The sequence below is a fragment of the Budorcas taxicolor genome, chromosome 20 (genome assembly GCF_023091745.1).
Source record: "Budorcas taxicolor isolate Tak-1 chromosome 20, Takin1.1, whole genome shotgun sequence".
In the NCBI taxonomy this organism is placed as follows: Eukaryota; Metazoa; Chordata; class Mammalia; order Artiodactyla; family Bovidae; genus Budorcas; species Budorcas taxicolor.
The window spans coordinates 56,604,970-56,677,058 of NC_068929.1; positions in this window are offsets into that span (position 1 = coordinate 56,604,970).

The following is a 72,089-nucleotide window of genomic DNA, read 5'->3' on the forward strand; positions in this document are numbered from 1 at the left end:
TTTCTGTATGTAAAATATACAAGTTAAACAAGGTTGCTAGGTTTGTCTTACATATTGGATGATAAGGTCAAAAAATCATATGCCCTACACAAACTTGAATGACTGCAAGAACTTAAGCAAAATAAAATTGTATAAGAATAAATGTGAAATCTGGATTAGAAAAACAAAACAAACCAGCTATTGTTTGTCTAAGCTTCAGACACTATGTCAGGGAAGTTGGTCACATCAGTAATATACAGGGACAGTGGTTCATAATATACAGGGATAGTTCATTCATGAACTGTGAGTCTGCTTTTCTACCTGGAACAAACAGAATATAACAATGAATATACCATACATTATTTTGAAAGTGATAGTGCATGGATGAAATGTGAAGAAGATTATGGGGGAAGAGGATGAGTCCAGGGGTGACTCTGGGACTGCAGGCTGAACTATTAAATACCAGAGGCAAGAGGTATCTCACTAAGAAGATAGGCATTGAGTAAGAGTTTGGACAAGAGGAAGAAATAATTCATGTGGTTATCCAAAAATAAATATTTCCAAAAGAGGAAGACCTAAAGTGGGGCTTAAGAGAAGGAACATAGATCTGAGTCCCAGGATGGATAAGGAAGCGTGTGTGGTGGACAGGGAGAGTAACGGTGGGGATTATAACAAGACAGAAGATCAGTGAAGTAACTGGAACTCATATCCTGCAGTGCCCAGTGGGCCAGCATAAAGGACATTTGGCTTCAGATGGTTTTCAGCTAAGGATAGAATTCAGGATTAAAAGGGATCCCTGTGCTGCTCTGTGAAGACTAGACCAGACTGGACACAGTGAAAGCAGGAGAATAGTTAGGAAGCTAATGGAAGATATGAGAGAGAGATTATTCAAGGCCCCCTCCCTCCAATACATTAGCCTGAGCAACTTGAAGGATTAAACATGGAGTGAGTGAAAGTCGCTCAGTCGTGTCCAACTCTTTGTGACCCCATGGAATTCTCTAGGCCAGAATACTGGAGTGGGTAGCCTTTCCCTTCTCCAGGGAATCTTCCCAACCCAGGGATCGAACCCAGGTCTCCCACATTGCAGGCGGATTCTTTACCAACTAAGCCACAAGGGAAGCATGGATACATCTATAAAATCATTCACAAGATTAGCGTACAGAAAGAGTGATTTTTAGAGTAAAATCAAGACATTTTATTACTTGTAAGCTTAATGAAAGTCAAAGACAAAAATGTTGTTCATAGATGAAATAGGAAATAGACGCTTATTAAACCCTGAGCTGAAGAATTGATGCTTTTGAACTGTGGTGTTGGAGAACACTCTTGAGAGTCCCTTGGACTGCAAGGAGATCCAACCAGTCCATTCTGAAGGAGATCAACCCTGGGATTTCTTTGGAAGGAATGATGCTAAAGCTGAAACTTCAGTACTTTGGCCACCTCATGCGAAGAGTTGACTCATTGGAAAAGACTTTGATGTTGGGAGGGATTGGGGGCAGGAGAAGAAGGGGACGACAGAGGATGAGATTTCTGAATGGCATCACTGACTCAATGGACACGAGTCTGAGTGAACTCCGAGAGATGGTGATGGACAGGGAGGCCTGGCGTGCTGCGATTCATGGGGTCGCAAATAGTCGAACACGACTGAGCTACTGAACTGAACTGACAATCTAGGTGTTGATTCAGACAGTTAAATACTATCTCCTTTGGTTAAAAGTATATCCAATGAGAAAACAAAAAGCCATGAAGGAAAGTTAAAAGAAAATAACATTCATGTAGCCATATATACATGGCTATGTGTATATAAACCATATACCCATATGGATAAAATAATTCATATAGTCATGTTAACTGTCTTAAAACAGTTGACATGCAAAATAAGTTAAATTTTTCAAATGTTATTAGGGTGGATGTTATTAAAAGCAGATCTGGGATATCTATAAATAGTGCCACCCCAATAGAAATGGCCTGGTTTGCAGTGGGGAACAGTGAAAATTTGAAGTGCCCCATGAAATATTAAATACAACTCTTAAAGATGTTAAATAGAGGATAATTCATCTGACAGAGAGTTTATACTACATTGGTAAAGTTCTATGACTGGTATTCAGTACTTTGTATATTCCACGACTATAACAATTTGGAAAATAATCTGGGAACTCACAGTCAACCTATTTCAAATTAAAATTTAAACTGTGTGTAGTCCACACAAATCAGCCCTGACCCCGTTTTCTCCTTGGCACAACTTAAGCAGCCTCTTTCCATGGCCAGAAGCTGAGACCCTTTCCCTCCCACTTTGAATTTCATTTTACCATTGACAACCGCCATCAGACCCATGAATAAGAATGATTAAAAGTTTCAGTTCTGTTTCAATTCTTACAGAAGGTATCACATTTTTAAAAGACTGCAGTGTTTGCCATTTGACAGTTCCAGGAACAAAGTTTGGGAAACAAGGGCAGGAAGGGAGGACAATATTTTGGGCAATTTGAGTTCCTCAAAATGTCAAGTTTAGTTGCTAAAAAGGAAAGAGGGCAAATGAAATGGATCTTGTGCAAATAGAAGGAAAGCAGCCTGTAGAAAAACAAATTCAAAATTAGTTTTTAATTAGTTTTTACTGGAGTATAGTTGCTTTGGGCTTCCCGAAAGAATCTGCTGGCAGTGCAGGAGATGCAGATTCAATCCCTGGGTGGGGAAGATCCCCTGGAGAAGGGTCGGCAACCCACTCCAGTATTTTTGTCTGGAGACTTCCATGGACTGAGGAGGCTAGTGGGCTACAGTCCATAGTTCAGTTCAGTTCAGTTCAGTTGCTCAGTTGTGTCCGACTCTGCAACCTCATGAATCGGAGCATGCCAGGCCTCCCTGTGCATCACCCACTCCTGGGGTTCACCCAAACCCAAGTCCATCGAGTCGGTGATGCCATCCAGCCATCTTATCCTCTGTTGTCCCCTTCTCCTCCTGCCCCCAATCCCTCCCAGCATCAGGGTATTTTCCAATGAGTCAACTCTTTGCATGATGTGGCCAAAGTACTGGAGTTTCAGCTTTAGTATCATTTCTTCCAAAGAAATCCCAAGGCTGATCTCCTTCAGAATGGACTGGTTGGATCTCCTTGCAGTCCAAGGGACTCTCAAGAGTCTTCTCCAACACCACAGTTCAAAAGCATCAGTTCTTCAGCGCTCAGCTTTCTTCACAGTCCAACTCTCACATCCATACATGACTACTGGAAAAAACATAGCCTTGACTAGATGGACCTTTGTTTGCAAAGCAGTGTCTCTGCTTTTCAATATGCATCTAGGTTGGTCATAACTTTCCTTCCAAGGAGTAAGCGTCTTTTAATTTCATGGCTGCAATCACCATCTGCAGTGATTTTCGAGCCCCCCAAAATAAAGTCTGACACTGTTTCCACTGTTTTGCCATCTATTTCCCATGAAGTGATGGGACCGGATGCCATGATCTTCATTTTCTGAATGTTGAGCTTTAGGCCAACTTTTTCACTCTCCACTTTCACTTTCATCAAGAGGCTTTTTAGTTCCTTTTCACTTTCTGCCATAAGGGTGGTGTTATTTACATATCTAGTTTATTGATATTTCTCTAGGTAATCTTGATTCCAGCTTGTGCTTCTTCCAGCCCAGCGTTTCTCATGATGTACTCTGCATATAAGTTAAATAAGCAGGGTAACAATATACAGCCTTGACGTACTCCTTTTCCTAAAAGATCTTCATGACACAGATAATCACGATGGCATGATCACTCACCTAGAGCCAGACATCCTGGAATGTGAAGTCAAGTGGGCCTTAGAAAGCATCACTACAAACAAAGCTGGTGGAGGTGATGGAATTCCAGTTGAGCTATTTCAAATCCTGAAAGATGATGCTGTGAAAGTGCTGCAATCAATATGCCAGCAAATTTGGAAAACTCAGCAGTGGCCACAGGACTGGAAAAGGTCAGCTTTCATTCCAGTTCCAAAGAAAGGCAATGCCAAAGAATGCTCAAACTACCGCACAATTGCACTCATCTCACATGCTAGTAAAGTAATGCTCCAAATTCTCCAAGCCAGGCTTCAGCAATATGTGAACCGTGAACTTCCAGATGTTCAAGTTGGTTTTAGAAAAGGCAGAGGAACCAGAGATCAAATTGCCAACAGTACATAGGTCGCACAGAATTGGACAAGATTGAAGCAACTAAGCATGCATGCGTAGTTGCTTTAGAGTCGAACAGTCAGACATGAATGAAGCAACTGAGCGTGCCCTCATAGTTGCTTTACAGTGGTGTGTTAGTTTCTGCTGGACAGCGAAGCGAATCAGTTATACATATACTTACATCCCCGCCTTTTTGGATTTCCTGCACATTTAGGTCATGACAGAGCACTGTGCTACACTGTCGGTTCTCATTAGCCTTCTATTTTATACATAGTAGTGAATACACATGAGTTCCAATCTCCCCAAAATTCTAATTCCAAAATTCTAATGAGGGAGGGATAGAGGGAGAGAAAAGAGAGATAACTGAAATATGATGAGAAAGACCAGTGGAATTTTCAAAAGAATATAAAGGAGTCCCTAAAGTGACTAGGAAGTCAAAGGCAGACTTGGGCAAAAAAAAAAAAAAGACAGTTTTTATTTTTTCCTTAAGAGAAAATATGTTTTAGAGCAGCATCAAAGCTCTTCTCTACCACTAATTTTCTAAGAGGATATTTACTGTCCTAATAGGAACAGATGCTTCTTTCCTTATGGAACTCTACTATGTAGGTCATATAAGTGATTTTTATTAGTTCCTTCAAATAGGAAAAAAAAAAAAGAACAATTAAAACTAATAGGGAAAAACCAATTTCAGCAATATTAGCATGAAAACAATTAAGTGACCATCTTCAACTACGGTAGTGCTCATTTTTGGCAGAAAATGGGATTGTGTTTATGCGCATCATTGTTTTTTCCAGCTATTATGAAGTATTGGCTTGCTATTTGTTGTTTCTCGTGGCAAAAAGAGTTTCCTGAACCCTAAGGAATCCTGTATTGCTATGTGCTCAAATAAGCATAAAATTCAAATTGCTTTTATTGTTTCTGATACTCTCCACTGTCGTACTGGCTAGCTATCTACGTTGTTAACTGCTTTTGACAACAACAAATCACACACAAAATGCCAGAAAATTTAGTACTGTGCATGTAGATATATTTAGATAGATGAAAATATGTAAATATGAAAATAAACAAACATCAATATCATAATAATTGCATTTTCTTACAGGGAGCATGAGGCAGAGCTTTATATAATTGATTTGGGACCAGATATTTTACATTTGTCTAAAACTGTAGAAGTGTGTCACGGTATTCGTTTCTTCCCTTCAAGCTATACAACGCCATGTTATTTTGCATGTCTTTTGAATTGATTTAGTCATCTGTTTGTTTCTCTCATTCCTGAGTATAGTAAATTTTGACACAATTTTATAATCTATTATATGATAGAAGTGTTCTTGGTATTTTGAGAACTATATTTTAACAAGTTTAAATTGTCCCTGTGTCATTTGCTACCCTACATTTTTCCAGTACATATGCAGGTAGTTTTGTTTTGGTTTTTCTTTTTCTTAATTTCTATTCCTTCTCCAGCCCAGTCAGTTCATTCCCCATACCTACTCTAAATCGACAAACTCCTAATCTAATTCAGGAGCAGGAAGAGCCACCAACGAAGGTGCTGGCATAGTTTCCTTCTACTTGAATGGGGAAAAAAAATGAACATATTAAGTCAGCTGCTTCTCTAGAATTTCAGATTTATATTGTTGGTCTCCTCTCTGACTCATTTGAAAAGACCCCGATGCTGGGAATGATTGAAGGTAGGAGGAGAAGGGGACGACAGAGGATGAGATGGTTGGATGGCATCACTGACTCAATGGACATGAGTTTGAGTAAACTCCAGAGTTGGTGATGGACAGGGATGCTTGGCGTGCTGCAGTCCATGGGGTCGCAAAGAGTCAAACATGACTGAGCGACTGAACTGAACTGAACTCCTCTCTGTCTTAGCTCAGCATCCATTTGCTTGTAGATGGACATCATGTTTAATCTATCTATGTATAAATACCTCTTGAGAATTACTTTCTAATCTTAGAGGCGCATACTCCTAACTTCCTCATACCTTTTCTCACTGCCATTGACACCATATCTGTAATTTCAGATCCATGTTGCTGACATGATAGAAGGCTTTTCGGTTTGTTTGTTTTCTTTTGTCATTGGTTTTTTGTTATTGTGTTTTGATCTCTTTTAATAAAAAGAATCTGGGCAAAGTCAAGGACACTGAAAATCCAGAATCCTGGCAAATCATTAGTATTTTCAATAAAAGTCTTTGTAATTCTTCTGTTGCAAGTTTAATGTTTGGTTCTTTCTTTCTTCCCCTCTTTTATGTTCCTGCCTTTCCCTCTCCTTCTCATAATCCTTCCTCAAAAACATAAAACTGACAGCTATTTCAGTGGATACATTTTTATTTTTTCCTCTTTTTAGAATCAGAATTTTCATATGAAGAATGACAAGCGTTAGCCTTCCCTTTAATCTTACTATTTCATTTCAATTATTCATATTTTTACATATCCTTGTAATAATGGCTAATAAAATGAAAACCTGATTTTGTTCCAGTATAAAATATAGACCTATCTTGTGTACTCAGTACATCAATTTTTGCCTTTAAGAAATCTGTGCCTCTTTTCTGTCATTTCACTCAGTTCCTTTCCACAGTGATGGGCAAAAGAAATTGGTTTTCTTTAAAATGCTCGTTTTCTTCCTGCCACTTGCCTGACCAAATGTTTCAAAAGCTTCTCACTCTAAGAAGCTATTTGACTGCTATTTGCTTCCTCAGGCTCGGGGTTCAGTCTTCCATTTGAGTTACTCTCCTGCCTCAGTGTCTTCTTATTGTCGGAAATGTCTGTCCTCCTGGCCTTGCACACTGGGACCTGAGCACTGTTAGTGAGCCTCTCACCCACCACACTGTCCTCAATGCCTTTGGTTCTTCACACTCAGCACAGACAAGTACGTCCTCACACCGTTTTCCAGCATTCTTCCACTCAAAGATGTTATCTTTCCACCACGTCTGCTGCCTGTGAATTCATGACACAGATTGGTTATTAGCAAATTAATGCATTTCTTTCCTCACTTGTAAGTGGGATAACATTTCTAGAATGAAGGAGAACATTGACATAGAAAAGTCAGAACATGATTTTTAAATTAAGTTCAGTCAGAAATCATTTAAATTTATTCTGTGAGTTTGAAACTATCCCTTCCCCACTCCAGTTTATATCTAGCCTCCTTCCTGCACTACGGTGATTTTATTCAAGGTGACCATGTCCTCCATACTCTACAATTTTCTTATCCCTCCATCTCTCAGAGGCTGACACCCACGTGTTTGTCTCTTCCTTCAAGAAAAATTGATATGAAGTTGCTGCAGGGCACCCTCCATCACCCCTTGCCCTACAGCTGTTCCTTTGAATACAAAGCTCTTAAACATCGTTGGTCTTTAATAGCTAGGCACTCCTTGGTTTCTTTATTTTTTGACTTTGTGTTCCCTGCTTGAGCATTTTCACACATGCCTTTATTTATCTAGAATTAATGACCCCCAAAGAGTATCTCTAACCCAGATGCCATCTCTGATTTCCAGGGCTGTAAGTCTAGCTGCTTAGATGACCCCACCAACTTAAAACTTAAAAGACAGCTCAAGTTCTCCTCCATCTGAATGTGTAGTTACTGCCCCAGACCCACCAACCTAAACAGAGGCTCTTCCTTGATTTTCTTCGTTTGTGGTATCTGCTGCTGAAGCATGCCATCTAAAAATAACCTTGACCACTCACTCCCTCTTCCTATATATTCAGTTCACCTCTTAACTATTGTTTTAGCTCTGCTGCTGCTGCTGCTAAGTCGCTTCAGTTGTGTCCGACTCTGTGCGACCCCATAGATGGCAGCCCACCAGGCTCCCCTGTCCCTGGGATTCTCCTAGCAAGAACACTGGAGTGGGTTGCCATTTCCTTCTCCAATGCATGAAAGTGAAAAGTGAAAGTGAAGTCGCTCAGTCGTGTCCGACCCTCAGTGACCCCCTCAGGTTCCTATAAAAACACACTATAGATTCAATAGCTTAAACAATAGATATTTGCTTCTTAAAGCTCCAGTGACCAGGATGTCTACAGCCAAAGAGCCACAGACTCCATTCCTGATCAGAGTCCTCCTGGATTACAGACATCTGCCTTCTCACTGTATCCTCACAAGTCAAGAGATCAAGCAAATTCTGGTGTCTGTCTCTTCTTCTTATAGCAACTCTAATCTTATCATGAGGGCCCCATCCTCCTGATCTCATCTAAACCATTTATATCCTGAAGTCTCACTTCCAAATATTATTACAATTAGAGTTAAAGCTTTAAGGGATGAATTTTGGAGGCATGCAAACATTTAGTCCATAACGAATATACTAACCCTTCTCTGTATTCACCATCAGCAGCCTTGTTCAAATCACTATCCTGCTTTATCTGGACTCAATCCCCTCTCTCTTCCTTGCTGTAAGAAAACAGATTTTCTTTTTTTAAAGAACGCAAGTCTAATCATGACACTCAGCTACCAAATTCCTTTCTATATGTCTCACTTTTTTGGGATAAGAATTCAGTTTCATCTGGAGCTGACACCCACTTAGGTCTCCAGCTTCTATTTCCAGCTGACTCACCCCTCCCTGACTGTTTGCTCTTTCAAGAGGCAGCCACAATGATCTTTCAGTTTCTTTATGCTTGCAGGCATTTGAAATTTCTCTGTCTTTTGCCTGAAACTTTGCCTCTGCTTCTAGTCTGTTTGCTTAGTAGCTACCTATGTATCAGTTTAGATAATCATTTCTGTATCTGGATAGATATCTTCTCCCAGGCCTTCTTTCTAGAATTTAGAGTATTTTAGGGCAATAATTGGAGAAGGAAATGGCAACCCACTCCAGTATTCTTGCCTGGAGAATCCCAGGGACAGAGGAGCCTGGAGGCCTGCCATCTATGGGGTTGCACAGAGTCGGACACCCCTGAAGCAACTTAGTAGCAGTAGGGCAATAATAGGTTACATGGTTATTGGGTTATTATCTATCCTCACCCCACCAGCTTGGCTTTAGATACCAAAGACCTGGGTCTTTCTCTATCTGATGCATTTTCTACTTCCAATTTTTAGGGCACTTAGTCTATGTTGCTTAAATATAATAGTTTTAAATAAACAATTATATCATATAGTGCCTTCAGGCATATTTGTACTTTTATTTAACTTTTGTAGTACAGCACATTCTTAGAATACTTATTTTGTTTCCCAGTTTCCTTCCCACCATGCTTACAAAGTTTAATTAATTATTAATACAAGTAAAGGAGTATCGATTGGTTGCTTAGAAATATCTCTGACCATATCCATTTGTGAATCCATAATAAGTGAACATACATACAAGAATGCAACAGTGAGTCAAATTCTAAAGATAGGAAAAGCACATAAATCCCCACCACGTCAGTTCATATTACAGAGCTTAATGGAGCACAGGCTCCCGCCACTGTGTCCATAAGGAAAATGTGTTTCTTTGCACTCTGGGGTAATCTAAACCTGTACAGAGTTGCTTTGTGTAGGTAGCTGAAACACTTTAAAAGAATGATTATGGTGTTACTGACTAATTTGGATTCTAGTTCACTAGGGTATATTTCATGCTATATTGTATTTCCTCAATAAATGTAAATTACACCAATTTGCAAGCAGCACTTTTTATATTTCCCCCTTATTACATTCTATTTTGGCCACAGTTACTGAGCAACGTTGGGATTGATTTATTTCCTGAGAAAAAAATAAACTACCTACTTTGTGAAGGTTAACTGATACATTAACAGGATATAACCAGGAGATTCCTGACTTCAATTTTATATTCATAATCCTCCATGAAAAAAATGTGGTACCTTACATGTGACAAAACAGAGATGGAAACAGTCTACAAGAGTTGTGTGGTAGTTTAAAAAATACAACCACACTTTTTCTAATGTTCCCTTATCAAGATGATGGAGATTGATTTCCCATTCCTTGAGTATAGGCTAGTTTCAGTGACGGAGCTCTAATAACAGAATATGGTAAGATTGATGACATATCATTTGTGAGATCATGACAAAAAGAAAGACTGCAGCTTTCATTCTGGGTCTTTCTTCCTTTCTCCATCTCTCCCTTCTGGACCATTCATTCCTGGGAAATTCAGCTGTCGTGACATAAGCCGCCTTAAAGAGAAGCCCATGTATCAATGTTTTGGGGACCTCAGTCCAACAAACAGAGGGGAATCAAAGCCTGCAAATGACTCTGGGTGTGGCCATGGAAGTGGATTCTCCAACCCCAATCAAGCCTTGAGATAAATGGAGGCCCAGCCAAATGTCATCTTGAGAGAGACCCTGAGCTAAAATCACCCAGTTAAGTCACTCTCAAATTCCTGGTCCTTAGAAATTGGGAGAGATCATAATTGTTGTCTGAGCCTACCAAGTTAGAAGAATGCTAATATATGTAGGAGGAATACAGAGTTTGGTGATATCACTGCCTGGATGCCCAGATGACACAGATGTTACTCTGTCCCTCAACTCTAGTTTCCCTTCCTCAAATCCAGGATTTATTAATTTGTATCTTGCCGAGTAGTTCTGATGTTTAACTCATATCAAGAATCCTGTATTAATCAAGCAGATGAACATACAGAAAATAATAAATAGTATGTTGTTTAGTCGCTAAGTCTTGTACAACTCTGTGACCCCATGAAATGGAGAACACCAGTCTTCCCTGTCCTTCACCATTGCCTGAAGTTTGCTCAAACTCATGTCCATTGAATTGGTGATGTTATCCAACCATCTCATCCTCTGTCACCTCCTTCTCCTCTTGCCCACAAATAGTATATATTATAATTTTATCTTTGTTAGTATTTATTATTATTTCAAATAATTTATTTTTATGTTAAAATATGTAACATCAAGGAAATAAAGAATTTAGTTGAAGTAATTTGAGCATCTCTTCACAACAGCTTTACCCAATGATGATTTGGGAAGATTGAGGGCAAGAGGAGAAGGGTATAATAGAAGTTTAGATGGTTGCATGGCATCACTGACTCAATGGACATGAATTTGAGCAAACTCCTGGAGACAGTGAAGGACAGGGAAGCCTGGCATACTGCAGTCCATGGGGTCATAAAATGTCAGACATGACAGCACCTGAACAACAACAAATATGTCTTCCAAACCTGCATAAAAATTAGACAAGCTGAAAAATAGCTATGAATCCAAACATAGGATGTAAAACATATCCACATCATAGTTAAGTATTAGACATTTTTCAGTTAAAAGTAAGGGAAAAGTATCATCATAAGGTTTATAACTTTAGAATTTCTAATATCTGGAGGTTAGAATTTTTATTTTGGCAGTGCTTAACTTTACACTTGGGATAGCACCCTTTCTCTCCACGCCCTTCCAAATAATGCTGAGAAGAGAATGTGCTTTTTTTTAACTCCTAGTTTCTAAATAGTTTAGAAAATGTAGATTAAAAACAAAAGTTTATATGTCTTATCATTATAAACAGTGTGTTAGTTGCTCAGCCATGTCTGACTCTAGCCCACCAGGCTTCTTTGTTCACAGATTTCCCCTTTGTCCAAAGAATATTGGAGTGGTTTATCATTTCCTACTCCAGATACTAATGGGTCTGCCCGATCCAGGGATTAAACCTAGGTCTCCTGCATTGCTGGCAGATTCTTTACCATCTCAGCCACCAGGGAAACCCTATTATAAACAGAGCAACATATAACACTCTTTCGGTAGTTAACGCTCAAAATAATGACACATTAGAAAATTTTTCAAGATGTAGCCAGGAGCTTCAACCCTCATGTTAGTTTTTTTTTTTTTTTTGATAATTCAAAAAAAGTTTATATTATTTGTGTGTGTGTATGGGGGTGATGGTGGTCAGAGGGCAGGTTGTTTGTTTTGAAGGACTTTGTATTTAAATCATCTGAACAGAATTTTGCAATACATGGGCAGCATTCCGTCAAGCATCTGTAGAAGATTATGCGTGTCTCTAAGAAACAAAGGATGTCCTCATTCCTCCCATTACTGCAGAAAAGACAGTGGGTTCCTTCCAAACTGCACACCGATCAAATGGGCTGTGATCCAGAAAAACGTTACAAGTGTCCTAAGTATTTTTTATTTTTGTTACTTGCTGAATAAGACAATTGAAACACCTGATTCTCAAATTGCTTTTTGTGCTAGATAATTTAATGGTTCCATTTCATATGAAAGACTACTTCATAAAGGGAATAATCTAACAACATATAGAAAAAGAGAAGGATTTATAGGTGTGATCTCAAATTGTCAAAACCTATTAGAACTGAGAATCTGGGCAGGTACTTGAAGTTATATATGTATACATCTATTTTAGGAAAATATTAATAGAGGGAAAAAGTCCTCAGGTTTATTTACACTAAATTTTCAGATAATGTGACACCCCATCACTGGTCTCTGTTGCACCCCAGCTGTACATGAATTAATTGGCTATTTATCCAATTGAGCACTGCTTTTTGACTTGCTTTCCCCATCTGAAAAAAACAATTTTTCAATTTGTTATCTTGGAATATATTCCTATGATCAATTCTACATATTTTGATACCCAAAGACTTACTTTGATTATGATCTAGGTGTTGAATTGCTTTCCTGAATTTATATAAAAAAAAAGTATTGTGGAGGGAGTCTTTTAATTCCTTTGAGTGATGACAGTTGAGGATCTGCTTTCTTGAAAAATGCAGAAACGCAAAAGGACCACAAAACAGAATGCGACATTAAAGGCAAGCCTGAGAGATAACTATAGGATTTATGAAGATCTTGTAACTGCAAATGGTTTCTTGCTGAGAGACGTTTCTCCATACTGATAAAAGACCTCAATTTATATTACTGAAGAGGGAGCTTCTGTATGCTGAGGCTGGAGAAAGGCAAGTAAAATTGTGAAAATGATTGAGATATGAAGAAGAAAGATGAAGCTCAAGGCTCCAGTTTCAAAGTTAGAAATTGGAAACTGTTTCCCAAAGAAGCAGCTGGATAAATAATGGCCAGTTTCTATAATAATACTGATGGTACATTTTAATTACATTTTGATTTAGGAAGAATCTTGCAGGTTGGCTTTGTGTCCTAACCACATTCATCACCCAGGTTTTATGGGGAAATATGTTCCAAATTTTAACAGTGGCTTTACAAATGAACTTGTAGAGCATAACCTGGTTGCAATTTGGAAATGACTTCTAATTATTTATTTTCATTAATAGTTCCTTAAAATTTTTGGACATAGAACAAGGAAAGAGTATATTAGAACTATAACATGTTTAAAATAAGTTTACAGAAGTTCTAAGTACATTTATGATTTGCAGTTTAGTATAATAGCAATTTTTGAATATTTTCTGTTCATCTTTATCAAAAAGAATTGGTCAATACTAGCTATAGGTGAGCTAAAAAACTTGATAATTTCTTTATTTCTATATACTTTTTTAAACCTCTCAAGAAAATTTGTTAGGTAATGGGAAATGTCAGCACAGAACAACTGGATCTTGGGCCATGAAACAACTGTATTAAGATCAACAGAACTCATGAATTATGAAAAATGGTGGCTGGCAGAGAACCTAAAAATATTAATGAGCAACAGATTTATATAATATTTACTGCAATTGGTACTCTTTTTTTTCCCAAACAATGAGAAACTCAAAACATAAGCACTAAGACTATTCATCCTTTGTAATACAACTTATATTTTTGAACAAATACATTCTAAAGCTATTACACATATCTATAAGGATTAGTGAACTATGTATTTTTTTTTCCTTTAGTCATTAATATATTCCTCAACAATGTGTGTTTTCAGAAATTAAACTTCAATTTAGTAGTCCCCTAGAGCTCATGGAAAAAAGCATTCATTAATTAAAGAACAGTTAATGATCCAAAAATGAAAACTGGATGTCAGTAGTTCTCATATCTAGTGATATGAGATGGAAAAATAATTAATGAAAGAGTACAAACTCTATAACAGCAGGGATTTCACAAGACTAATAAACTTGATCCACAGGCATTAACAATATTAGTCTCATAATTAAAAAAAAAATCTTCAAATAAATTCTATCTCTTTATCCTTCCCATTAAATTTAAATGAGTTAAAAAGTGTGAGTCCTCTCAGTTGTGTCCTACTCTTTGCAACCCTGTGGGCTGAAGGTTGCCAGGCTCCTCTGTACATGGAATTCTGCAGGCAAGAATACTGGAGTGGGTGGCCATTCCCTTCTCCAGGGGATCTTCCCAACCCAGGGATCAAATATGCGTCTCCTGCATTGCAGGCAGATTCTTTGCTATCTGAGCCACCAGGGAATATATGTTAAAAGTTTAAAGCTTCTTGCAAAGTACCTCAAGACAAATTTGTAACTTATTAAACTAAATTTATCTATATGCATATCTACATTTATATCTATATATAAGGAAATATATAAAATAATAGTTTGCCATATTAAAGATAATTCTGGCAAGCATAAATATTAATGAGACATTATCTATCTTGACAGCATACCCACTGCAAAATTTTATGGTTAATATTATGTCATTGCAAGATCAATTATTAAAGATAGAATATTTGGAAATATAAATATATTGATGTTTTGACCAAAGCAATTACAAATAAACCCAACAACTTACCAAAAACTGACAATCATCTGCCCACGTCAGTCTATCTCTTTATCTCTCTAAACTATCATATACATGAGCTGTCTGAAGGTGGTAAATAAAGCATAGTGATATATCACTTTATAAATAGACTTCAATGAAAAAGGAAATTTTCAATATTTAATGATTAATGATAAATTAACAGTGGTTTGTCTACCATTGTATGCCTGGAATTTAAAGAGAGAGTGATTGCTGCTCAAAATTGTCCATTAATTCAAAGATAGACTCTTACTGGTCTTTGTGCCAACCTTCCCCTAACAGGCTTTTTAAAATACCAGTACAGCAAGACAGCTCCATTAAAAAAAAAGAAAAAAAAAAGAAGAAATCCATAGCTATGTATGTTGAGAAATCCTATTTGCTCCACCCACTTCTTTAGATTGAAAACAGTATACTTTGCATTTTGGTTAGAAATTATAGCATTTTAAAAATTATAATAACATTATAAAGTTAAGAAATCATGATGATAAATATATTTTACTCATGTTTGCTGTACTGTGATTTCTGACTATTTTCTTTGTTTCTTTACTATAGCCAATTGATATAAAAAATTAGGTAAAACATTTTCAAAATGAATTGCTATAAAATTATATCATTGTATTTTACTTTAATTTGCTTAGTAAATTCATTCAATTCAAGGATTACTTTCTTGCGCTTCATAGATATCATTTCAACAACTACTTATTCAACATTTAAAAGCAATATAATATATTTTATACTCAAAATAAAATAACATCCTATACTTAGCAACTTGATACATTTGCTTTAAAGTCTCTGAATGAAGATAAGGAAGAGTTAATCAGAAATGGTTTACTAATTCAAATTTGCCTTTTGTATTTCTCAATGATGTATCCTAGCAACAATGTAGGCTAGTCTTTTCTTCCTATTCTGCTCTTCTTGATAAGGAAATAAAAAGATCTTGGTTCACAAGGCTTATTTACTATCATTATAAAAAATGCCAGAAATGCCTGATCACTCATTTAACTTATTTAGATGGGAATAAAAGCTAACAGAAGTAATGTGACTGAATGTTCAATGGAAGGTGAAAATCAAATGCTTATACATTTCAAAGCAAGATTGTCCATATTAGAACTCATTAGAACAGTAACAATGAATCTTAGGTTTACACATAAAAACTTTAATTGCAAATGTTCTCCAATGGTATAAACATCTTCCATAATCTTAACCTAAAGTTACATGTATACTATGAGAAGTCAGGAGAAAAAGTTATATTTATTATATATGCTAGTTGCATATTAAGACAAATGTAGACATACCTGAATCTAAAATGGTTTTAAAGAACATTAATATTTTCTAAAATTATATGCTTCTAAAATAAATTTGTATAATCTTAGGAACCTTGCTTTCTAACAGTTGAGGGATATTGAAATATATTCTTTGTAATTCTAAAATTTATTCATGTCTTTCCAGATGATTGACAGCTCTTTCTGACAGAGTGCACTGTTTATGCACATTGAAGACAGTGGCAACCAGTGCTTAGTTGTATGACCTCTTTCCATCTGAGCTGAGATGTCCATTTTTTCCAAGTCAGCAGTGGCATAGGGACAATCATCTAGAGTGGTAAATTTAATTATATTTCATCAGCCCTGAATGCTAACACAAAACCTAATATTAAAATATGCTTGCTTGAGAGCATGTTTCAAGTCCAAAATGAAATAAAAATATTCACATCTAGTTATGAGATTGAACATTTATGCTGAGAGGCAGATCAGTACAGCGTATAAGAACAGTGTTTGATGTCAGTTGGTCAGACTCAGGTTCACAGCCTGGCTCAGGTTTGTCTCAACCCTAGGTTGTTATTTTGGGCATATCTCCTCACCTCAGAAACTTCAGCTTTATTAAACACCAAATGAGAATCATAGTAGTACAGAGAAGAGAAATGGGTGTTTTGTACATGTATTGCAGATTGCATATGACAGCATCTTTCTCAGTAGACTAATAAGATCCATTAGTCAGCAGTTCTGCTGCTGCTGCTGCTAAGTCGCTTCAGTCATGTCCGACTCTGTGTGACCCCATAGATGGAGCCCACCAGGCTCCCCCGTCCCTGGGATTCTCCAGGCAAGAACACTGGAGTGGGTTGCCATTTCCTTCTCCAATGCATGAAAGTGAAAAGTGAAAGTGAAGTCTCTCAGTCGTGTCCGACTTGTAGTGACCCCATGGATGGCAGCCTACCATGCTCCTCCGTCCATGGGATTTTCCAGGCAAGAGTACTGGAGTGGGATGCCATTGCCTTCTCTGAGTCAGCAGTTCTACAATCTTTTAAAAAGCATCTCAGTCACTTAAATAAATAAAACAAGCAAAAGAAAAACAAGTGGTTTCCTACATTTCATTTTGGTTTTGTTTGTTTCCAGTTAGGGCTTCTCAGGTGGCACTAGTGGTAAAGAACCACCTGCCTGCCAATGCAGAAGACATAAAAGAAGTGAATTCAATCCATGAGTCAGGAAGATTCCCTGGAGAAGGGCATGGCAACCCACTCCAGTATTCTTGTCTGAAGAATGTTATGGACCAAAGATCCTGGAGGGTTACAGTCCATGGGGTCACTAAGAGTTGGACATGACTGAAGTGACATGGCACACATACACACACATTTCAGCTATCTTGGAACTCTTTGATGAATGTTATTTTTAGTATTACTGCACTAGAAATATGATGTCAAAGGTGACTGGTGGGTGAAATGGCAAAAACAAGAAAAAAATGCATGTTATTATCTGTCCATAATAGTCACCATTTACATTGGCTTTGAGGGGGAAAAAAAATCTGGTAAAACAGAATGCCTTCTCTGGTCAATATTTTTAATTTCCCTTCATTTAAGCGATTATTGTAACAGAAGACAGACATTATCTCCAGTTACCATCAGTCTGTATGACTCCTAGCAGATATATCCACCCTCCCTCTCTATCTATGCAGGTTGGGGCAGGAAATATATAATGCATTCAGTAATGCCAAAAAAATAAGTATGGTATGAGGAGGCCTACTGCTCTCTTTTGTTTTCCTTTTGGGGATAATTACTACTATTTAAAGCTGAAAATGCATATATTGAGTTGTAGGCCATTTGCTCTTCTCTTTTATAAATCAGCATGGGCTTCAGTTCCATCTGTGAGTTCATTCTTGCTATGTCAAAGATACTTCAGGGGTTCACAGAGGAGATTTTTCTCCCCTGTTAATGTATCAGTTAACCTTCACCCATGGATAGTTTATTTTCTTCTCAGGAAATAGATCAATCCCCATGTTGCTCAGTAACTGTGGCCAAAATAGGATGTAATAAGGGGGAAATATAAAAAGTGCTGCTTACAAATTGGTGTTATTTACATTTATAGATGAAATACAATATACCATGAAATATATCCTAGGGAACACTAACCCAAATTAGTCAACAACACCATAATCATTCTTTTAAAGTATTTCAGCTACCTAGATAAGGACTAGAAATGAATTAGTGCTATGATGAATGAACTATTCATGTTGCAAGGCAATGATATATGTGTTAAAAATTAAAGTATCATGATATTATTTTGAGACAGAGACTAATTATTTAAAATAACTCACATTATTTATCTGTCTTTTGGTTGAGATACTGGAATGCAGACGTCAATTATTTTATGCTTTAAACACTATATGTGAAAAAAATACTTATTCAATGATTGAGTGATAAGGGCCAGTTACTATTTATTTTACAAAATGCTATAATATTAGCTACAGAAAATGTCAAAACAGATTTCTTGAGTCTAATACTTTATTTATAAATTATCTGCATCTACTATTTTAAATTATATCAGGCAAAATATTCTGAGTTTAGGTTTCATAAATATTGTAATGCTTTTTATATGAATTTTTAAAATGTTTATTATATATCAAACACTTATTGCTTCATACATAAATAGTTATTTGTTCAAAATTCAATGAGAAGTCCAGATTTCCTGAAACTTGAAATTAACCACAACAGATTTAACAGTTATCTCAGAAGCTCACTTTGCTTCTGATACAATTAATGTAAGGGAATCAAATATAAGTAGATAATTTGAAGAATAATTAGTTTGGCTCAAGTTAAGATGAAGAAAGATTTCTTGAAATGAATGAACTAAAATGATTAACAAAAAATTGCATAATTATGTATTTTGTTGTAAGTTTATAAATTTCTTCTTTCTTAAATGATAAACAGTTGAAAAAGTAATTATATAAGAAGAAAGTAAAATTTCTACTTTCAGAAATATGATGTGTTGATTTTAATTAGAGAAAATGATCAACAGGGAATCAAAATATAATGTCCAAGGGTTTCTCCATTAATAACAGTAATCATATAACTATCATTTATTTAAGATGAAATAATAGTATGCTCCGCACATCTTATGATTATTTTATAAATTTTATGGAGTAAATTGTTTTCCAGGAGTTAAGTCAATTTCCGAAGTTACAGGTTCATAAATACCAAGTCAGGATTTTTAACCTGCTTTGAGAATCTGTTTTTATTCCTCCACTTACTCAGATGAAATTTTTGGAAGATTTTACTGATATTTAATGAGTGTATTATTCTCAGAGGGGGAAAAGGCATACTTGCACTAAAAAATAATTGCCTGTAAAATCAGTATAGTTGGCCCTTTGAATCCACGAGTTCTGAATCCTTAGATTCAACAACCGCAGCTGGAAAATATTTGGAAAAACAGCTTTCCAGAAAGCTCCAAAAAACAAAACTTGAATTAGCTGTACTCTGGTGACCATTTACACAGTATTTATATTGTAGTAGTTACTATAAGTTATCCAGAGATGATTTAAAGTATTCAGGAGGGTGTGGATAGGTTATACACAAAAACACTGTTTCAAAGAGACCTGAGCATCTGATAAATTTGGTATCTGGAAGGTAACCTGGAACTGATCCCCCAAGGGACCCCTGTACTGAAGTGTATATTTTTAAACTCAGAAGAACAAGTAAAAGGAATTAAATAATAGTGATCATAATCACATAGTAATATACTACTATTGTCAATAATTAGTATGTGTCCATTCAGATTTTGTTCAATTATCTAATTTGACTCACCCCACACATAATATTTATAACATGCTATTTCATGTAGCAATGATTTCTCCTCATTTTCCACATAATTAAATGTTCATACATCACATCATTTTTATTGGCTCATAAAATGGGCTGTACCCATTTTATTTAAGCAACCTTTCATTAGCTATCATTTTCCCTAAATTTTCAGTTAGCAGCTCTAGGATGAATCTGTATAAAACCCTGCATTTATATACTCCTTGACTGGAGAAGGAAATGGCAACCCACTCCAGTATTCTTGCCTGGAGAAACCCATGGACAGAGGAGCTTGGTGGGCTGCAGTCCACGGGTTGCAAAGAGTCGGACACGACTGAGCGACTTCACTTTCACTTTCACTTGATTGGTTTTATAGAATATATTCTGAAATTGGGAATATATTTCCTATATTTTATTATTAATCAATTAAAAATGTGAAAAACTGAAATATTTTCCCTTACAATAGCAATAGTGACTGATGTACATGTAAAATTAAAGTCATCTCATGAAAAATGTGCATGACATATTAAAAAGAAAAGAAGAGCCAAAAAGCTTTTCAGAACGGATTAAATAATGAATAAATACAAATATATAGCATATTTCTGGATGTTACTATGTAGAATAACAAGGATAAAAACAATTCTGGAGTCTGTAAATTTCGTGCTTTTCCTTTTGTGTGTTTTCTGACACTAGAGTTCATATAGAAGAGAAAGCACAGAAAAATAGCATGTTCTTTTTAAATGTATATATATATAGATACCACACTTTACATTAAATTAAATAGATATTATTTATTTAATATATATTAAATATGGCATTATTTAATATATATTAAATTATATATATAATTTTATTTTATAATAGCAACAGTGATTGAGAGAGAGAGACAAGAGCAAAAATCTTAAGTACCCAGCTCAATGAATTTTAATTGGGTATAAACTCACTCCTGTTCCCTTCACACAGATTGAAATAAAAAAAAAAAGAATTGCCTCAAAATACCAAAATAATGTTCTGCTCCTACTAAGCACTGCCCACCCTCTTCAAAATAACTAGTTCCTAACTTTTAGCTCCATGACCTAATTTACCATATTTTAAACTTTGTAGAAATATAATTGATTATTATGTATTCATGTAGTTTTTTTCCTTGTATGCTCTTTTTAAGTGATTTATTCATGATAGTAAATATAATTGTAATTATTTTGTAGTTTTTGCTCTGTAATATTAGCAAAAACTTAATTATATAAACATTTTATTATTTAAGCACAAAAGAACATTTATGTTGTTTCGAGTTTAGAATTTTATGGCTCATATTGTTCTTATCATGTGTATGTATCTTTGGGTGATATGTACTCATATTTGTTAGATGCATAAATATGAGTGAAATTACTGGATCATAATGTGTATAATTTAATCATTTAATACTCATTGGTCATTTGGATTTGCTCTCTTGTGAATACATTCTATTTCTGCCCATTTCTTTTTTCATAGTAGCTTTTTATTTATTTTGTAGCAACTCTTTATATAGGAATAATTTATCACATACTACAGGGCAGATATTCCTCCACACTGGAAGTCTTTCTCTTAATGGTGTTTTTTAAATGATATCTTCTGTTTCTTAATTTTAATGTATTTTGTTTAATATATTTCTTATAAAAACTTGTGTGTGTTGTGTTTAAAATAACTCTGCATACCCTAAAGTCATGAAAATATTCTCCTATTTTTTTTTTCTTATTAGTTCTTAGTGAAACAACTCTGCCTCTGTCTCATCCATTACAACCCGACTCCCTAATCTGTGATAACTACTAAGTCTGTTCTCCATCTCTATTTTTCTCAATTTGGTAATGGTATATGAGTAGAATCATAAACTATATGACTTTGGGGATTGGCTTTTTTCATTCAGCTTAGTTTCCAGGAGATTCATGCAAGTGTTGTGTTTATCAACATCCTGTCCTTATGACTGAACAGTTTTCCATGCTATAGATGTACCACAGGTGGTGTAACAATTCACCCATTTAAAGAAATCTGTGTTGTTTTCCAGTTCTAGTCTATAACAAGCATCCCTGCTAACAACATGTGTTTACAGGTATTTATTTGTGTGAACATAACTTGCATTTCTCTGGGATCAATGCCCAGGAATGTAATTACCAGGTGGTTTGGAACTGCTGGAGGTTTAGAACTCTGTCATTTAAAATCTTGGGCGTCTTCACATTCACGGTTTTAGAGCAGAGAGGAATTCAAATATATGTAATATTTTCCTTAGATAATGTGTGCTAAGTCTCTCAGTCGTGTCCAACTCTTTGCAACCCCATGGACTGTAGCCTGCCGGGCTCCTCTGTCCGTGAGATTCTCCCAGCAAGAATATTGAAATGGATTGCCATTTCCTTCTCCAGGGCGTCTTCCCGACCCAGGAACTGAACCTGTGGCTTCTGCAATGGCAGGCGGGTTCTTTACCACTAGCGCCACCTGCTGCTGCTGCTCAGTCGCTTCAGTGGTGTCAGACTTTTGCGACCCTATAGACTGTAACCCGCCAGGCCCTTCTGTCTATGGGATTCTCTAGGCAGTACTGGAGCGGGTTGCCATACCCTTTTCCAGGGCACCTTCCCCACCCAGGGATCGAACCTGGGTTTCTTATTTTACTGCATTTGTAGATGGATTCTTTACCACTAGCACCACCTGGGAAGCCACCTACTTTCTTATAAAAATCATGACCTTAAGAAGATCAAGTTCAGCATTTATGGCTTCTTTTCCCAAGAAATTTCCTTAGATTCCCTGCAAACAGACTTTTTTTTTTTTTTTTTAACAGGGGAAGGGGTATGAGTTTGCATGATATTCTGTGAAAAATCTATCCACTGCAAATAAAATTCCTTCTCCAGGAGAATCTCCTTTTTATTCTCCCATTGCCACTTCTGTTATATGTTTCCCACAAATTCAACTGGTATGCCTCTACTCTGAAAGTGAACACAGTCTAGACTGAAGCCGAAATATCTACTGCAAAGAATGATTTGTAAATGGACAAACTGACCTAAGTGTCCATTAAAATGAAGATATAAAGTGGGCTAACTAAAGCCTAAATATTGTTAATGAGAACAAAGATCCAGAAGCAAATCTTCAACAAAGACAGAATTATCTGTATACATCAAAGAGAAAAATTCACCTTCAGGAACTTTCAGGGCTAAAAGACTAACCTCATCATTCTTCTTGAGCCCCTAAGAAATTCTTCAGGCAAGTGTGACATAGTGATAAATTGCTTTTTGGTGTTTACTAGTATTGGGCAAGTCTGAGAGAAGATAGAAGTATTCAGAGGTCAAATGTTACTGACTTTCTGGCTCCCGAGTGTTTGTATGAACAGTTGTGAAAATAAATGGGAATTCATTTTGAAAATGTACAACACACACACACACACAAAAATTCCAAAAATTTTTACAGCTGACAGTGCATATATGGTTTCTTAATTTTCTCTAATAATGGAAAATACCTCCATAGAAAGTATAAAAAATAAGTTGCCATATGAGAATTTAAACATTTGTGTTTTAATAGTTAAAAAACTCAAGTTATACATGTTGAATTCCTTACCTCCATTTTTGTGGGTGTGGACAAGCTTCCCAGGTGGCTCAACAGTAAAGAATCTACCTGCCAGCAGGAGGCACAGGTTTGATGCCTGAGTCAGGAAGATCCCCTGGAGAATCCCCTGGAGAATTCTTTCTAGGCAAGAATACCCACTCCAGTATTCCTGTCTAGGAAATCCCATAGACAGAGGAGCCTGGCAGGCTATAGTCCATTGGGTCACAAAGAGTCAGATTCAGATACTACTTAGCGACTTAACAACAAGCCATGTACTTAATCATAGAGACCTAATATTTTGTAATTTTTCTTAATACTATGTTGTTTTTTATATCTATTTTTCATATTAAATAGGTAATTAGAATAATAGATATCAGATATACTTAATTATTAAAGTATCTTAAAATTATTACCTATATTCATATAAAACCATTTTGTTTAATAATTATATAGTAGTTACTAATTTATAATTTTATGTGCATACATTGAGATCTATCATTCTTTCACTTCAAAAAAGAGGTTAGTAATTTTTTTTTTAGTAAAAATTAAATAGATCCAATTTGAACATATTAGTGGATTTTCTTTAGTGATTTCTGAATTTTGTATTAATATGCTTTAGGATGATTATTAATTAGAGAATCCTTGCATCTCTCAAGTAGTCTATTTCAAAATCACTTTTAAAAATACAAGAAATTTAAAATAATAGTTATACAACACTAAATGAAAATCTTCATGATTCTAGTTTCTGCTGTAAAATAAGAGAATATTTTTTCACCTCTGACCCTTATTATAGAGGTTTTCAATCTGAAATAATGCATTGAAAGTACAAAGAGGCTAAATATGTGTTTTAACTACAAGTCATTCCTTACTAAATTTCAACATTATAAACTCCCTGAAACAGACCTCAGCCAAGCATGTGTTGAAGGATTATAACTTCAACAAAGTGAAAGTCGCTCAGTCATCAAACTCTTTGCAACCCCATTGGCTATAAAGTCTATGAAATTCTCCAGGCCAGAATACTGGTGTAGGGAGCCTTTCCCTTCTCCAGGGGATCTTCCCAACCGGCGATTGAACCCAGGCCTCCCACATTGCAGGGGAATTCTTTGCCATACATATTTTCTGTTTTCTAACTAGAATAAGCAAGACTGAAGTTCCTTTTGGTTGGGCTTCCCTGGTGGCTCAGTGGTAAAGAATGCAGAAGACACAGTTGTGATGCCTGGGTTGGGAAGATCCCCTGGAGAAGAAAATGGCAACCCACTCCAGCAACCTACTCCAGCATTTTTGCCTGGGAAATCCCATGGACAGACGAACATGGTGGGTTATAGTCCATGGGTTCCCAAAAGAATCGGACATGACTTTGCAGCTAAAAAAGTTTCTTTACATTCGTCCTCTTGCTCATTTTTCCATGAACTTGTAATGTGAGACTTAAATAATATGTGTGTGTGTGTGTGTGTGTGTGTGCAAGCACATATGTAAGTGTAATGGTGAAATTGCTAGGTGGTGTTTCTGGGGGCTCCAAGGAATGTGGGTCCTTTATGTCTCAGCACAGAAAGAATTCATCAAAAGGCAAAGTGATAGCTAAGAAGTGACTTATTAGAATACGATGCTTGTGAAGATTGCAAGCAGGTGGAGGAGAGGGTGCCACATTCTGAGAACTTAGTGGGCTACAGTTTTATAATCAAAGGAAAAGTGGGGAGGGGGAAAAGACCTCTTTCTTCTTCATTCTTGAGTAGACATCATGCTTCTAGTATCAGCTCCTCCTCCAGGTTAGGCAGGGGATATTTTTTGTCCCTTTATGGTCAAGCTAAGACTGTAAAAATTATTTCAGGTCTCTATACAGTGAACACCTTTCCATAAATTATTATGCAGAGAGCATATCCTAGGGATCATTAACTTCCAGAGCTCACTGGGCAGGATGTGAGTTTCATGCCACCGTGGTTCTGTTGTTTGGGGCATGTCTCATTCTTTTTTTGCAGGATTTTGTTGCTAAGCAAGCCTGCTTGGTTTCAAGGTTAAGTAAATGTGCTTTCTGGAGTAATCATTAACTTCCAGGGGTCTCTTGCGTTTTTTCACTTACAATCCCCTAGTGGGATTAACTATTTAATCACTTACTTTGTTCCTTTACTCTGTCTTCTCTTGTAAACTAAGGATACTTTTATATCATCATGATTAAATTATGTCAGTCTGTGTGGCCCAATATATATAGTTAAACTCTTTAAAGTAGTCCTGTTAGATTCAGTCATTTGTGGTATCTAGGAATAGTGTGGATTCTTACAAGAGCTATTCAGGGAAGAATTTTCTCATTAAGGTACTAACTCCATAAACTGATTACCATGATTTACATGAATATTTACAAAAATTATGTTATCAAATTCAAATTGCTAAAAACAAATAACTCCAAACGTTGACAGCTTAAATAACAATACATATCAATACTTAATACCTCACATAATTTTCGTGTGGCGAAAAATCAAGAGCAACTAAATTATGTGGTTTGACTCAGATTCTCTGATGAGGTCGCCTTCAAAAAATGCTGGCAGGGACTACCATTTTCTGAAATCTGGAGTGTGTAGCTGCTCATCTACATCCTGCTAGTGCTTGGCTGGAGGCCACAGTTTCTTCCTGTCTGAACTTTTGCTTGCGTGTTGGCATGATACAGTAGTTGACCTGCTCTGGAATGGATAATGCAAGAGAACACAAGGTAGAAGCTTTCTTGAAAGTCACATTCCGTAATTTCTCTAGTATCTTTACTGTTTATACAGCTTGACCCTGTTCAGTGTCAGAAGGAAATACATGGGTACATAAATACCCGTGCATTTATGCCTTTGGTCATAGACGTCATAGATCATTTCAGACAATATCTTACCTCAAATGGCCAATTCTGTTAGGAATTTAAGATCATATAATAGACAATTGTTAAGGATAGTAGCATTACAAAGAATGTGCCCTTCACAGATGTTTATTTTCAACCACCTTACATCCTTAGAAAGTACATTTAAATGTTATTATTATTTACTATTGAAATATGCCAGAAAGCAGTGATACTGTATATCACAGCATTATATTTCCTTACTATGGGTAAACTAACGTTAACTGTATGTGTGTGTGCAGAGTAGCTTCAGTTGTGTCCGATTCTTTGTGACCCATGGACTATAGCCCATCAACTTCCTCTCTCCATGGGATTCTCCAGGCAAGAATACTGGAGTGGGTTGCCATGCCCTCCTCCAGGGGATCCTCCTGACTTAGGGATCGAACCCACATCTCTTATGTCTCCTGCATCACCAGGGTGGTTCTTTACCACTAGCGCCATCTGGGAAGCCCAAACTAATACTAACTACAAGACTCTAAAGCTACTCTTGTCCCTTGTATCTCTAAGTAAGTAGACCTATAGTTCTGTGATTATTTTTAGCAGTGTCTAAAATGAGTCAGGCTGCATCTTCTAACTTTTGGTTAGAGTTAATCCTTCTTTATTGACTATTATCTCAAATGTACAAATTAAATCTAGCTTTTATTGTGCAGATTATACTCTGTGATAACTACTCAAGTGTGCATTTTCTGCTCATCTTGATTTCCCACAAGGTGCTAGAAATAGGGTGGTTCGGATGGTAAAGAATCTGCCTGCAATGTAGGTGATACATTTGAACCCTGGGTCGAGAAGATCCTCTGGAAAAGGGAATTGCTATCTACTCCAGTATTCTTAAGCAACTAACACTTTCACTTATACTCTCTGATATGTACCGAATTGTGAATTTTTTACTGATGCTTATTTCCCACAAAGTGCTAGAACTGAGAGAGAAGTCAGCTGGAAACAGTCAAATAAAATGTTAGCAAAGCAGTGCCCTTTAAGGCATTTCACCTGTGGTAACTCATTTTCTTTCTCCCCTCTTACTAAGAGTACCTCTCTCCTACTTTGCACCTAGGAAACCCTCTTAAAAATGAAATGTATAATTACATCCCATTCTCTTGGTGAATGTGTGAGTCACTTACACTAGAAAGCAAGTTTAAATACAATAAAGAGATCAGATCTGCCCAGGCTGGAGTTTTATCTTTTCCAAAGCTGATATTTCTATTCTGAAAACAAAGCATCTGAGCTTTGGGAGAAATTCAAAGGTTATATGAAGCTCATACAGGTCTGTTGCTAGAATCTTCTCTATCATCCTTCTGCCAAATATAAGCCAGCCAGTGTTAGAGGGAACATAATACAGGGAATTTCTTTTTCGATGAGGGAAACTTGAATAAGTGGTTTTGTGAAATTTTCCTTATTCTGAGTTTTAGAATTATAATATTTTTCAGTGTGTGTAAATCATTTTTCATTTGTATGTATAACATTGACTTAAACCCATGATGATTCAGATCGGATGTCTTTAGTTTTTATGGCTATTCTTCATAAACTGGGATTATGCTCCTGATCCTATATCTTTGATTCAGGAAAGTTCCCTCCTATCCTTCAGATCCACCCCGATTCCTCTGTCATTCGAGCAAAGAATTATGGGGAAAAAAGGAAGAAAGAAAGATATAAAGGATAGTGAAAAGAAAGTGAAAGTCATTAAGTCATGTCCAACTCTTTTCTACCCCATGGACTGTACCGTCCATGGTATTCTCCAGGTCAGAATACTAAAGTAGGTAGTCTTTCCCTTCTCCAGGGGAGCTTCCCAAACCAGGGATCGAACCCAGGTCTCCCACATTGCAAGTGGATTCTTTACTAACTGAGCTACCAGGGAAGCCCATAATAAAGGGAGTATAAAAATCACACTTCTCATAATGAAACTGTACTGTCACTTTAATGAGATAGAAGGGTTCATGGCCAGGTAGGCACTAACATACTGAAGACTATGATTTAAAAGACGAATTGGTAAGAGTATGATGCAGAGAGCAGATTTCAAAGGCAATGTCTGCCAGTGACCACGTTAGAAATTTAGGAGGCAGAAAGAATCTTCCATAAGCTTGGATATTGTGGTCTTGGGCTTCCCAGGTGGCGAAGAACCTGTCAGTCAATGCAGGAGATATAAGAGACACAGATTCTATCCTTGAGTCAGAAAGATCCCCTGGTGGATGGCACAGCAACACACTCCAGTATTCTTGCCTGGAGAATACCATGTACAGAGGAGCCTGGCAGACTACAGTCCATGGGGTCGCAAGGAGTCAGGCATGAGTGAAGTGACTTAGCATGCATTGTGGTCTTATTAAAGATGCTCTCCACTTCTGTGAAAATAGATGGTTCACTGTTTTTCCATAAAGCTTTCTCTCATGTAATTAAATCTTTTTCTGATTCCACACTTTCTCAGAAACTATGATTTTTAAACTGGTTTTGTATAGATACATCTCTAAGAAATAACTAGTAGTTATACTGGAAAAAAAAAGTATTGTAATTTATACAATATTTTAAGTACACAAATCAGTACTCTGGACTCACATTATGCTGAGTATGATTAATGTGAGATGGTGACATTTTCTGTGTAATGCCAAAATGGTCATTTCTTAGTGAGGCAACTCCCTGTGAACTGAGCCTAGCCTCTGAACATTTATGTATTTAACAAGTTCATCATTGGAGGCTGAATAGTGTTTTCCAAAGATGTCCATGTTCTAACCCCTTGCATGTGTAAACACATTACTATATTGAGCGTGTGTGTGTGTCTGTGTGTCTGTATGTGTTAGTCTCTCAGTCATGTCCAACTCTTTGTGACCCCATGGACTGTAGCTTGCCGCCTTTTGTCCATGGGATTCTCCAGGCAAGAATACTGAAGTGGGTTGCCATTCCCTTCTCCAGGGGATCTTCCTGACCCAGGTTTAGAACCCAGGTCTACTGCACTGCAGGTAGATTCTTTACCATCTGAGCCACCAGGGAAGCCCGTATAGCATATAAGACTTTAGAAATGTGTTTAAGAATCTTAAAATGGGGAGAATATCCTATAATATTCAGTTGGGACTGATTTACAGGTCCATGTAAGACAGAAAAATCAAAGTCAGAAGATGTGAGCATAGAAGCAGAGGTTGGGGCAATGAATCTTGAGATGGAGGAAGATGCCACAAACCAAGGAATTCAGGCAGCTTCTAGCGGCTGGAAAGAGCAAGGGAGCAGATTTTTCCCAGTTTCCAGGATTAATATGCTGCTGCTGCTGCTAAGTCGCTTCAGTCGTGTCCGACTCTGTGCGACCCCATAGATGGAAGCCCACCAGGCTCCCCCGTCCCTGGGATTCTCCAAGCAAGAACACTGGAGTGGGTTGTCATTTCTTTCTCCAGTGCATGAAAGTGAAAAGTAAAAGTGAAGTCGCTCAGTCATGTCCAACTCCTAGCAGCCCCAGAATGAATATAGCTCTGCCAATAAATTGATTTGAGCCAGTAAGACTGACTTTGGGCTCCATATCTCCAGATATCACAAATAATTTTCTTCTGGGGAATAGAGCAAGGGTTTTTGGACAGTCTGTTGTCTCACATTCATTTTTATTAAAATCTATGTTTTATGTGTGCATGTTAAAATCACAGTAACATTTTTTTTAATCTTAGAGATATTTTTGATACCATGGGATGGAGGGTTTGGGGGAGAATGGATACATGTATATGTATGGCTGAGTTCCTTCACTGTTTACCTGAAACTGCCACAACATTGCTAATTGGCTATACCCCAATATAAAATTTAAAGTTTGAAGTTTGTAAAAACAACAGATATCATTAAAATCTTCCCATAAGAAACTCCTAGGCCTGTTGGCAACAGTTGTGAATCCTTCCAAATATTGAGATTTTTAATAGCATCATGGTTAGATAAATTTCCCTAGAGAATAGAAAAATAAGAATGGTTTATTGAGGCCACATGTCAATTATATTACAACAAAAGGAAAAACATAAGCCAATTTCTTCTTTAAATGTGAATGCCAAAATTCTAAAACTAGTATCAAATTGAATCAAATGACATATAAAAATAGCAAGATTGAGTTTGTTTCAGATAAACATGGTTGGTTAAATTTGAAACTCAATGCATGTCAATATTTTTATAGATTATATGAGAAAAAATATTATGTTGTTTTCAACAGATAAAAATTAAATAAAATTTAATATTAATTCATAGTAAAATCCATAGCAAACTAGAGAGATAAGAGATTTATGTTATCGGATAGAGTATTTAAGCATATTTATTGGTAACATAATAAAAATACTCCCTTATAAGCCTTGTTTCTCCAGAAACAAAACCATTAGGGTTTATATATAAAGTTGAGACATGTATGTTTATAATGACATTCACTATAGCCTTCATACAGAAGCAGCATGAAGTGCATTAATAGCAGTTATGAGTAAAGATTGGTGCATATATATGTATATATATAATATCACAGTGATACTGTATACCATTGAAATCATTGAACTACTGCTATACATTATGAAGTGAAAGAACCATATATAGAGAGAGATATAAAACATATATATATATATATATATATATATATATTTAAGTGAAAGAAACCTCAGTCAAAAGTTAGCATCTTAGACCATTAATTTATTTCAAGTTCATATGCAGCCAAGGACATCTGTACAGATAAAAGTTAAAGATTACTTTTTGGTAGGGAATCAATGATAAGGGGGCATGTGGAAGCCATTGGTGACATTAGAAATGTTCTAATTTTTTAGCTAGGTGGTGACTACAAAAACGCTTTTACTTTGTAAACATCATTAATATGCATTTTAAAGCGTATATATGCCATGCTACATGTGTGTTTTATTCAATGAAAATGTACTACAGAAATGGATACAGTTTCAAACCACTGCAAATATCTAAAATAGAAAGACTGGTTGCAAGGAAACAAAACCACCCTTAAAAGCATCCTAAATCAGAAAATAAAGTTTAACTGGTCCATGGAGACTGGAACTGCATGTTGGCAATCAAGGTTGCTTCTTCCTCTTTGGCAGCTGTAATGACTGCCTCTTTGTTTCTCTCTCCATGACCTCTCCGTCATTCTGATCCTTTATGCCAACTAGCTTTTTTTGCTTGTGAAAGTGAAAGTCACTTAGTCGTGTCAGAATCTTTGCGACCCATGGACTATACAGTCCATGGAATTCTCCAGGCCAGAATACTGGAGTGGGTAGCCTTTCCCTTCTCCAGGGGTTCTTCCTAACTCAGGGATGGAACCCAGGTCTCCAGCATTGTAGGCAGATTCTTTACCAGCTGAGCCACCAGGGAAGCTCTTTTTTTCTTGCTAGTCATGCTATTAGTAATTTCACTTCTGCATAATTTTGGTACTTGTGGGTCACTTTGGTTCACCACACCACTGATGTTAAATCATATACTAGGCCAATGTTCACTTGAAGTACCTGCAGTCACCTAATATGCTTCATCAATCAGAATCTACATTCTAGATTCCCAGGAGATAGTGTGTTTTGCCAGCTTGATTCAGGTACCTGTCTTGGACCCAGTCTTAGGTAATGACTATTAAATTGTGTGATAATTAAAGTCTTCAATCAAGGTATGTGAATTAGCAATATTGATATTTTTTTCTTTTGGGAAGAAATATATAATTGGAAAAATTATTTGAAACATCTATTACACGTGCTAAATGGCAGATACCATGGTTCTCAAACATTTTGTTCTCATCCAGTCTTAATTTATTGATACCTCAATGCTATTATTCACATAGATTATATCTATCAATATTTTCCATATAACAAATTAACAGCAATAAATTATAAAATATTTAGTTTACTTCTATAAAATAATAATTCATTGCATACTAGGTTGTCACCAATTTTATGAAAAAAACTATACTTTCAAAAACCAAAGAAGAGTAAAAAGAGTGGCATTGTTTCACATTTTTGCATATTTCTTAAATGCCTGACTTAATAGAGGCTAATTTATTTTCACATATCTCTTTATGTTTTCAATCTGTTGCAGTATCACATATGTTGTAGTCTGAAAAACTCCACTGCACACTCAAGAGGTAATGAAAGTGTAAAAGAAAGGTAGCATTTTATAGAAATATTTTGATCTTCCAGATGCTTGAAAGAGCATCCACCATCCAGAACAAAACTTGCAGATGTGCTGGAAGGAGGATATTTTGGGGACCAAGTAGACTCAAGTTCAAATTCCAGTTGAATCAGTTATAGCTTTCTAAACCATATATATATATATATATATATATATATATATTTTTTTTTTTTTTTTCATCTGCCAGATGGTTCAGTAACTACCTCACACAATTACTGGGAGATGGTTTTGAAGAAGACATGAGATAATATGAGATTATTTACAACTACTTATAACAATAACACTTTCAATAGAATGTTTCTTTCATTGCACATTCACTGCATCTCAGTTTTGTTTTTTTTTTGTACTTGTTTTACACAGATTAACTCACAACAGATCTATGAGTCAAGTTCCAATTTGTTTCCTTTTTATAGGTGCAGCAACTCGGACAATAGTATTACTAGCTTAAGATAACACATCTAGTCAGTAGAAGAATAGAATATGAACTCAGTTATTCTAATGCCAGGCTTTCCCTGGTGGTTCAGTGTTAAAGAATCAACCTGCAGTGCAGGAGCTGCAGGAGATGGGGGGTTTGATCCCTGGGTCAGGATGATCCCCTGGATTAGGGCATGGCAACCCACTGCAGTATTCTTGCCTGGAGAATCACATAGACAGAAGAGATTGGTAGGCTATATAGTTCATAGGGTTGCAAAGAACTGGACACGACTCAAGTGACTTAGCATGTGTTCATGCATTCTAATGCCAGAGCCCTTTTTCTTGGTGTTGAAATGCTATCTTTGTTTGGCAATTACAACTTAAAGAGTGTTAGTGTGTTTTCTTAACTGTCATGCTTTACTCTAAGGTAGAAGCTAACATGTTATTTACTTTAATCTAGTGAAGTTCAATAATGATTCGAATTCTGTATCTTTCTTGGACTCATAAAAGTGTATAAAAGGATAGATTCACTGTCCTTCTTAGCCATCCTCCATATGCAATTCTAATTTTTTCATGATAACTAATACTTTAACAAGCACTTATAATGAAATGGATGCCATTCTGATTTAATGTTCGCAACAACCTGCCAAAGAACATATGTGTTTATATACATTTTACAAGTAAACATGAAGGAAGTGGAGACTAAGTCACTTGGTCTCCAGAAGAGATGCAGCATTTCTTATTTGTGTACTTTTTGACAATGGTCATTCCTACTGGTATGATGTGGTACCTCACTGATTTGTATTTCACTAATAAGTAGCAGTGTTGAGCATCTTTCCATGTGACTATTGGTCATCTGTATGTCTTTTTTGGATAAATGTTTGCTTAGGTCTTTTGCCCATTTTTTGAATGAGTTGTATGAGCTATTTGTATATTTTAGAAATTAAGCCTTTGGTAGTTGCATCATTTGCAAACATGTTCTCCCATCCTGTAAGTTATCTTTTTGTTTTACGTCTTCTTTTGCTGTGCAAAACTTTTTAGTTTGATTAGGTCTTGTTTATTTTCACTTTTATTTCTGTTGACTTAGGAGACTGACCTAAGAAAATACTGGTATAGTTTATGTCAGAGAATGTTTTGCCTATATTCTCTTTTATGAGTTTTATTGTATCATATTTTATATTTAAGTCTTTATGCCATCTTGAGTTTGTGTTTGTGTGTGGTGTGAGAGTGTTCTAGCCTTTTGTATATACATGTGGTTGTCCAACTTTCCCAGCACCACTTTCTAAAGAGACCATCTTTTCTCCATTGTGTATTCTTGCCTCCTTTGTTGAATTTTAGTTGACCATAGGTGCATGGATTTGTTTCTGTTGTCCCTATTCCGTTCCATTGATCTATATGTATATTTTTTGCCAATACCATGCTATTTTTATTACTAATTCTTCGGCTATTGTCTGAAGTCTGTAAGGGCTATGCATCTAGTATTGTTCTTTTTTCTCAGGATTGCTTTGGCAATTCTGGGTCATCATTCTGTGGTTCCCTGAAATTTAGGATAATTTGTTCTAGTTCTGGGATAAATGTCATGGGTAATCTGACAGGGATCTCATTAAGTATGTAGATTGCTTTAGGTAGTATGGCCATTTTAACAGTACTAATTCTTTGAATCCAAGAGCATGAAATAGTGTTGTTTCCATTTCCTTGAAACAGCTTTGAATTCCTTTATCATTATTTTGTAGAACTCATCAGGTGTAATTTTTTCACTTCCTTGTTCAGATTTATTCCTAATTATTTTTTTCTCTATTTTTCTTTGATTCAATTTTAAAAGAGTTTTTTTTACACTTATGTTTTATTGTTAGCTTAAAAATTCAACAGATTTTTGTATATTAATTGTGCATCCTGATGATTTGCTGATTAGTTTATAAGTTCTAATAGTTTTTGTGTGGAGTCTTTAGGGTTTTCTAGATAGAGTATCATGTTACCTGAATATAATGGCAATTTTACCTCTTCCTTTCTGATTTGGATACCTTGTATTCCTTTTCCTTCTCTGATTGCTGTGGCTAGGACTTCCAGTAGTAGGTTGTTAGTTCAGTTCAGTTCAATGGCTCAGTTGTGTCTGACTCTTTGCGACCCCATGAACCGCAGCACACCAGGCCTCCCTCTCCATCACCAGCTCCTGGAGTTTACCCAAACTCATTTCCATTGAGTCAGTGATGCCATCCAACCATATTATCCTCTGTTGTCCTCTTCTCCTCCTGTCCTCAATCTTTCCCAGCATCAGGGTCTTTTCCAACGAGTCAGCTCTTTGCATTAGGTAGCCATAGTATTGGAGTTTTATCTTCAGCATCAGTCCTTCCAATGAACACCCAGGACTAATCGCCTTTAGGTTGGACTGAATAGAACATAATGAGCATACTTGTGTTGCTCCAGAATTTGGCAGGAAGGCTTGAAGATTTTTCCTGTTTAGTAATATGTTGACTGTGAGCTTGTCATAAGTAGCTTTTATTATGTTGAGATATATTCTCTCTATGCTCTACACATTTTGGTAAGAGTTTTTATCATGAATGGATGCTGAATCTTTTAAAAATATCTTTCCTGCATCTATTGAGATGATCATGTGGGTTTTCATCTTTTCTTTTGTTGATATGGTATATCACATTATCTAGTTTGCATATGTTGAATCACCCTTGTGATCCTGAAATGAATCCAACTTGCTTATGCTGTATGGTGCTACTTTTTATGAATTGTTAGATTTGATTTGCTAATATTTTGTTGAGGATTTTTACATCTGTGATTTTTAGAGATAGTGGTCTGTAATTTTCTATTTTGGTAGTGTCTTTGACTTTTGTATCAGCGTAGAAGTAGGTTCACAGAATGACCTTGGGATCATTTACTCCTCTTTAGTTTTTGGAAAAGTTTGAGAAGGATAGGTATAAGTTCTTTCTATGTTTGATAGAATCCCTTAGTGAAGCCACCTGGTTCTGGATTTTCATTTGCAAGAACTTATTTTATTTATTTTTTTTGGTTGTTGCTTTTTGTTTGTTTGTTTGTTTTTTCCTATTTAATGTAAATCTGTTTTTATTAAAATATTAGTATAAGAATAATACACGTTTGTCTTATAAAACTGTGAAAGAGATGGTAACTAACTTATTTTCACAAGAAAAGTAAGATAATGGGTTACTATTTCTTTCTAAGTTACATTTCCATATTATATTATTTATTTTTATATAAATTTATTTATTTTAATTGGAAGTTAATTACTTTACAATATTGTATTGTTTTTACCATACAGCAACATGAATCTGCCACAGGTATACACATGTTCCCCATCCTGAAGACCCCTCCCTCCTCTGGGTCATCCCAGTGCACCAACCCCAAACATCCAGTATCATGCATTGAGCCTGGCCTGGCGATTTGTTTCATATATGATATTATACATGTTTCAATGCCATTCTCCCAAATCATCCCACCCTCTCCCTGTCCCACAGAGTCCAAAAGACTGTTCTATTTCACTTCATGCAGTTAGTCTATTCAGACTATCTGTTTCTTTTTGATTAGCTTTTGGCAGATTTCATGTTTCTAGGAACTTGTCCATTTCTATTAGGTTGTCCATTTTGTTGGCATATAACTGTGCATAATGTTCTAATGATTTTTTTTTTAATTTATGCTGTATCAGTTGTTATTTCTCCTCTTTAATTTTTCACATTGCTGATTTTCAAAAACCTAGCTCTTGGTTTTACTAATTCATTTCTATTGCTTTTAAAATCTCCATTTCTTCTCTGATCTTTATGATAGATATTTCCCTCCTTAGGCTAATCATGCATTTTGCTTGTTCTTTTTTTTTATTATTTTAGGTGGCATATTAGGCTGTTTAGTTGGAATTTTTCTTGTTTCCGAGGAGGGCCTGTATTGCTGTAAACTTCTCTCTTAGACTGCTTTGGCTGCATCCCATAGACTTTGTATGATATTTTCTCATTTTTGCTTGTCCAAAGAATTAAATTCTTTGATTTCATCTTTAACTCATTGGTTTTTTTTAGTAGCATGCTGTTTAGCCTTCATGCAATCATTTTTCCCCCTCATTACTGATTTTGTGGTTTATATCTACTTTCATGTTGTTGTCAGAAAAGATGCTTAAAATGAACTGTCCTGTTAAATGTACTGAGATTTGTTTCATATCCTAATACATGGTCTGTCCTAGAGTATGTTCCATGTACACCCAAAAAAAGATGTATTTTGTCTTATTTTGGATGTAGTGGACTATTTATCAATTAAGTCTAACTGTTCTATTGTGTCTGGAGAAGGCAATGGCACCCCACTCCAGCACCTGCCTGGAAAATCTCATGGACGGAGGAGCCTGGTAGGCTGCAGTCCATGGGTTTGCTAAGAGTCGGACACAACTGAGTGACTTCACTTTGACTTTCCACTTACATGCATGGGAGAAGGAAATGGCAACCCACTCCAGTGTTCTTGCCTGGAGAATCCCAGGCCTGGGGGAGCCTGGTGGGCTGCCATCTATGGGGTCGCACACAGTCGGACACGACTGAAGCGAGTTAGCAGCAGCAGCAGCAGTTCTATAGTGCGACTTAAGATCTCTGTTGCCTTGCTGATTTTCTGTCTGGAGGATCTTTTTTTTGATGTCAATGGGGTATTAAAGTGTCCTACTATTACTGTAGTCCTGTCCGTTCTCCCTTTATTTCTTGTTAGTATTTGTTTTATGTGTTTAGGTGCTTCTATGCTGGCTGCATACATGGTGACAAGTGTGACATCATCTTGTTGTCTTTAACTTCTTTATCATTATATGAGTGAGTGATAGTTTCTCAGCTGTGTCTGACTCTTTACAACTCTGTGGACTGTAGCCTACCAGGGTCCTCTATCCATGGAATTCAGCAGGCAAGAAGACTGGAGTGGGTTGATATTTCCTTCTCCAGGGAATATTCCCTACCCAGGGATCGAATGCTGGTCTCCTGCATTATAGGCAGAATCTCTACCATCTGAACCACTGGGGAAGGCTATTATTATATAGTATGCTTCTTTATTGATTTTGTGTGTGTGTGTGTGTGGCCCTCTCAGTTTGCTTTAGTGGTCAGTTGTCTATAAATGATGATGATCAATAACATTGTAGTGCTACATTTAGTTATATTGAACTGCTTTAGTGGTAAAAATCTTTAGTTGAAAGAGAAAGAGAGGGAGGGAGGAGGAGCAGGGGGGTAGAGGAGGAAGATGTTAGAAAGAAGTTTGAAATTTCTTTTTTTAATATAAATTTATTTATTTTAATTGGAGGTTAATTACTTTATAATATTGTATTGGTTTTGAAATTTCTTAATGAAACTTCCTGAGAATAACTCCCTCTCCTCTCCTTCCCTCCCACTTTTGTCATTTCAAAACCTTGGTATTGGGGTCAGTTTTCTTGGTTTATCTCTGCTAGATTTTTACTTACATAAATCATTTTCCAAGTGTGAGTTTGGGCTTGTTTTTGCTGTTTTGTCTACGTTATAATTTTGTCAAATATGGGAATTAGGTTTATATTCATTTCTAAAAATGACATCTATAAGTTTTATATTTTTAAAGTTTGAGATATAGGTGGCATATAACATTATATTAGTTTGAGGTATGCAACATAATGATTCAATATTTGTATAAACTCCAAAATGATTATCACAATGTCTAGTTAACATTCATCATCACACTTGACAAATCTTTTTCTTGTGATGAGAACTTTTAAGATCTACTCTGTCAGCAACTTTCAAATATACAATACATTATTATTTAGTCACCATGTGGTACATTACATTCCCAGGACTTATTTAATAACTAAAATTTGTACTTTTTGATCACTTTTATCAGTTTTACCCAAACCAACCCTCTCTCTTTTCAACTGACAATGAAATGACAAAATAGCATATAAAGTCACTAACACAGATAATGTTTCATTAAACAGAAAGTTGTCATAGGTGTTTTTTAAATTAGGTGAATGGTTTATTTACATTTTTCCTTTCCTATATATCTTCTTTTTTATTTACATTATTCCTTTCCCATGTATCTTTTTTGTTCTTATGTTCAGTGCAATTCAGTTCAGTCACTCAGTCGTGGCTGACTCTTTGTGACCCCATGAGCTGCAGAACACCAGAACTCCCTGTCCATCACTAACTCCCAGAGTCTACAAAATCCCATGACCATCGAGTCGGTGATGCCATCCAACCATCTCATCCTCTGTCATCCCCTTCTCCTGCTCTCAATCTTTCCCAGCATCAGGGTCTTTTCAAATGATTCAGCTCTTTACATCAGGTGGCCAAAGTATTGGAGTTTCAGCTTCAACATTAGTCCTTCCAATGAACACTCAGGACTGATCTCCTTTAGGATGGACTAGTTGGATCTCCTTGCAGTCCAAGGGACTCTCAAGAGTCTTCTCCAAAATCACAGTTCAAAAGTATCAATTCTTCAGCACTCAGCTAGCTTTATAGTCCGACTCTCACATCCATACATGACCACTGGAAAAACCATAGCCTTGAGTAGATGAAGCTTTATGGACAAAGTAATGTCTTTGCTTTTGAATATGCTGCCTAGGTTGGTCATAACTTTCCTTCCAAGTAGTAAGCGTCTTTTAATTTCATGGCTGCAGTCACCATCTGCAGTGATTTTGGAGCCCAGAAAAATAAAGCCTGACACTGTTTCCACTGTTTCCCCATCTATTTGCCATGAAGTGATGGGACCAGATGCCATGATCTTCGTTTTCTGAATGTTGAGCTTTAAGCCAGCTTTTTCACTCTCCTCTTTCACTTTCATCAAGAAGCTCTTTTAGTTCTTCTTCACTTTCTGCCATAAGGGTGGTGTCATCTGCATATTTGAGGTTATTGATATTTCTCCCAGAAATTTTGATTCCAGCTTGTGCTTCATCCAGTCTGGCATTTCTCATGAAATACTTTAAATATAAGTTAAATAAGCAGGGTGACAATATACAGCCTTGACGCACTCCTTTTCCTATTTGGAACGAGTCTATTGTTCCATGTCCAGTTCTAACTGTTGCTTCCTGACCTGCATGTAGGTTTCTCAAGAGGCAGGTCAGGTGGTCTGGTATTCCCATCTCTTTCAGAATTTTCCACAGTTTATTGTGATCCACACAGTCAAAGGCTTTGGCATAGTTAATAAAGCAGAAATGGATGTTTTTCTGGAACTCTCTTGCTTTTTTGATGATCCAGTGGATGTTGGCAATTTGATCTCTGGCTCTTCTGTCTTTTCCAAAACCAGAATGAACATCTGGAAGTTCACGGTTCACATATTGCTGAAGCCTGGCTTGGAGAATTTTGACTTGACTTTACTAGCATGTGAGATGAGTGCAATTGGGCAGTAGTTTGAGCAGTTTGGCATTGCCTTGGGATTGGCATGAAAATGGACCTTTCCCAGTCCTGTGACCACTGCTGAGTTTTCCAAATTTGCTGGCATATTGAATGCAGCACTTTCACAGCATCATCTTTCAGAATTTGAATTAGCTCAACTGGAATTCCATCACCTCCACTAACTTTGTTCATAGTGATGCTTCCTAAGGCCCACTTGACTTCACATTCCAGGGTGTCTGGCTCTAGGTGAGTGATCACACCATTGTGATTATCTGGGTCGTGAAGATATTTTTTGTACAGTTCTTCTGTGTATTCTTGCCACCTTTTCTTAATATCTTCTGCTTCCGTTAGGTCCCTACCATTTCTGTCCTTTATTGAGCCCATCTTTGCATGAAATGTTCCCTTGGTATCTCTAATTTTCTTGAAGAGATCTCTAGTCGTTCCCATTTTATTGTTTTCCTCCATTTCTTTGCATTGATCTGCTGAGAAAGGCCTTCTTATCTCTCCTTGCTACTATTTGGAACTCTGCATTCAAATGGGTGTATCTTTCCTTCTCTCCTTTGCTTTTCTCTTCCCTTCTTTTCACAGCTATTTGTAAGGCCTCCTCAGACAGCCAGTTTGCTTTTTTGAATTTCTTTTTCTTGGGGATGGTCTTGATCCCCGTCTCCTATACAATGTCACATACCTCCATCCACAGTTCATCAGGCACTCTATCTATCAGATCTAGTACCTTAAATCTATTTCTCACTTCCACTGTATAGTCATAAGAGATTTGATTTAGGTCATACCTGAATGGTCTAGTGGTTTTCTCCTCTAGATCTTATGTATATATCATTAACTAATATAATATATTAATCATATGCAATGTGCTTTATTTTCTCTAGATGGTTTTATGTTCTCTCTATGATGGTTTTATGATATGATTTTAATATTTTTTATAGGATCTCCCAGTAGTAAGAAAGAAAATGAAATGTCAAATTAAAATGAGAAGTAGCCTTAAAGGAAAATGCAGTTGCTATGTTAGGCAGTATTTAACAACTCTTCCAATTTTCTAATTTTTCAGGACTGCTTAATTTTCCTTTCATTGGTGTCTGTTCCATGAATAGGTCTCAAGTTTACTTCAGTGGCTCAAGTGCTAAAATCGTAAAATGCTGAGTGAAAACTATTTTGTTAATCTTTTTATAACAAAGGATAATCTGAAGCAGGCAACCTTGTGACAGAATTTATTTTGAGTTTTTAGTACAACATGGCTCCAACTGTAGCTATAATTTTAACTTCCCATTGACTGTCAGTTGTAAATATAGGAAAAGATGTGCTATTTGCAGAATTCTCCATAAAAGGTTTAAAGATTATACATTTCAACATATTCAGCTGACAACCCATGCTTTATTGCACATAAAAATAATCACATATTGAAAAGAAAATAAACAGTTGATGGACTATAAAGCATGTAGAACCAGTTGTATTCCTTGAATCATGTCTCAGAAAGGCAAATGAAATTTAAACAATGATGATATAAACAATCGGTTAATACTATATATTGTAATGACATAGAATAATACTAAGCAATATAATTACTTTAATATTTTAAAGAGTAAGCACGTTTCTTCAGTATTCACCAATTTAGTCTTATATAACTGCAGGTTGATATGTATTTTTGCATTTAGAATTAAAATAGTTACAGTATATTTTTGATCTTAAAAACTGAATATTAAACCTATAATTTTTAAGATTGCGGTTCATATAGTATTTTCAAACCCTAGTTAATATTCAAATTGCAATCTTTATATAAAAATATGATATTGACCATATAAGAGTGAATTTTTTTAAAGTTGTACAACATTGTGAAACAAACAAAAATGATCGATTCCAAAGCAATAATTTGAGTAATAATGGTACCTTAATGTTTGTGTCAATCTTTATGGACTATGTCTCTCATTAGACATAGTAAAATTCCTGTAAATTCTGAATGAGGCAATAAATAACTGAAAATGTAATTCTGGACAAAACATAATAACCCTTTGTCTAAATATAAGAAATGTAAGTGCCAAAGTCAGACTTAGAAAACAAGTAAATTTTAAATACCTAAGGGAGAAAATGAGGAATTTGTTGGTGTAGTAGAGGATCAGTAGATAGTCATTATGTGAGGTCCTCAATGCCCATGACATGGTTTTAGAGTATAAACTGCTCTTTTTTTTTTTTTTTTTTTAATATCCTTGAACACTTTAACAATGTAGCAGCATTTTCCACAGTAAGCTCTCAAACCTCCCTTTTAAGTAGTTTTTTATTTCATTGGTCAAGACCAACAGCTGCAAACATTAGTTTTCAAACCTTAGATTCCCGGGAGGGAGGAAGGAGGAGGGTTCAGAATGGGGAACACGTGTATACCTGTGGCGGATTCATGTTGATGTATGGCAAAACCAATACAATATTGTAAAGTAATTAACCTCCAATTAAAATAAATAAATTTATATTTTAAAAAAGAAAAAAAATTCAAAAATATAAATTATGGTAGAAGTATGCCATATAAAATTTATAAAAATATAAACTATGATAGAAAAGAGGCCAATTAAGTTCTTCCTATCTAGAAATTCAAGTACTACACGTGGGTGTACAGAATTGTGTGCACATAAAGGTTTAGTTCATGCAAAAATAAGAAAACACCAAGAGTTGCTGTTGATCTAGAAAATGTTGCACAACAATTTTCATCCACTCTTTTGGTGGCCTGGTTTCTGAGCATAAACCTATTCTATTTTGTAGAATAAATTAGTCACACACACACACACACACAAAGAGTTTATTTAGAATGTAGTTTCAGACCATGCCCAAAGATTGTGATTCTGTAAGTGTAGATTGGGGCTCTAGAATATGCATTTTGGACCATCTGAAGCATTTTGTAAGCACAGCTTGTTTATAGTTTTTTGTTGTTGTTGTTTGTCTTTTGTACTTAAAGGTTAAACTACCTTGAAAATCAAAGAATCCAAGCACACAGTTGCTTTTTAGGATTAAATGCATTCAACAGCATGTTACTACTATTATCAATTTGAAAACACTAAGTGTATAAATGCTTGTAGTTTTGTAAAGATAATGAAATGCATCCAATGATATCCTTGTAACTGAGTCAAATTTCACACTCTTCCCTTCTTTCCTTTAGTAAAGAGAGCTTATATATAATAAAAATCTCCTCCAAATTATGAATATGTATATTTTCTTCTGGAATTGTCATAGGGCTTTATTTCTAAGATCCCAAGATCACAAAATAATCAAAAATTTTTTTGTTACTTCTTTCCATGTCTTACCTTCGCTTTTATCAAAGTGAGTATATATTGATGCCATGCTGTCAAGGCATTACTATTTTGGGGAGTTAAGATATAAACTATTTTTTAAATTGAAGTAAAACTATGAAATGAATCTTTGCATTTTGTATGTTTCGTATATAATGTCTACTTATGCCCTTTACATCAATAATCCAATGTATCATTTTAGTTCACAAAGTAATCAAAATACTTAACACATTTAAAATATATATGAGTTTCTTTATCTTGAAAGGCTTACTTTACTTAATTATCCTATGAAAATTCTATTTTTGATGTAACTTTTGAAGTAGAACATGCACAGGAGAAGCTGGTTTATACTTTATGCATACATTTTGTCGTGAAAATATATTTATTAATGAATGCACACCTATGCTAATGTTATATACAATGAAAGATGGAAAATAATAGGATATTCCCAAAATATTTTCAGAGTGAATTCATGAAACATATTTAAAAGAACAGCAACAAAACTGTGTGTATCACTTTCAAATGCACAATTATTTTCTCACAGGTGAGTAAAATATTATTATATTAAAATATTATTATATTAAAATATTCACATAATTCATAATTATGTGAATTTCACATAATACTTAATCATGTATTAATGGAAGGAGATAAAAAAGATAGTCATAATTATTATGTGTCATAAAGAATTTTAATAACCACCTTAGGGTATGACATCTCCTAAATTTTGATATTTGATATATTACTAAGTAGTAAGAACACACCAGTTTAGTGTCATCAGTACCCAAAACTTATTCACCTTCATTTGCTTGCTAGGGTACAGTCTACCTTAACTATCATATAATACAAAATGAGCATGTAGAATACTTGACTAAGCTCATCAATGAGGAATACAGTGGAAAAACAAAGGGGATCCAAAGACCACTTGAAGCTTTGGGTATTTATCAGCATTTAAAAATTGACTATTGGACTAAAAAAAGATTCCTTGGCTAGATATAAAACTTCAGAATGATAACCTTCGATATTATCTTTTCTAATGGATGGCCCTCTGAATTTGATCTGACAGAAGAACCCCATGTTATCTTGTAACATACAGAATATTGACCTTTAATCACCAGTAGAGAGTCCATAAGACAAAGAGATATACTAGATATTAGATACTTTTTGAGCACTCTATTAAAATAAGGCTTTGATAGGACATGCCATCTTCCTGTTGCTTTATTTCCAAGTTTTGGATAATTTTTCTTACTATTTCTTCTGGCCTCTGCTTGTATGCACATCTCTTCTATAATATTACTGTCTAGTTTATGGCATCATTTAATAAACTCTTCCCCTCTCCCTTTGCCAGAATAACACTTCCCTGGAGAGAAGGAAGTAATTAAGTGTGTGAATTCAAAGGGGCTCCCTGCAGGGCTATAGGCATCATGCTAAGTAAGAGTAAATAGAAATTGTTTGAGATGTCAACAATTAGAGCAGGCATAGTCAATAAGAATTTAGAGGTAAGATTAGCAATAGATAAGCCACTAAATAGGAAATATTTCTTTTGAGAGTTAATGGAATTTTTATTTCGGAAATTCTGAGAGTCTTTGTGCTCTCTGTGAGCATACTAATTTTTCGAACAGACTTTTCCTTCTAATTTTAGACATTTTGGATGTTGCATTAGAAATGCCTTCATGTTTTGAACAGATATAATTAAATGCTATTTAATGTGCCCTTCAGAATGAGACACTTCAATAATTTACTGTACTTCATACCATGGTGCTTAAGTCCAGAGCAATGATTACACCAAATTGATCTCTTGACATTTTTCGCAGCACTTCATTTTCAAAGTAGTTGGTCTTGTACACATGCATATCAACCAAAAATATTGCAATTCAGAGGAGCTCTTCAACAAACTGTCAGATAAATCTGTCCTTCTTCAATGCTTAATTCACTTGAAAGCTGAATCCTATAGATCTGATGGTTACCTAAATGAGTGTAATTACTCTTCATTTTAGGGATTCTAAAAAATGTGTCTTCTTGTTTAAAATTACTCAATTTGCATTCACCTCAGTATTGTGTGGATGTTATTTGTTGTTTGGGAGCCTAAATTAAATAAAATCTAATTTAATATATTTAAGTGCCTAATGTAGCAGAGGTTCTGCTTGTGATGCCCTGGATTTTTTTTCTTTCCTTTTCTTTTTTTTTTTTAACTTCTGAATTATTTCATCTCTTGTTTCTACAGAATAGAGATTAAGTGTCTGGTTCATAGGGCAATTAAAGAGTAGAAAAGAAAAGATAGAAATATACATAGAAATTAATCTGAAGGAGACAATTTGTTTCACTTTCCCAAAATAGGAACTTTGCCCCTTTGACACTCCCTAAGGACGTGCCTTAGGATTTGGTTTTATGTGGATTATTTTCATTAAGTCACTTGGTAGAACATGGGGCTCCAAGCAATGGGCTCCAAGCAAACAATTTATAATATTGTTTTGGTGGTGGATTAGTCGCTAAGTAGTGTCAGACTCTTGCGACCTCATGGACCCGCCAGTCTCCCTGTCCATGGATTTCCCAGGCAAGAATACTGGAGTAGGTTGCCACTTCCTTCTTCAGGGGATTTTTCCCACCCAGGAATGGAACCCAGGTCTCCCGCACTGCATGCAGATTCTTTACGGACTGAGCTATGAGGGTACATAGATAAATATCTGCTCTTAAAATATACAAATAAGTCTTTAAATCTTTATGTAAGATGTAAATCAGCATGAGGTCAAATCAAACACTGAAAGAGACCGTCATTCAGACCCAAACAAGGAGCTCCAACTAGGTTTTTTAAAAGAAGCATCTAATCAAACAAATCAAATAAATTTCTTAAACATCTGTCTGATCTCTCTCTGATGCACACATATTCCATCACCTTTTAAAAAGTTTAATATTCTTTTTTTCTTCTTCTGAATGCTTCAACTAACATTTACCAAATGTTTCCTGCAGCCACAACATTGCTCCAGTATTTACAGTAAATACTTTATGTCTGTTCTTTTACTAACACTCAACAACAATCCCATGTTTTAGATTTATGATTTTATCACAACTTAGTAAATAGCAAAGCAGATATTTCAAGATATTAACCCACTATCACATAGTTAATAAATGGCAGAACTGAGTTTTAAATAGTAACTTGGAACTTTTAGGCCCATCTTTTTTCTATATCATCATTATCCTTACAAATATGTCAATTGTTATAAGATCAGTTTTTGATAATCTTCCACTTGGGTTAAGAAAAATAAGCTAATTGGTACATTTTTAAAGAGTTAAAAGTCTTCTTACATTAAGAATGCATACAATTTTTTAAAGAGGGCATTCTTCAGTTCAGTTCAGTTCAGTCGTCGCTCAGTCGTGTCCGACTCTTTGCGACCCCATGAATCGCAGCACACCAGGCCTCCCTGTCCATCACCAACTCCCGGAGTTCACTCAGACTCACGTCCATCCAGTCAGTGATGCCATCCAGCCATCTCATCCTCTGTCGTCCCCTTCTCCTCCTGCCCTCAATCCCTCCCAGCATCAGAGTCTTTTCCAGTGAGTCAACTCTTTGCATGAGGTGGCCAAAGTACTGGAGTTTCAGCTTTAGCATCATTCCTTCCAAAGAAATCCGAGGGCTGATCTCCTTCAGAATGGACTGGTTGGATCTCCTTGCAGTCCAAGGGACTCTCAAGAGTCTTCTCCAACACCACAGTTCAAAGGCATCAATTCTTCGGTGCTCAGCCTTCTTCACAGTCTGACTCTCACATCCATATATGACCACAGGAAAAACCATAGCCTTGACTAGACGGACCTTAGTCGGCAAAGTAGTATCTCTGCTTTTGAATATGCTGTCTAGGTTGGTCATAACTTTTCTTCCATGGAGTAAGCGTCTTTTAATTTCATGGCTGCAGTCACCATCTGCAGTGATTTTGGAGCCCAGAAAAATAAAGTCTGACACTGTTTGCACTGTTTCCCCATCTATTTCCCATGAAGTGATTACCACCCTATAAAAATCTCTCTACAACATTGCACTTGATAGACATATAATTTTTTTCCAGTTGACTCTGCTTAGATTAAAGTACTAATGTATTGAGCCAAATAAGCCAATTTTAGTTAAAAGATTAAATTAGAATATTATCAGTTGATCCCAAAAGGAATTTTGATATTATATCCAAGTGTCTATTTTTTTAGTTTATCAAAATGAGAATACCTATAATGGTGGATATTTTAATGCATGAAGAAATGATTCAGAGTAATAAACTGGAGACATAATTTTTAATTTTATCACATCTTTGACAGTACTTATTTAAAATTTTAGATTGAAAATTCAAAGAGATAATTTGTTTTGGGGGAATTAAAATTTAATTCCTACATTATGCCACAAGAAATGTTTTTCATATTTTTTTTTAGGTACAAGACAATACTTATCATAGATCCTTAAATAAGTTCTTATTTATTACATCTGCTGTACTTATAAGAGATATAATTGTAGTTAAGTTTCTCAATGTTTCTGAGCCTTGATTTTTTTTTAATTTTCATGGATAAAATGTGTGTATTTTATATCTTTTTCTTTGAATAACTGCAAAACTAAATGAAAGAATTAATATAAATTGTCTCACAGTAACTCATTACTGATAGGTCTATTAACTTTTTCCTTTCCGTCATCTACAGAAATAACTTGGGAAGTAACGCAATATTCACATCTCTTTCTTCCAATAATGGGACCATGAAAAGCTTTGTTGCCTGAGTCCTTGTAGTATTTTTCCATATCCCATTTTTCTGTTGTGACATTTTATGAAACATAAGTTCACTATATAAGTATCTGTAATTAGTATGTTATGGAATTATGGTCGAAGCATTGCCATTTTGTGTGTTTAAAGCATATTAGCAATCTAATCAAATTTTGATTCTCTATTTCTCACTCTTTTTCATAGGTATTGGCAATTATTGATCAATTTAACAATTAAAATTATATTTTTTAAGTTGAAATCCTCCCAAATTTCCAATACAAAAGGGAAGAGTATTTTGGAAAATGTCCTTTTATCCATCCTATCCACCTTAGTTTTCAAAAATAAAAATATGCTTTACACAGTGCTCAATAACCACCTTTATACACATAAGAAATTAGTATATAATGTTTTCACGTCAGTAATGAAAGTGTAATTAATAATAATGATAACCTTATTAATAATTTTCTATTAGATACTGTATGTGACACTTTGCATGTACTATAAATGTATTCAAAATGATTTTGAGAATAGTTATTATTTTCATTTCTGGGAAATCGTCTTGTCCTAGATTTCATATGAAGTAGGTAGCAGAACGTATCCACCAACACTTGCTTCTAAGACCAAAAACCATGCTCCTAACTTCCTACTTTGGGGCTTCATTTGACAGTGAAATCCCCTGTTGGGGTCATCAGCATTGGTCTATTTACTTGTTTTAGGTCTTACATCAAGGCTATAGTGTTCCAAAAGGAAAGGGAATTATCTATTTCTTCAGTCTGTGCTACTACAAACTGCACATAGGCAGTTTTGGACAAGTCAATTGAAAAATAAAAATAAAATATACAAAATAATGTCAATAGCTTCATTGTATTCCTTTTTGTATACATGCTGTGAAGCAGTTATGTTTAGTCCCTTTCGATTTACTCTTTCGTGTCCTTATCAGCTCCACTACCATGAAACTCTTTCTGTTTGCATTGTTGCATAATTTGTTTAAATGTTTCTTCTTTGGAAGAAAATCCACAGCTACTATTGCTCAATCAAAGCGTGCACCCATTAGAACACTGAGGTGTACTGTATGGTACTGTTACGTAGAAAGATGGTCCCAGTATTGCTTTCATAGTAGTGAAAGGTGAGGGTGATGATTTCCCCCACTTTCAATCATATGTATATGCTTAGTTGCTCAGTCTTTCTCTGACTCTTTGCAATCCTTTGGATTGTAGCCCACCATGCTCCTCTGTCCAAGGGATTTTCCAGGCAAGAACAATGAAGTGGGTAGCCATTCCCTTCTCTGGGGTATCTTCCCAACCCAGGGATCAAACCTGCATCTCCTGTGTCTTCTGTAATGGCAAGTGAATTCTTTACTTCTGAGCCACCTGGGAAGACCTTTAATCATACAATGAATATGAAAGTGTTAGTCTCTCAGTTGTGTCTGACTCTTTGTAACCCTATGGACTATAGCCTACCAGGCTCCTCTGTCCATGGAATTCTCCAGGCAAGAATACTGGAGTGGGTTGCCATTCCCTTCTCTGGGAGATCTTCCCTACCCAGGGATTGAACCTGAGTCTCCTGCATTGCAGGTCAATTCTTTACCATCTGAGCCACTAGGGAAGCCCTTTATAAATGACATTTCCTTCTCTTCCTTCTTTCCTGTTTTCATCAGAAGCAGACACTGATGAGCTCATCTCTTCATCTGAGGAATTCCTCTCAGAGCCTCCTACCTCAGGGTCTAAAGGTTGATTTGAGTCTCAAAGTCACAAAAGATTCTGAGCTCTTTGTTTATTTAACAATAAGGTTTCCTCAATAACTGGCAGACTTCTGATCGATTGTAATTATTTCCATATGTCAGTAACAGAAAACTATCACCTAGACAAAATTTAAGCTTTCTTTTCTTTCCTTACACTTCACCACTATGCCCCTTCCCTTCTCAGATCTAGAGATGATCTAGAATCAGAGTTGAGTGTAGAGGTGAAATTCTTAATCTAATTGTTCAAACCACATCATTTTGTTCAACTGACTCTTCTTAACAAGTGTTTCTTCTTCTTTTTTTTTTAACTCAAAGTATTTTCAAACCTACCTTTCTGTTGTTGGGGTCCACATTGCAGTCAGCTTTTACACACTTTTAAAACCTTGGGCTATCTCTGTTTCCTTTTGTCTCTTTCTGCTTAAATACAAAGAAATACTGTGATAATCTCATTATAGTATTTTCATGAAAAGTGAAAGTGAAAGTGTCTGTCTTGGTGACCCCATGGACTGTAGCCCACCAGGCTCCTCTGTCCATGTAGCCATTCCCTTCTCCAGTGGATCTTCCTGACATAAGAATCGAACCTGTGTCTCCTGCCTTGGTAGGTGGCTTCTTTACCACTGCACAGTCATCAGTAGCTGTCAGAGTCTGATTGATTTGTCACTTAGCATACTGTCAGCCTTGTAAGTTATTGCAGGTGATAATTTGAAAAAAAAAAGCTACTTCATAACATGATACAGGACCCAACTACAAGGTGCTAATCACTAATTTTGATATTGGTTGGAGGAATACTAGCAGCTTGAAATAGACAGATCCCACAATGCTAGTAGTTTAACAAAGTAGAATTTATATTCAGCTCAAATAAAAATAAGTTGAGACTAAAGGTAATTCTGTTCCACATTGATTCTGAGCCCAGGGTCCTTGCTTCTTGACTATCTTACCCTACACTAAGGATGTAGAATGCTTTTGACAGCTCTCATGGGCCAGGCCTACGTGTAGGTTTTACCATGTTCAGACATACAGCTTTGGCTAGATCTTAGGGAAGGGAAAGAGATGTAACACAGTTGAATGTCAAGGAGGAAAGAGAAACTGTTGGTAAACATAAGCCTGTTGTTTAACTGCTTGAAAGCAATAAACACTGTAAGGGATAACTTTAATTTTAGCTGCCTCACTGAAGTTGGGACATAGTCTGAATAAGAACAAAGATAAAGATACAGTATTGCTCTTTTTTAAAAATTTATTTTCCCAAGGAATAAAAAGAAAAGCTAATAGGAAAAATGCATCTTCATGATGTTTTTTCAATGAAAGTGATTCAAAACTATCATTTGACTGGAAAATTTTAAAAATACAAGGAGTTGAAATATATTTACATATATCTACCAAATAAATTAAAAGTTAAACATATTCTTCGTCCTCGATTTAACAACCTGATGTATCTAATGCTATTTTGGTTACTGCCTTTAAAAAGAAACAAAATTATGATTTATATATATATATATATGTACATCCTTCATGGAAGAAAAAGCACAATGTATTTTAAAGTACTATCCTGAGATTCCCCAGTTACATTAGAAAAAAGCAGAGTTGACAAATGAAGTAATGCATTTCTCTTTCTGTAGCTGAACCTATTGCTAATTGAGGCCTCATCAAACCTTATTAGCCAAATACTATTATGTCACAATGCCAAACCCTAAATTCCTTCAATAGTTATGCATTAAGCATCTCCCATATGTGAGAAATGGTGTGATTTAAGGGGAATTCATTAATAAATGACACACATCTACCTTAACAGAATTGTAGTTGGATATAATGGTTATCAGATGATATTTCTCTGATGGACAGATGTTCAGGATCACCTGTGAACTCATTAGACAAGCAGTCTCAGGCTCCACCAGCAATCTGTTTTTAACAAGCCTTCTGGGTGATTCTGATGGGAGCTAAAGGTTGAGTATCACTGGTCTAATGAGATCCTCTAGGGGAAGTTACGATATATTAGAGAATACACACCCTTCCCCACCCTAGCTTGTCCAGAGCATCTTTCTAAATTACAACAGTAAATAGTCAAGCATGTAAGAACTGAGTGCAGGTTTTTTACCTGTATTATGTCCTGTGTACATTATTAAGATAAATATTCCTGTAAATAAGTGATAGCAGAGAAGGTCTTGCAGGTATTTGGTAAGCAGATACATAATCTAAAATGCATTTTATATATATATAATATATACATTATATATATACACATGTATTATATATAATAAAATTCAATTCAACAAGCATGCTTTTACTTCACTTTATATCAAATCTTCCCTTTTCCTTTGGAAAGTCTATAAATATATAGATAATATGGAACAAATCTAAAGGAAAGATCAAGACAGAAAGAAAGCTATTCTGTTAACTATAACAGTAAATATAGATTATCTGATTGAGAAATATTTCATTCTTTATTTGAGCTAAGATTAAAAGGAAAGTATGGTTAGTTACATTGTGATTGTTACTATATAAACATGTAGAATGCTTTGTTGTATTTTCATAAAGATGTGGAAGATATAATTAAAGTCATTAAAAGATCCCAAACTCAGTAGCCTAAAGTCAGCAGGCATAACTTGAGCAATTAGAGCTGGATGGGAAGGCAAGAGGAGTAGGGAAGACTATGATAACCTGGAGATGATGGGACACTTTAAAATGAAAATTTATCTATCATCTCACAAAGACTGTTACCAAACTGAGTAGACATCAAATTTCAACATATCTCCAAGTTTTTTGAAAGAAGTTAGAAATTTGTATTTTTAAATAAAATCTCTAAGTGCCTTAATATTTTGAAGTAAGTTATAATTCATGCCATTGCATTGGAAAAATGACATGCTTCTGAGTGAGAATATGCCCTAGAATATCCACTTGTTTGTAAACTGTGCATTGCATCATATTTTTATGCAAATTAAAAATAATTATTTTTGAGTTTTATATCAGGAAAATAATTTGTTTCTATTTTGAAACTATGAAATACAAAAAGTGAAAATGCATCCTTTTGAACTTGGGCACCCAAAGGCTTTTTAAGTCCTTGTCTTCAAATTTTGGTCAGCTATCAGGAAACGTGTAGCCATTTCCGATTACATTTTCTGAAAGTTTTTGGTTTCGACATTTTGTTTTCCCTATGTCTCCTTTTATTGATCATTCCATTTTTAAAATTTATTTATTTTTAATTGAAGGATAAGTCTTTTACTATATTCTGTTGGTTTCTGCCAAACATCAGCATGTATCAGCCATAAATATAGACATGTACCCTCCCTCTTGAACCTCTGTCTCACCCTATCACACACCTCTGACTTGTCATAGAGCATCAGTTTGAGCTCCCTGAGTCATGAAGCAAATTCCCACTGTTCCCATTTTAATTTTGGTCTGTTGTATTTTATGGTAATGTGAACTCAGATATTCTTCTGGCATCTCAAGTTGGTAAGTACATGTGTAATTACATTTACATACAACCCTTGGTTTCAGAGTTTCCATCCATATTTTGAACAGGAAGTTCAGATTCTGGAATGATCCAGTTCAGTTCAGTTCAGTCACTCAGTAGTGTCTGACTTTTTGCGACTCCATGAATTGCAGCACGCCAAGCCTCCCTGTTCATCACCAACTCCCGGAGTTCACTCAGACTCATGTCCATCGAGTCAGTGATGCCATGATTACACCTATAAAAGATTTCTGGGATTTCTCAGTGTGCCCATAACTGCATCCTCAGCCCATATCCCACAGTGGGGGATGCTAGAGAGCTGCACCTGTGAGACTCTATTGCCTAGAACACAAGCATCTTACTGCTGGATGTGAGGTAAAGTTGAACATGGTACAGTCATCTCAAGGTATTCTGTGTCCCTGCTGCTGCTGCTGATGCTAAGTCGTGTCAGTCATGTCCGACTCTGTGTGACCCCATAGACGGCAGCCCATCAGGCTCCTCTGTCTCTGGGACTCTCCAGACAAGAATACTGGAGTGGGTTGCCATTTCCTTTTCCAATGCATGAAAGTGAAAAGTGAAAGTGAAGTCTGAAAATTCTGTGTTCCCAAAGGAGTGTGTCTCCAAATGACTGTGCCTGCAAACTGTAATACTTTCATTCTCTTTGTTGCTACCACCAGTGATGAGTTATCACTTACACAGGCCCAGTGTAGATTTTCAATGAGATAAGTAGATCAGGGCATGATGGTACTTTAAGATGAGGGGCAATTTTGTTTCCTTCTCTCTGAGAAGGAAAATGGTGTTTTCCTTCTCTCTCAGGCATGCTGAGGTTTGTGTGCTTGGTTTTAATGGAATTACTGCTTAAAATCTAAGTCCTCTGCATCTATACCCATGGGCTTTTCCTCTAAATTCCTATGGAGTAACATGATGCTTGGATTGATAATAAAAATCCACTGTGACCTATAACCACAATGACCTCTTTGGGGACTTCCCTAGTGGTCCAGTGGCTAAGGCTCTGTGATCCCTATGCAAGGGGCCTAGTCGATTCCTGGTCAGGGAACTAGATCCCACATGACTCAACTAAAGGCTGCAACAAAGATTGAAGATCTTTGTGCCTCAGCTAAGGCCCAGCACAGCTAAATACATAGAAAATAAGAAATGAACAAGCAAATAAACTAATGCATAAACAATAAGTAAATATTAGAATGACTGCTTCTCTCCAGGAACATAAAAATTAGTCCTCACCTTAAGTGCCAGAGACAGATGCCCCCCTCATGTTTTTTATTTATTTTTTTTTAAGTTTGTCCTTTAATGAAATTTTATTTCATCCACATCCATCCAGTTCTTTCAGATATGTGGTCATGTCTTTGGAAGCTAGCAGGTCCATGGCAGAGGGAAGCTGTAATACAGAAATATGACTTACTTCCAGAGAGTTACTCTGGACCTGTGTACTTGTCGGAGAGGGCATGTATTAATTTTCTATTTCTGTATAACTAATCAGCATACTTTCAGGCACTTATCAAACTTATGTATGTTAATTTCTGTGCAAAAGAGGTCAGACACCACTTAACTAGGTCTCTGCTCAGGGCCTCAAACATTGCAGTCAAGCCACCAGCCTAGTTAAGGCATTCTCATTGGAAAGCTTGACTGGAAAAGAATCTGCTTGCAAGCTCATTTAAGTCACTGGCAGAATTCATTTTCCTCTGGACGTAGAAATGCATGGCTTGTTTCTTCAAAGTCAGTAGAGTAGTTTTTTAACCTCACGAGGGTCCTGCCTCTCCTTTTATTTGATTAAAAACAGGCCCACTCAAGCTAATCTCCCTTTTGATTACCTCAAGTCGATTGATTTTTGTTGTTGTTCAGTCACTAAGTCATATCGGATGCTTTGCAATCCCAATGGATTGTGGCATGCCCGGCTCCTCTGTCCTACACTGTCTCCTGGACTTTGCTCAAATTCATATCCTTTGAGTCAGTTATGCTCTCTGACCATCTCATCCTCTGCCAGCCCCTTCTCATTTTGCCTTCAGTCATTTGCAATGAATAGACTCTTTGCATCAAGTGGCCAAAGTATTGGAGCTTCACCTTTGGCCAACAGTCCTTTCAATGAACAGTCAGGGTTGATTTCCTTTAGGATGTATTGGTTTGATGCCGTTGCAGTCCAAGGGACTCTCAAGAGACTTGAATTAGAAAGCATCCAACTGATTAGGGAATTCAGTTAAATTTGAAAAATCCTTTAACTTTTACCATGTAAATGAACATTTGTCATAATTTATTCCCTAGAACCAAGTCACAGATTGTGCCTGTATTCCAGGGGAAAAGATGATATAAGTGCATGACCCAAAGGGGTTGCCTGAGGGTCTGTCTGCCACAGGGAGCTTCTGAGTTCTACCTGAAGGTATTAATATAGTTGAAGAATGACTTTACCTGCCAATAGAATCTCAGTAGAGGCTCTTCAGTTCAGTTCAGTTCAATCACTTAGTTGTGTCCAACTCTTTGAGACCCCATGAACCACAGCACGCCAGGCTTCCCTGTCCATCACCAACTCCCAAAGTCCACCCAAACCCATGTCCATTGAGTCGGTGATGCCATCCAACCATCTCATCCTCTGTTGTCCCCTTCTCCTCCTGCCCTCAATCTTTCCAGCATTAGGTTCTTTTCAAATGAGTCAGCTCTTCTCATCAGATGGCCAAAGTATTGGAGTTTCAGCTTCAACATCAGTCCTTCCAGTGAACACCCGGGACTGATCTCCTTTAGGATGGACTGGTTGGATCTCCTTGCAGTCCGAGGGACTCTCAAGAGTCTTCTCCAACACCACAGTTCAAAAGCATCAATTCTTCGATGCTTCGCTTTCTTTATGGTCCAACTCTTGATCTTCGTTTTCTGAATGTTGAGCTTTAAGCCAGCTTTTTCACTCACTTCTTTCATCTTTTTTCACTTTCTCTTCTTTCACTTTCATCAAGAGGCTTAGTTCTCCTTCACTTTCTGCCATAAGGGTAGAGGATCTTAATCAGCTATAATAAACGGTTCTATTTATATTTGAATAAGACATATAAACACATGACTCTTTGTGACCTTTTGAACTGTAGCCTGCCAGGCTCCTCTTTCCATTGGATTCTCCAGGCAAGAATACTGGACTGTGTTGCCATGCACTCCTTCAGGGGATCTTCCCAACTCATGGATCAAGCCTGCATCTCCTATGTCTCCTGCATTGCAGGTAGATTCTTTACCCACTGAGCCAGCAGGGAAGCCCTTATGATATAAGGTGGGAATCAAATAAATAATGAATTATTTACATATACTCTATGAAAATAAGAAACTTTCCAATAACCGAAAGGATTTAGCTCACCTAAAGGTTTAGCTCACCTAAAGGATTTAGCTCACCTAAAGGATTTAGCTCACCAGTTTCTAACTGGGGGCAAAATTTCTGTAACATATGTCCTTTTATATAAACATACTTTTATAAAAACCCAGTATAGTAACTTCTCACATTGTAAATGTAAAGAGGTTACAAAACATATCCATGCTTTATGTCCTAGAATACATTATGTCCTATAAATGAGTTTGGAATCCAAATTTTCTTGAGTTAACATTCAATTGTTATGCTCTGTCTCCCTTCCTTGAGTTATATTGTCTTTGTGGTGAGAAAATGAAGAGGTCATAAACAGAGTTTTATAGATATAAAAATATGATTACTTTATGAACAGATAGAAAATAATCTTCAGAGTATTATATGAACTGAACTACAGAAGTGTTAAGCTAAACTAGGCATAGGACCAGACCTTGATTAGTTATTGTAATATTTACTGCTGCTGCTGCTAAGTCACTTCAGTCGTGTCTGACTCTGTGTGACCCCATAGATGGCAGCCCACCAGGCTCCCCCATCCCTGGGATTCTCCAGGCAAGAACACTCGAGTGGGTTGCCATTTTCTTCTCCAATTCAGGAGAGTGAAAGCGAAGTCGCTCAGTCCAACTCTTAGCGACTCCATGGACTGCAGCCTACCAGGCTCCTCTGTCCATGGGATTTTCTAGGCAAGAACACTGGAGTGGGGTGCTGTTGCCTTCTCCAATATTTCCTGCAGGCCCATTATATACCAGCAGTGCATTAGGTTCTGAGAATACAAACATGATATCTTTCTCATCAGTGTTGGGTACCAGCTGTTTGTGAGACATTTATTAAGTTAACCTTAAAAACACATTTCAATATGCAGTAGGTGCAGACAAGTATTGTTTGATTCCACTTTCATGATAAACCTAGAATAGTCAAATTCATAGTCATAAAGTAGATTGGTAGATGCCAGGGGCCAGGTGAGGGGTGGGGAGGGAGAAGGGGAGTTAGTGTTTAATGGGGGCAGTTTCAATTTAGGAAGGTAAGAAATCTGGGAGATGGATGATGATGAGAGTTGCATGACAATATTTGTACACTTAGTGCCACTGAACTGTACAGTTACATATGGTTTAAAGTAGTATATTTTATATTATGTGGCTTTTAGCACAATAAAAAAAAAATTAAGAAAAAAAATGCTTTGGTTTTTGACCTTTTGAGCCATGTGATCCTGAGCTAGAATGAGGATTCCTTCACTAACAAATTACAGAGCTTGGGTAAGTCATTTAACTTTGCCAAGTCCGTGGATGATGTCTTAGTACTCATCTCACAAGACTGTTATGAGGTTAAGAAGAAATAATTCATCCCGAGTGCTTAGTACCCTGCCTATAATATAATGATCAATAAATGTCAGCTAAAGAAAATAATTATGGGGAGAATGATAATAATAATAATAATAATGATAATAGTGATAATGAGCCCCAAATGTGAAATTTAGTGCTCTCTGAAAGAAGCATACAAAGAAAAGGTTACTAAAATGTGAAATTTTGATAAGAAACTTGTGGTGAGTCAGGAATCAATCTGACCCACTGATGCATATTGCTGTCTAACCTTATTTCCAGACTTACACAGGAAACAGTGGATTGAACTGTTGGTCTGTGCCACATGTAACTTACCAGAGTCCATATTCACATTGTGTACTTGTTTTACTGTATCTGCCTGGGCATTTAAACGTTTTGAGTCATAAATCTTGAAGCTAGAAGTGATGAAGGGTTTTCACTTAGTGCCTAGACTTCTAGCACAGTGAAAACATAAAGAAGGCCAGGGGAAGATGTGACTTTATTTGAAGAAATGGTATCTTGTATGCACAGCTGAGGAACTCTCAGATTCTTGTAACAATGCAGTACTCCAAAGCTGAGCTAATAGAATATCATACAGGGAAATAAAAATTTACCCTAGCTAAAAATGTTATATCATCAAAAAAAAATCAACCTCTAATTTTTGAATATCTAGGAAAACGTTTTTCTCCTCAAATCACATCAGAATAGCATAAAATATACAAAGTTTAAAAGCAACAAAGTATATCCTCCATCTACCACTAATTACATTCATTTGGACAGTGCAAGTCCACTGGATCTTTTAACAACACCTATTAGGGCTTCCCAGGTGGCTCACTGGTACAGAAGCCACCTGCAAATGCAGGAGACTTGACTTAGATCCTTGGGTAGGGAAAATCCCCTGGAGAAGGAAGTGGCAACCCACTGCAGTATTCTTGCCTGAAAAACCCCATGGACAGAGGAGCCTGGTGGGTTATAGTCCATGGAGTCGCAAAGAGTCAGATACGACTGAGCAACTGAGCATGCACACACACAGACTCTAAGGGACTGAAATAATGTTGACATTCTTCACGGAGTTATGAAACCAACTCCCAGTTAGAGCACGATGCGTATTGGTTATCAAAAAACTGACATACTTAACTACTTGAGATTTCACATGCTTGTACAGGTAAGACATACTTTTGTGTTACTAGCATTGGTGTTTCATTTGATTTATCAAAAGGCACATACAAACCTGTAAACTTTTATTTAGAATACTGGAGCTTTATGATAAAATATTTCGTGCACTGTTTAAAGTATGAAGAAGGACTTTCCCACATGAAAAATTCTATGTAAAAAACACTAACAAATATTTTAACTCTAAATAGTAATACTGATACGTTACTTACTTTAGCAAGTCATGTCAGTCAATGTCAATCAATATGAAAAGTGGTCAGGTATTTATTTGCTCATTAAAAACTGGGGTGATTATATAGCAGAGTTATCTAAAAATGTGAGTTTAGATGGAACTTGCTATCAGCAACTGCAAACACCTTGATCTGCATAATATAAATATAGTTTTGACTAATCACAGTTCCCTGATAGCTCAGTTGGTAAAGAATCTGCCTGAAAGGCAGGAGACCCTGGTTCACTTCCTGGGTCAGGAAGATCTGCTGGAGAAGGGATGGGCTACCCAATCCACTCTTCTTGGGCTTCGATTGTGGCTTAGCTGGTAAAAACTCTGCCTGCAATGTGGGAGATGTGGGTTTGATCCCTGGGTTGGGAAGATCCCTTGGAGAAGGGAAAGGCTACCCACTCCAGTATTCTGGCCTGGAGAACTCCATGGACAGAGGAGCCTGGCAGGCTACCATCTGTGGGATCACAAAGAATCGGACTGAGCGACAACACTACAATAACACTAATGTCATATGGGCATGCTAAGTTGCTTCCGTCATGTCAAACTCTGTGACCCCATGGATTGTAACCTGCCAGGCTCCTCTCTCCATGAAATTCTCCAGACCAGAACACTGTAGCTTCTGAAATTGATTATTTTGTTTAATCTCCATGGCCTCCTCAAAGGACAGAATGTCATTAAGTGAGATTGAAAGCTTTATTTTAGCAATTCTGGATACAGTTATTACCATTAAAATCAGAGGAAATATATATGTTACAAAGGAAAAGTGATAGTTTTGCACTAAGAAGATAAAGAATAACTCTCTTTGTATATTGTAATTATAATCAAAAGTGGCCTAAAATATTCATTTGGGTGGACCATTGCAACAGGTGAAATTGTAAGTTGCTCATGATTAACCATTGATCCTCCAGTGTACATAGGATGAAAGCAACACAGAATGGTCAAGGATATGACCTACCATGATTGTATTGGGTAAAGTATTAATGAAAGATCCAAGACATATCTTGTAATTCCCACTACACAGATAAATTTTTTTTTTAAACTAGCATGATGCTGTGTTTACTCCTTAAAAATAGGGTGACACTAGTAAGTTTTAAGTACTTCTGAGGGGACTCATTGGTAAAGAATCTGCCTGCCAAAGCAAGAAACACAGATTTGATTCTGGGTCAGACAGATACCCTGGAGAAGGAAATGGCAACCCATGACAGTATTCTTGCCTGGAAAATCAGGTGGACAGGGGAGCCTTGCAGGCTGCAGTTCCATGGTGTTCCCAAGAGTCAGGCACAACTTGGTAACAATTACAACCAAGTTTTAATGCCTATGCTTAGTTAATGAATTAATTTCCTGTTTATTTTCAAAATGTGCTGAAAAATACATGTGTTATGTGATGCTTAGTCACTCAGTCATATTTAACTCTTTGCGACCCCATGGACTATAGCCCCCCAGGCTCCTCTGTCCATCAGATTCTCCAGGCAAGAGTATTGGAGTGGATTGCCATGCCCTCCTGCAGGGGATCTTTCCAACCCAGGGACTGAACCCAGGTCTCTTGCATTGCAGGCAGGTTCTTTACTGTCTGAGCCACCAGGGAAGCCCAAGAATACTGGAGTGCGTAGCCTATCCCTTCTCCAGGAGATCTTCCTGACCCAGGAATTGAGTTGGGGTCTCCTGCATTGCAGATGGATTCTTTATCAGATGAGCTACCAGGGAAGCCTGAACAATGCATACCAGTGTGTAAATGGCATAATGCAATAAACCAAACAAACAGAATTTAAAAAAAAAAAAGTGTTACTTCCATCGTATATTGCCTTCACAACTCTGTCATTTCTAACTTAATTATCCCTTAATGAGGTTTGGTCATATATCAGAATTTTTCTGGCTACTTACAGTTGCAAAAACTTATCTTTAAGTCTGGTAGAGATTACTAAAGTCAAAATCCAGCTTAATCCATTTCTATCTTTACCCCACTGTTGTCTCTCTTATTTCTTCTCTTTCCCCTCCATACCTGCAGTCCCAACAGTGCCTGATATGAACCCTCATTATTTGACTGAAAGGGCTGAGGGGCAGTCATTATCCCCTTTTTAGTCTCTGGCCTCCAAGTCTGGGTATTATGGAAGAGTGTTGAAGGAGATAGTGCTCATTTTGTGGAAATGAGCATATATTTTTGTGTTGGAGGAATTTTCTCACTTTGTTCTTCAGTCTGCTTCCATCAGAGAATTCTAGTCATGTGACATGCATGTTTTTCATGAGGTGTTAGGTTTCTGCCTGACATTGCCCTACAATTTTGTTTATATCAGTGTACTATGGATAAGTGATATAACCCCAGAATGAAGTATAGAGAAGTTAGTCCTATGTGTGTGTATCTAGTTCTCATGTCTGAAAGCTTGGATTTTGACAGATTTTTATCATATATCTCTGAAAGGTGATTTTCTGCTTGTTAAAACATTAATCCTCCTGCCTTCTCTAGTTCTCTCCTCTTGGGTCAATGTCCAAGTAATTGTAAATAAAACCCAAGAGCTGGATCTACCCACGGAAAGAAGATGCTGTTAATTTCTCATTAATTTTTGTCCCTCCAATATTACTTGAAATATAATAACCTATAAAATAAACAATATAGCACACTCTAAATATATATTTAGATAAACTGATTATTTGCAACCAGTAAATATGTTTTAGCTATATCACTTATGTATATTTCTGTACATGTGTGTATATATATATAATACATATATCTATGTATTATATGTATGTGTGAGAGTGAAGTTGCTCAGTAGTGTCCGACTCTTTGCAACCCCATGGACTGTAGCCTACCAGGCTCCTCCGTCCATGGGATTCTCCAGGCAAGAGTACTGGAGTGGGTTGCCATTTCCTTCTCCAGGGGATCTTCCTGACCCAGGGATCTAACCTGGGTTTCCTGCATTCCAGGCAGACACCTTAACCTCTGAGCCACCAGGGAATTCCATGTATATGTGTGTGTGTGTGTGTGTGTGTGTGTATGTATAAACATATATATGTTTAGTGTCTGGTATATAAGATCAGACTTCTGGTATAGAACTAAATCACATTGATAGAGTAATATGCTATTACTAACATCAGAAATTTTCCAGAAGATGTAAAATGATGGCTTAATAAATAGATGTTTATGTAGATATTAAATCTTTTTTTTTCTCACTCCATTTTATGTTTCTTTACTTTCTAATTATTACCTTATATCTGTATATTTAATCACATTCAATCCAAACAAATTTTCTGTTAGATATATCCCTGGAAGGGTCAGATTATGAAGAGATTATTTACTTCCTCCTAACTACTCCTATGTGTTACTATTAAAAACAAAATTTAAGTGAGTCAAGTGAGTGACATGAAGTACGAATCTGAATTTTTCTGTGATATCAATTCTAATACATGTTAAGAATTATTATCAGATTATATCATGGAAATGTTTTCTTTGAGGGGATGGTGGAGTGTTGTCTAAGAGTGTACTTTTTATGTACTATGTACTTGCTTGGATTGTCTATAGAGTAGAAAGACTCTGTAATTCACTACCCAAACCCAGACACTTTGAAGTATGAAAAGTATAAAACACTAATACTTCTGTCAGGATGACAAGGATAAAATGAGATCTTCCAAGGAAGACTAGGATGTGGCTACCTTACTGAGAAATCCAGCACCAAAAATAATAGGTTCTTTCCTGCATCTGTCCTCTGACATCTTTTAAAAAATACTTATTTTTATTCATTTGGCTGCACCTGGTCTTAATTAAAGTAGACAGAATCTTTACTTATGTTATGTGAACTCCTAGTTGTGGCTTGTGGAATCTAGTTTCTTAACCAGGGGTCCAGCCAGCTGGTCTGCATTGGGAGCTCAGAGCCTTAGCCACTGGACCATCAGGGAAGTCCCTCCTCTGGCATCTTAAATGCTGCTCTGATGACTTGATACTGGAGAGGTTCCTCACACCTTTGTGTTTCTTTGATCTTGACTTGCACCTGACTTACTGTCCTCCTTTGGTTCATTATTGGACAAAACATCCTTGAGTATCCTACTGCTTCTGTGCTCCTGCCCCTTCTGGTGCCCTCAGGCACAAGACTGCCTTTCTTCCCTATCCAGGCTGAACTGAGCAGTCACTAAATGCCTGCTGGCTTTTCCTCTATGCTGAGGTTTGTAAGAACACATTTCCTTCTTGACAGGATAATAATTTGATTATACTGATTATGTGTTCTTCACGCACAATCCCCATTCCACACTGATTGCTCTGAGTTTTATTATAGAAACGCCTCGAGGCATAGTTCATTTTGTGGAGAGAAAAATGCTTTATGTATTTTAAGAGACTTGGTTTCTGTTTTTCAGAGCAAAACTGGAGAGCTCTAATCCACAAGTTTATGCCTTAAACAGTGAAAAAGGTTTTGGTTTTGTTTTCCCACATATCCAGATTTCACAATGATGCCTCTGGCTGTGGAAGGGAGAAAAGCAAATAAGGAAATGTGAAGTTGGCAACCCACTCCAGAATTCTTGCCTGGAGAATCCCATGGACAGAGGAGCCTGGTGGGTTCCAGTCCTTAAGGTCGCAAAGAGTCAGACACTACTAAGCAACTAACACTAACTAACTGAAAAGTTGTTATGATCTGTGTTATCCATGAACATGGTCTAGGAAAGAGGTAGCTGAAAGAGGTGAACACATCTCAAAGATGGAGGGAACTTAACCTGTTTACTGGTTGAATCCTGGGGAAATAAGTTCTATTTCTATTAAATACCAACATGCCTTAGTGACAGATGCGAGTCAAACCCACTCTCCCCCACCTCCTGCAGCCCTTCACTGATGTCAGTGTGTGTGTGTGTCTGTGTGTTAGTCACTCAATTGTGTCTGCAACCCCATGGACTGTCGCCTGCCAGGCTCCTCTGTCCATGAAATTCTCCAGGCAAGAATACTGGAGTGGGTTGCCATTCCCTTTTCCAGGAGATCTTCCCATTACGGTCAGGGTATCCTACATTACAGGCAGATTCTTTACCATCTGAACAACCAAGATGATGTCAGATGATCCCAAATTTCCCATATCCTTAAAAGGAGCAAAGTGGTAATCCTGAGATACTGATGAGCATCGAGAGACATTGAAGACATGAGGAGTCCCCTTGAGAAGAAAGATCAGAGACCCACTGAGACCATAGTATTCTCTGTTGGAACAAGCCAAGATGGCTGCCCCTCCCTGACACTCGGTCCTCCTCCACCGTCTCCACCTGTCACCTTGAAAAGGATAAAATCCAGAAATCCAGAAAAGACGGCTTTCTTTTGCATAGATAGAATTCCTTAGAATTTGACTAAATTCAATATTGAAATAGAGATTGAATTTTTGTTTTTGTTTAAGTAACAAAAGCTACATTTTGGACATCTGGCTGTAGATTATACATCAAGCGGCTTTTCAAATAGAGAGAGAAGATCAAGAACTCAAAGACACTAAGTAGCTGTAATTGGCCAGGTCCCGTGTTTTGTATTTTGCATATATTACCTCATGCATCCTGCAAAATAACTCAAAGAGTCTTATTCAGAGTTCTTGCAAAAAAAAACACAAAAAACAGTGTCTTTATTCAAAGACTTGTAAGGGGATGGTTTATTTTGTGATGACATCCTCAGGAACACGTGTGAGCTGTGGATGGAAAGCTAGCACACCTTGTCCTCTGGAGATGGTCATTGCGGACAGCTAAGGCTTGATCCATCTGGGTGCTGGGGGATTGTGGAGAAAGTGCTTCTGACTCGGCGGCCCAAAATGGGGCCCCAAAACAGGAATATTTGCCTATCAGTTAACATTTCCTCTTTGATTGTTCATACCCTGGCACTTCAGAATTTGTGTGTGCCAGAATGGCTGAGTTGGTTCCATTATTGTCTGTGTGCAAAATTAGCAAGATATCCTGGGATTTAAAAAAAAAAAAAATAGGGTATATGCTAAACATCCACAGCTGGTTGCCACACAAGAGCCAGAATAGCTCAGCGGTAAAGAATCTCTTTGCAATACAGGAGCTACAGGAGACTCGGGGTCGATCCCTGGTTCAGGAAGTTTTCCTGGAGGAGGAAATGGCTATCCACTCCAGTATTCTTTCCTGGAGAATTCCACAGACAGAGGAACCTGGCAGACTACAGTCCTTGGGGTCACAAAGAGTCGGACAGGACTGAAGTGACTGAGCACACACATACAGAGGATCGAAACATGACTGAAAATTCATTTCATAGATCTAGAGCTGACTTCAAGAGTGTGCAACCAGAGCAGTCATGCCCGGTGTTCAGAAGGGGCCTGCACTGGGGGATTAATGCTCTGTGAAATTCTTGTGAATGTTAACTTTGAGTCTGTGTTTTCTACGTGAAGTCTGATGGGGCAATAATGCACCCATTGGGACTTGGGATATCACATTGAAACCATGTAACTCAGATTGGGACTTGAATCCCCAGTTTTTTAACTGAAATCATGCACTTGATCACAGGACTTAATGAGGCTCATATTCTTGATGTCTCCTTGCAGAAAGAACTTAGTGAGACAAAAAGTGATAGCTAAGAAGTAGGGGCTTCCCTGGTCGTGCTAGTGGTAAAGAAATTGCCTGCCAATGCAGGAGACCTAAGAGACTTGGGTTCAGTCGTGAGTTGGGAAGATCCCTTGCAGGAAGGCGTGGCAACCCACTCCAGTGTTCTTGCCTGGAGAATCCCACAGACAGAGAAGCCTGGCTATAGCCCATAGGGTTGCACAGAGTTAGTCAGAACAAGTGACTTAGCACTCATACACACAGAGATTTATTTAGAGAGAAATGTGTTTATAAATAGAGTGTGGCCCATCTCAGAAGGTCAGAGCAGCATCAGAGTATGGGGTTGTCAGTTTCATAGGTTAATGAGTGGGAGGAGTATTCTAACAATTTGGAGGAAGCAGTGGGGAATTCCAGGAATTGGGCCAACTCCCACTTGCCTGCAATGCAGGAGACTGAGGTTTGAACCCTGGCTCAGGAAGATCCTCTGGAGAAGGAAATGGTAAACTAGTCCAGTATTCTTGTCTGGAGAATCCTATGGACACAGAAGCCTGGTGAGCTACAATCAGTTTAGTTGCTCACTCGTGTCAGATTCTTTGTGACCCCATGGACTGTAGCACGCCAGGCTTCCCTGTCCATCACCAACTCCTGGAACTTACTCAAACTCGTCCATTGAGTCAGTGATGCGACCCAACCTTCTCATCCTCTGTCATCCCCTTCTCCTCCTGCCTTCAATCTTTCCCAGCATCAGGGTCTTTTCCAGTGAGTCAGTTCTTCACATCAGGTGGCCAAAGTATTGGAGTTTCAGCTTCAGCATCAGTCTTTCCAATGAATATTCACGACTGATTCCCTTTAGGATGGACTGATTGGGTCTCCTTTCAGTCCAAGGGACTCTTAAAAGTCTTCTCCAACACCACAGTTCAAAAGGATAAATTCATTGGTGCTCAGTTTTCTTTATAGTCCAATTCTCACATCCATATATGACTACTGGAAAAACCAAAGATTTTGTGTGTTTTTTTTAATCTTACATTTACTTTTTTCTTTTTTAGTTTACTTTGATTTTTTTTTAATTTTTATTTTTACTTTATTTTGCTTTACAATACTGTATTGGTTTTGACTAGAGGGACTTTTATTGGCAAAGTAATGCCTCTGCTTTTTATTTATTTATTTATTTTGTCTCTGCTTTTAATATGCAGTCTAGGCTGGTCATAGCTTTTCTTCCAAGAAGCAAGCATCTTTTAATTTCATGGCTGCAGTCACCATCTGCAGTAATTTTGGAGCCCAAGAAACTAGTCTCTCACTGTTTGCATTGTTTCCCCATCTATTTGCCATGAAGTGATGGAACCAGATGCCATGATCTTAGTGAATGTTGAGTTTTTAGTCAACTTTTTCACTCTCCTCCTTCACTTTCATCAAGAGACTCTTTAGTTCTTCTTCGCTTTCTGCCATAAGGGTGGTGTCATCTGCATATCTGAGGTTATTGATAATTCTCCCAGCAACTTTGATTCCATCTTTTGCTTCATCCAGCCCAGCACGTCTCATGATATACTCTGCATATAACGTAAATAAGCAGGGTGACAGTATACAGCCTTGACATTCTCCTTTCCCAATTTGTAACCAGTCTGTTGTTCCATGTTCGGTTCTAACTGTTGCTTCTTGACCCACATACAGATTTCTCAGGAGACAGGTCAGGTGGTCTGGTATTCTCATTTCTTTAAGAATTTTTCACAATTTCTTGTGATTCACACAGTCAGAGGCTTTGGCAGAGTCAATAAAGGAAAAGTATATGTTTTTCTGGAACTCTGTTGCTTTATCGATGATCCAGTGGATGTTGGCAATTTGATCTCTGGTTCCTCTGCCTTTTCTAAATCCAGCTTAGTTCACAGTTCATGTACTGTTGAAGCCTGGCTTGGAGAATTTGGAGCATTATTTTGGTAGTGGGTGAGTTGAGTGCAATTGTGTGCTAGTTTGAACATTTTTTGGCATTGTCTTTCTTTGGGATTGGAATGAAAATGGACCTTTTCCAGTCCTGTGGCCACTGCTGAGTCTTCCAAAACTGCTGGCATGTTGAATGCAGCACTTTCACAGCATCATCTTTTAGGATTTGAAATAGGTCAACTGGAATTCCATCACCTCCACTAGCTTTGCTCATAGTGATGCTTCCTAAGGCCCACTTGACTTTACTTTTCAGGATGTCTGGCTCTAGGCGAGTGATCACACCATCATGATTATCTGGGTCATGAAGATCTTTTTTGTACAGTTCTTCCATGTCGTCTTGCCGCCTCTTCTTAATATCTTTTGCTTCTGTTAGGCCCATACCGTTTCTATTCTTCATTGTGCCCATCTTTGCATGAAATGTTCCCTTGGTGTCTCTAATTTTGTGTCACTACATTTTTGGCTGCTTGATTGGTGACTGGCTACTTCCCTCTCCCTGGTCTTCCTGGCCCCACCGGGCTTAATAACCCTCTTTTCCATCCTGAGACTCTGGCTGCTTTTTCCTAAGGCAGTGATCCAGTTATGTGTGTAGATAGAGGAAGGGCAACTTTGTTGTTGCCCTCTGTCCCAGTGGGAGCCTGGGCCCAGGGAGGTTCAGAGTCATGTATTCTGGGAGGGGCACAAGGCAGTGGCCTTTCTATCTGTGGCTCAGTGTCATGGATGGGCTATTTGAGAAGAGACTCAGATCTCCTAAATGCCTCAAATCCAGGCAAATGTATCACAGAAGAGGGATAGAAGAGGAGGAGTTTTTGCAAGACCTCTTCTTTGTTTGGAAGAGAGGGAAATCCTTTGAGATTTACCATCTTCAGTGGGTTGGAAATGGAGATTGCCTTCTCCACTGTACTCACTGCTTTTTCTTTGTCTGATGGTTTGACGATTTGGATCTTGAGGTGGAAAAAAAGGACTGCCCCTCACAAGGTCAGTGCATTCTGAAAGAAAATAAGGACTCTCTGCTTTTCATGTGCAAAATGAACAAAAGCCAAGTTCACCACCTCCCCTCCCCCACCTGCCTAATCTAGTTCTTCTAATGCAGGGAGGTATTGATTCTTCTGCCCAAATCACCCTGGGGTGAATTCTTCAACTGGGAATCTGCTGAATTCTTTCAAAGCAAACCTACTTAGCTGACTTGCCCTGTCTTACCCATTATTTCTCCAGAAACTGGCAGTTCCCTGCCTTCCTCTCTCTCACCCACCCACCAGCCTCCGAATTCTCTCCTGTTGTCCTGTGTGTCGTGAAAGTGTTAGTCATTCAGTAGTGTCCAACTCTTTACCACCCCATCAATTGTAGCCCTCCAGGCTCCTCTGTCCATGGAATTCTCCAGGCAAAAATCCTGGAGTGGGTAGCCATTCCCTTCTCCAGGGAATCTTCAACCAAGGGCTTGAACCCAGGTCTCCTGCATTGCAGGCAGATTCTTTACCATCTGAGCTACTATTTTCCCATGCTTAAATATGGTAATAAATTATCTTTTCAGAAGCAGTCATCTCCTGATCTATCAACTTCATAGACCTGAATAAAAGCAAAAATCACAGGTACATTTTAAAATACCCATTGGTTCAATTTTCATTTTACACTGGGCCCTGCCATTATGTAGCAAATCCTACATTAGGAAAACTGTTAAAAATAGGTTACGTTTCTTAAAGTTACATCTGTTAAGTGGCAGTGTTGTAGAATCCATAGTCGCAAAACACACCTCAGAGGAGAGGTGAAGACAGTGGAGTACAGTATTATACCAGTGGGTCCAAAGGGAATCAGTTCCCAACAAAGACCCTAGATGTTTCTGAGAGGCCCAGTTTTATACCCCCCTACATGACTAGTTACATCTTAGCAACCTCTTTGTTCTCTATGACTGAGTTTTATAACAAATAGGTGCTAGGAGAACAATTAAGGTTAAGGGTTGGGGGGGGGGGGGCATTGATTATACATCAAGGGAAGGATGTCTCCATGTAACGTTAATCTAACACGGGCAACTTGACCTCAACTACCTTCTCCATTTGTCATTGTAGGGAGGGAAGTCTTCAGGAGACCTGGTTTTCATTAGCAACATTTTCCTCACTCTTGGGCAAGGTTCATGCTCAGTTCATATCTTGTCTTTAAGATGGATGACAGGCTTCAAGATGGAGTTCCTCTTGCTTTTCTCACACTGGCCCCAACATTAGGCTCATTTTCTGTCTGTCAACTTTGGATTTTTGTTCCATTTATACCACTCTGCCTGAGACACTGAAGTACCAACCAGCCACCCAAGAGACTGTTAAATAATGTGAGTTTAGGGAGTAAAGTTAGGATGTGGTGTTGAGATAGAGCACACAGGCACCAAGCAGATTCTAGTATGTTAAATTAATGGTGGTAGCTTAGTCATATCATATCCCAAGTCATATCCCACTTCTGCGACCCCTTGGACTAGCCCACCAGAGTCCTCTGTCCATGGAATTTCCCAGCAAGAATACTGGAGTGGGTTGCCATTTTCTTCTCCAAATGAATGAATATATAATTGAATTAAATAAATAAATTTCCTTAGAAATGTTTTGAGACCGTGGATAGCTCAGAACAAGCCAGGGATTTGAGGACTCTAGTCTAGGAAGAGTATTTCAGAAAGCTCTGAGAACTGTTCCACGCATTGGAAGAGAAGGCAGAGTTATATATATTTTGTAAATGTAGACAGTTATGCTATGTTGTGCTGTGCTAAGTCGCTTTAGTCATGTCTGACTCTTTGTGACCCTATGGACCATAACCCATAAGGCTCCTCTATCCATGGGATTCTCCTGGAAAGAATACTGGAGTGGGTTGTTGTGCCCTCCTCCAGGGGATCTTCTTGACCCAGGGATCAGACCTGCATCTCTAAAGTCTCCTGCATTGGCAGGCAGGCTCTTTACCACTAGCACCACCGGGAAGCCCATGCAAGAATATAAATATACATTTATCTCTATATATGCATATGCATCTGTACATCAAATGATGTTTTCTTGACACTTTACATAGTTCACGTCTAAGTGGCATCATGATGTCTCCTTACAAGATGAAGAAAGAATGCTATATTTGAGGAGTTGTCTGTTGATGCTGGGAGAATGTTGCTTTTCATTTAAAGTGGGTATTCTTGCTGATGGGGAGGTTTGGATGATGCATAAAGCAGACACACAAAGCAGGGAGAGGGGAGAGAGGATGCCAAAGGGCAGATATTTTTTATGTTTAATTTTTTCTTGGCTTTCCATAAAATATGAATAAAATTTAAATTTATTTCACATCTCTCTTCTTCTATGTACATAAAGTTGTATGTTTGAGATAGTAAAATACAAAAGACTTTGTGATACCCGGCAGTATCAGATAGATACTTTCTCAGTACCTAGAAAAAGATTTATTCTAAAATTTTGATTATTTTGAGTGATTTTATTATTTATTTCCTTTTAAATATGTAGTAATAATTTAGTCTTAGATTATCAGATTACTATCAGCATTTGAAATAGCGTTATTTTCTTCCAGGGGCACGCTCTTCACGGGACTTTCTGGCCACCGTATTCTACACATTTCTTCTTACCTCACTAGTGTCTCCTCCTCAAGCTTCTTTGATGGTACTGTTCAATTTCATATTCATCTAAATATTGATGGATCCAAGGGTTAGTTCCTGGGACCCATTACTATGTATACTTATTCCACGGATGATATTCAGCTTATGTGATTACATGCTAAGTCACTTCAGTTGTGTCTGACTCTTTGCAACCCTATGGACTGTAGCCTGCCAGGCTCCTCTGTCCATGGAATTCTCCAGGCAAGAATACTGGCATGGGTTGCCATGCCCTCCTCCAGGGGATCTTCCTCTGATCGACCCTCTGTCTTCTGCATCTTCTGCACTGGCAAGAGGGTTCTTTACCACTGGCATCACCTGGGATTCAATTATCATCTTTATTCTGATGATCCACAGCCCAGAACTCTTACCTTGAACACCTTTCTGCTCACTAATCATTGCGAAGAGCTCATCAAATAAGCACCACAGTTCTAAAGGTGGAAAGTGTGTTAGTTGCTCAGTCATGTCTGACTCTATGACCCAATAGACTGTAGCCTGCCCAGTTCCTCTGTCCAGGCAAGAATATTGGAGTGGGTAGCCATTTCCTTCCCCAGGGGATCTTCCTGACCTAGGTATCGAACCCAGGTCTCCCTCATTGCAGGCACATTTTTTACCACCTGAGCCACCAGGGAAGCCCCAAAGGTAGCAAACTGATATTTTAATATTTCCTCGCATGCACCATTAAAAAATCTTGCCTTCTTTGACATTTTCCAGTAAATGTAAACATTTTGTAAATGTGAACATGACATTTCCAATTGTTTAGCTGAAAGTTATTGGATTTATCTTA